Source organism: Lethenteron reissneri, chromosome 3 (genome assembly GCF_015708825.2).
Source record: "Lethenteron reissneri isolate LAM-NWPU_2019-01 chromosome 3, ASM1570882v1, whole genome shotgun sequence".
Taxonomy (NCBI): domain Eukaryota; kingdom Metazoa; phylum Chordata; class Hyperoartia; order Petromyzontiformes; family Petromyzontidae; genus Lethenteron; species Lethenteron reissneri.
The window spans coordinates 7,816,195-7,877,159 of NC_083781.1; the positions used below are offsets into that span (position 1 = coordinate 7,816,195).

Here is a 60,965-nt window from a genome sequence, read left to right on the forward strand (position 1 = left end):
AGTGAAGGGTGAGGTAGGGGAGAGTGAGGTAGGGATGAGTGAGTGAGTGAAGGGTGAGTGAGTGAGGGGTGAGTGAGGGGAAGGTGAGTCAGTGGAGAGTGAGGGGTGAGTGAGTGAAGGGTGAGTGAGGGGTGAGTGAGTGAGGGGTGAGTGAGTGAAGGGTGAGTGAGTGAAGGGAAAGTGAGGGGAGAGTGAGTGAGGGGTGAGTGAGTGAAGGGTGAGTGGGTGAAGGGTGAGTGAGTGAAGGGTGAGGGAGGGGAACGTGAGTGAAGGGTGAGTGAGGGGTGAGTGAGTGAAGGGTGAGTGAGGGGTGAGTGAGTGAAGGGTGAGTGAGTGAAGGGAAAGTGAGGGGAGAGTGAGTGAAGGGTGAGTGAGTGAGTGAAGGGTGAGTGAGTGAAGGGTGAGTAAGTGAAGGGTGAGTGAGTGAAGGGTGAGTGAGTGAGGGCAAGGTGAGTGTAGATTGTGTTCTCTCTCTCGGGAGTCTACGCAGTTTTGTCTCGAGGCGAATTCTCCGCGCGGCACGGGGAGAGTGCAGACAGGGAGAGAGGGGAGAGAGAGAGAGAGAGGTTTGGGGGTGGGTGAGTGGAGAGTGGGCGGACAGGGTGGAGAGAGAGGGTGGAGAGGGTGGAGAGTGGGTGGACAGGGTGGAGAGGGAGGGTGGAGAGAGGGAGGGTGGAGAGAGGGACAGGGTGGAGAGAGGGTGAGAGAGAGGGGTAGAGAGTGAGAAAGGTTTGGGGGGTGGGTACAGAGTGGGCGGACAGGGTGGAGAGGGCGGGGAGAGTGAGAGGTTTGGGGGGTGGGTGAGTGGGTGGGTGGAGAGTGAGCGGACAGGGTGGAGAGAGAGGGTGGAGAGGGAGTGGAGAGAGGGACAGGGTGGAGAGAGGGTGAGAGAGAGGGGTAGAGAGTGAGAAAGGTTTGGGGGGTGGGTACAGAGTGGGCGGACAGGGTGGAGAGGGCGGGGAGAGTGAGAGGTTTGGGGGGTGGGTGAGTGGGTGGGTGGAGAGTGAGCGGACAGGGTGGAGAGAGAGGGTGGAGAGAGAGGGACAGGGTGGAGAGGGTGAGAGAGAGGGGTAGAGAGTGAGAAAGGTTTGGGGGGTGGGTGGAGAGTGGGCGGACAGGGTGGAGAGGGAGGGTGGAGAGGGACAGGGTGGAGAGAGTAGATAACTGTGCTGGGTTTGCTGTCGGAGAGTGCAGAAGGGGTCGCGTTGTGAGTGTGGAGAGAGTACAGTGGAGAGTACAGTGCAGAGTACAGTGTGTACAGTGTCATACAGTGTGGAGAGTACAGTAGCTTGAGTGGGGAGTCGAGTTCATGATGGCGAGCTGAGTCCAGTGGAGGGTGCAGCACGAAAGGTTGGATAGTAGAAGTGCAGAGTACGTGCACGTGGGGGGGGGGGGGGGGGGTGTGTTACTTGGCAGAGAGAGAGTCGTGTTAAGTTCATTTTGTTTAACAGAGTAATCGAGTGTCCAGGAGGAGAGAGTCGTTTGCAAGAGTGAGCTTGGTCAGGGGTGAGCTGTCGGTCTGGGACTCTGGGCCATTGCTCTGCCAGTAGAGGGTGATGGAGAGCTCCATCCCTAATTGAGTCGAGTGGTTGAGTTGGAGAGTTGTCCACCACCGCCGCTGATGATAATGATGATGACAAGAGGGAAGCTGGTGGAGAGTACACAAAGTACAGCACAGAGGGTAGAGTGCACACTGAGGAGTTGAGTACGACGTGGAGAGTTGCATACAGCAATAAGGTAGTGGAGAGTTGAAAGGGGTGGGGGAGGTGCTGAAAGGTCAATGTTAGGTAAGGGGGGTGCTGAAAGGTCAATGTTAGGTAAGGGGGGTGCTGAAAGGTCAATGTTCAGTAAGGGGGGTGATCCATTGCATATCGTGCAGGGGGGAGTACATTGCAGTGCACGGTGGAGAGTGGAGTTAGTGATGATGGAGAGTTGAGTTCACGGTGGAGAGTGGAGTTAGTGATGGTGGAGAGTTGAGTTCACGGTGGAGAGTGGAGTTAGTGATGGTGGAGAGTTGAGTTCACGGTGGAGAGTGGAGTTAGTGATGGTGGAGAGTTGAGTTCACGGTGGAGAGTGGAGTTAGTGATGGTGGAGAGTTGAGTTCACGGTGGAGAGTGGAGTTAGTGATGATGGAGAGTTGAGTTCACGGTGGAGAGTGGAGTTAGTGATGGTGGAGAGTTGAGTTCACGGTTGGAGAGTGGAGTTAGTGATGGTGGAGAGTTGAGTTCACGGTGGAGAGTGGAGTTAGTGATGGTGGAGAGTTGAGTTCACGGTGGAGAGTGGAGTTAGTGATGGTGGAGAGTTGAGTTCACGGTGGAGAGTGGAGTTAGTGATGGTGGAGAGTTGAGTTCACGGTGGAGAGTGGAGTTAGTGATGGTGGAGAGTTGAGTTCACGGTGGAGAGTGGAGTTAGTGATGGTGGAGAGTTGAGTTCACGGTGGAGAGTGGAGTTAGTGATGGTGGAGAGTTGAGTTCACGGTGGAGAGTGGAGTTAGTGATGGTGGAGAGTTGAGTTCACGGTGGAGAGTGGAGTTAGTGATGATGGAGAGTTGAGTTCACGGTGGAGAGTGGAGTTAGTGATGGTGGAGAGTTGAGTTCACGGTGGAGAGTGGAGTTAGTGATGGTGGAGAGTTGAGTTCACGGTGGAGAGTGGAGTTAGTGATGATGGAGAGTTGAGTTCACGGTGGAGAGTGGAGTTAGTGATGGTGGAGAGTTGAGTTCACGGTGGAGAGTGGAGTTAGTGATGGTGGAGAGTTGAGTTCACGGTGGAGAGTGGAGTTAGTGATGGTGGAGAGTTGAGTTCACGGTGGAGAGTGGAATTAGTGATGGTGGAGAGTTGAGTTCACGGTGGAGAGTGGAGTTAGTGATGATGGAGAGTTGAGTTCACGGTGGAGAGTGGAGTTAGTGATGATGGAGAGTTGAGTTCACGGTGGAGAGTGGAGTTAGTGATGATGGAGAGTTGAGTTCACGGTGGAGAGTGGAGTTAGTGATGGTGGAGAGTTGAGTTCACGGTGGAGAGTGGAGTTAGTGATGGTGGAGAGTTGAGTTCACGGTGGAGAGTGGAGTTAGTGATGGTGGAGAGTTGAGTTCACGGTGGAGAGTGGAGTTAGTGATGATGGAGAGTTGAGTTCACGGTGGAGAGTGGAGTTAGTGATGGTGGAGAGTTGAGTTCACGGTGGAGAGTGGAGTTAGTGATGGTGGAGAGTTGAGTTCACGGTGGAGAGTGGAGTTAGTGATGGTGGAGAGTTGAGTTCACGGTGGAGAGTGGAGTTAGTGATGATGGAGAGTTGAGTTCACGGTGGAGAGTGGAGTTAGTGATGGTGGAGAGTTGAGTTCACGGTGGAGAGTGGAGTTAGTGATGGTGGAGAGTTGAGTTCACGGTGGAGAGTGGAGTTAGTGATGATGGAGAGTTGAGTTCACGGTGGAGAGTGGAGTTAGTGATGGTGGAGAGTTGAGTTCACGGTGGAGAGTGGAGTTAGTGATGGTGGAGAGTTGAGTTCACGGTGGAGAGTGGAATTAGTGATGGTGGAGAGTTTAGTTCACGGTGGAGAGTGGAGTTAGTGATGATGGAGAGTTGAGTTCACGGTGGAGAGTGGAGTTAGTGATGGTGGAGAGTTGAGTTCACGGTGGAGAGTGGAGTTAGTGATGATGGAGAGTTGAGTTCACGGTGGAGAGTGGAGTTAGTGATGATGGAGAGTTGAGTTCACGGTGGAGAGTGGAGTTAGTGATGGTGGAGAGTTGAGTTCACGGTGGAGAGTGGAGTTAGTGATGGTGGAGAGTTGAGTTCACGGTGGAGAGTGGAGTTAGTGATGGTGGAGAGTTGAGTTCACGGTGGAGAGTGGAGTTAGTGATGATGGAGAGTTGAGTTCACGGTGGAGAGTGGAGTTAGTGATGATGGAGAGTTGAGTTCACGGTGGAGAGTGGAGTTAGTGATGGTGGAGAGTTGAGTTCACGGTGGAGAGTGGAGTTAGTGATGGTGGAGAGTTGAGTGCACGGTGGAGTTAGTGATGGTGGAGAGTTGAGTTCACGGTGGAGAGTGGAGTTAGTGATGGTGGAGAGTTGAGTTCACGGTGGAGAGTGGAGTTAGTGATGGTGGAGAGTTGAGTGCACGGTGGAGTTAGTGATGATGGAGAGTTGAGTTCACGGTGGAGAGTGGAGTTAGTGATGGTGGAGAGTTGAGTGCACGGTGGAGTTAGTGATGATGGAGAGTTAAGTGCACGGTGGAGAGTGGAGTTAGTGATGGTGGAGAGTTGAGTTCACGGTGGAGATCATAGTTAGTGATGATGGAGAGTTGAGTTCACGGTGGGGAGTGGAGTTAGTGATGATGGAGAGTTAAGTGCACGGTGGAGAGTGGAGTTAGTGATGATGCAGAGTTGAGTGCACGGTGCAGTTAGTGATGATGGAGAGTTAAGTGCACGGTGTGGAGTGGAGTTAGTGATGATGGAGAGTTGAGTGGACGGTGGAGAGTCGAGTTAGTGATGATGGAGAGTTGAGTTCACGGTGGGGAGTGGAGTTAGTGATGATGGAGAGTTGAGTTCACGGTGGAGAGTGCAGTTAGTGGTGATGGAGAGTTGAGTTCACGGTGGAGAGTGGAGTTAGTGATGGTGGAGAGTTGAGTTCACGGTGGAGATCATAGTAGTGATGATGGAGAGTTGAGTTCACGGTGGAGAGTGGAGTTAGTGATGATGGAGAGTTGAGTGCACGGTGGAGAGTGGAGTTAGTGGTGATGGAGAGTTGAGTTCACGGTGGAGAGTGGAGTTAGTGATGGTGGAGAGTTAAGTGCACGGTGGAGAGTTCAGTTAGTGATGATGGAGAGTTGAGTGCACGGTGCAGTTAGTGATGATGGAGAGTTGAGTGCACGGTGGAGAGTGCAGTTAGTGATGATGGAGAGTTGAGTGCACGGTGGAGAGTGGAGTTAGTGATGATGGAGAGTTGAGTGCACGGTGGAGAGTGGAGTTAGTGATGATGGAGAGTTAAGTGCACGTGGAGAGTGGAGTTAGTGATGGTGGAGAGTTGAGTGCATGGTGGAGGGGGCAGTTAGTGATGATGGAGAGTTAAGTGCACAGTGCAGTTAGTGATGATGGAGAGTTAAGTGCACGGTGGAGTTAGTGATGATGGAGAGTTAAGTGCACAGCAGAGTGGGGGAAACTCAGTCGAGAGGGTGGCGTCTTCCTCCTCCTCGCTCCTCCCTCCGGGCCTCTCCCTCCTCCTCCTCTCTGCGGGCGTGAGAGACGCGGGAGAAGAGCTTGACACTCTCCACGCTCGCACATTTCCCCTGGAGCAGCTCCCCTTGGGACCCCGCGAGATGCAGGGGATACAGCGCAAGACGACGATGCCCACGACGCTGGTGATGATGGAGGAGCAGGAGGAGGGGGGCATTGAGAAGCGGTTTTGCCCGGGGAGAGTTACTCCCGGCGGACGCGGCTAGGCGCGGAGTTCACTCCCCAACTCGCTCTCGACGCGGAGTGCGGGTCACGGCGAGGTGGGGGCTGCCCTGCCCTGCCCGGTGCTTCCCTGCCCTTCCCTTCCCTGCCCTGCCCTTCCCCTCCCTTCCCTGCCCTCCCCTGCCCCTCCCTTCCCTGCCCTTCCCTTCTACCCCTTGCCCAGCACTCGACTCTGCTCCCGTCCAGGTGAGAAGGTCGAGCGAGGCGTGTCCTGCGCGCGGTGACACTTGAAGTTCGTGAGCGATCTCGCTCCTTGATGATGATGATGGTGGTGGTAGTAGTGATTATGGTGTTCGTGAATATGTTGGTGATGAGGGTGGTGGAGGTGTGGTTGATGGTTGTTGGTGGTGGTAGTAGTGATGATGGTGTTTGTGAATATGTTGGTGATGAGGGTGGTGGTGGTGGTGTGGTTGATGGTTGTTGGTGGTGGTGGTGGTTGATGGTTGTTGGTGGTGGTAGTAGTGATGATGGTGTTCGTGAATATGATGGTGATGCGGGTGGTGATTGTTGGGGTGGTGTAGTTGTGGTTGACGTTATGATGCTCGTGATGATTGTGTTATTGATTATGGTGGTGGTGGTTAGTGTAGTGGTGGTGGTTGGGATGTTTAGTGATCGGTGGTGGTGTGAGAGTGGTGGATGTAACTCGCTCCGTGGTTGTGGAGTTGCTGTGTATGCCGAGTGGCTTTTTTTAAAAACACAAATTCCATCGCCCAGGGCAGTGCCCAACACTCGCAACTGTACCCCGTGTGGCAGTGTTTATGTTTGACTGTGTGTGTGGATTCGTGTGTGTGTGTTTGTGTAAGGGTGTGCGTGGGTGCACACCCTTACACAAACAGTGGTGTAGCGGTTAGCGCTACGCTGCGCTATGAACCTGGCCACCCGGGTTCGATTCCCGCTCACGGCTAACACCACCGGTGACGATTATCTGAACCGGTCCTGGGCCTCCCCTAGGTCGACTCAGCCTTAAATGAGTACCTGGTTCGGTGTGTAAACATCGCCACTGGGGAGACAAAGGCGGTCGGGCGTGGTGCTGGTCACCCATTCCCTCGTGTGCCGTGCCGGCCTTCGTATGTGCTCGCTAACAGCACTTGCCCCAACAGTCTGCTAAGGTTACACGGATGATCTTCGTCCTTGTGCAAGTATAACTTGTTTTATGATATTGCGTGCGTGTGTAATTGTGTATGTGTGTGTGTGATTTTGTGTGGATGTGAGGGTGATGGTGTTTGCGTTGTATATGATTGTGCTGACCGTGTGAATTGTGTGTGTGTGTGATTGTGTAACGTTACCTTGATGTCAAATCAAGCAGCCAGAATGCACATGACAGCCAAACTCCTGAATGGAATTGGCCAAGCATCGCAATGCGGCAGCACCCTCTTGAAAACGAGTCTTGAGATTCATTGAGTCTTTTTGCTGGGTACATAAAGGGCCGTTGTGTAGTTTTTTTGTCGTCATAAGGACATCTTATGTTGTTAGACAGAACAGTGTGCGCGTACACACACGTGCACACTGTGCGTGTTTGTGAAATACAATCTCTGTACCTTAGATAGTGTTACCTGCGTGCCCATCTGTAATCAATCTCCGAATATGCGTGTATTGACCAGCGTGGTGAAGTATAGTTATATAACGCATACAACCCGTAGGGTGTGTGGGGAGGCCCTCATCCAGCAGTGGATTGACAATGACACAACATCCACACAATAACACAACGACACACAACAGCGTGACACAAAATAGTTACTCAGTTATTGTTGTCTTGTGTGGTTGTCGTGCTATCCTGGTGTTATGTTTTGTGTTATGCTGGTGTTGTGTTTTGTTATGCTGGTGTTGTGTTTGTGTTACGCTGTGTGTTGTGTTATGTTGTGTTATATTTTGTGTTATGCTGGTGCTGTGTTTTGTGTTATGCTGTGTGTTGTGTTATGTTTGTGTTATATTTTGTGTTATGCCGGTGCTGTGTTTTGTGTTATGCTGTGTGTTGTGTTATGTTTGTGTTATATTTTGTGTTATGCTGGTGTTGTGTTTTGTGTTATGCTGGTGTTATGTTGTGTGTTATGTTGGTATGTTTTGTGTTATGCTGGTGTTGTGTTTTGTGTTATTCTGTGTTATGTTTTGTGTGGTGCTGGTGTTATGTTGTGTGGTGCTGGTGTTGTGTTTTGTGTTATGCTGGTGTTATGTAATGTGTTATGCTGGTGTTGTTTCGTGTTATGCTGTGTTATGTTATGTGCTATGCTGTTTTGTTATTTTGTGGTGGTTTGTATACCGTTATGCTGTTATTCGGTAGTTGTTGTTGCGTGGTGATTACGCGGCTATATTCCTGTTGACTTCTGCTCTTGTGCTGTTACATAATTGCGTGGCTGTGTGACCTGCTGCTGGTTAGTTCTGGTGCGACAGCGCATGTGGTGGAATTGTGCCGCTTTTGGCTGTGTCACGGCTGCTGTTGTGAAGTTGTTGTTGAATTGTTGTTGTTGAGTTGTTGTTACTGTGCATGTCCCGTACCACAACAGCTCCGCACCACACTTTGTTGACATTCTGCCTGTTCACTGAGTCTCAAACACTATTTTTAGGAGGGTCCTGCCAGGCTCTCGCATGAGTTTCGTGGGGGGGAGATGTGAGATTGTTGCTGCTACTACTGCTGTGTGTGTGAGATACCAATTGAGTAACTTGCTGGTGATTTCTCACTATTGCAATGTTTGACCACAACCGGTAGGTAACGCTGCGTGTGGATGTTGTTTTAGCTTCTTCGCCCGATATGTGTGTGTTTTAAGCTGTGCAGCAGCTCTGCGTGCTGTTAAATCACTTCACACAACACGCTCTCAGTGTAAAGTGTTGTTTATGGTCGGTGTGTGTGTGCTGGACGTGTTTATGATTGCTTTGTGAGCTTGTTCTGCGTTTAAATGTTTCGGTTCTGAAAGGGAGATTGCATCTCCGTGAGCTGCCTGAGGTTCACGTGTGTGTCTGTGTCTACGGCGGTGCAGTGGTGAGCGTGCTGAGCTACGAACCTGGCCACGCGGGTTCGATTCCCGCTCACGGCCAACACCAAGTGACGATTATCTGAACCAGTACCTGGGTCTCCCCCAAGGCCGCGTAGCCATGGAGTCAACATTGGGGGGGAGCAAATCTTCTAGGGGGTCTGGGGTCCCCCCCCAGAAAAAAAGTCTAATTTTTAAAACGAATTTCCTGCCTAAAATAGAAAAAACAATTCACTAACACACAGGATGGACTTTTTATTAATTTTTTACAATGTCTAATAGTGTATTGTATTACGTTACTCTTTTTTTTCTTTTTGACCTTTTCTTGTTTCATTGTATGTAATGGCAGAGATTAGGGATTAATACATTACAAGCATAACCACAATTATATAAACAGAAATATATTTTATAGCAATATATTGGGGGGGGGGGGGCATTTTGAACATATTTGAATATTGGGGGGGGGGGGTGTGTGTCCCAATATATATTATAATTACGGCCTTGGCCTCCCCTATGTCGACTCGGCCTCAAATGAGCACCTGGTGCAGTGGCGTGTATAAACATCGCTACTAGGAAGACAAAGGCGGCCGGGCGTGGTGCTGGCCACCAACCCCCTTGTGTGCCGTAGGTGTAACTTGCCCCAACAGTCTGTTCAGGCTGTACAGGAGGGGGGGGGGGGGGGTCGTTGTCTCTGCGTGTTGCAAGGTGCGTGTGTTTCTTGTTGTGGTCACCACGTGTCGCACTGACGTGGGTCCCGCCTACCCTGTTTATTGTCTGCGTGCGTGTTTGGGAGTGTTTGTGTGTATACATGTAGGAGTGTGCGTGGATGTATTTGAGTGTGTGAGTGTGCGTGCGTGTTTGGGTGTGTTTGTGTGTGTGTATACATGTAGGAGTGTGCGTGGATGTATTTGAGTGTGTGAGTGTGCGTGCGTGTTTGGTTGTGTTTGTGTGTGTGTATACATGTAGGAGTGTGCGTGGATGTATTTGAGTGTGTGAGTGTGCGTGTGTGCTTTGGGTGTGTGTATGGTTGGGCGTGCGTGGGTTTGTATAGGAGTGCGAGGGGCGTGCGTGAGGATGTGTATAATAATAGGTGTTTCAACGCGTGCATGTGCGTATGACGCCAATGTGGGCACTCGCCTCTCTGTATAAACAACATTGTGGGGGTGGGGGTGAGACAAAGGCGGGTTGGGCGTGGTACTTTCCACCGCACCCTCTCCTCTTGTGTCGCCATGCCCGCTCTTCACACACAATAGGTGCTCGCTAACAGCCCTTGCCCCAACAGCCCGTGCCGTCTTCTCTGCGCGTGTCGCCCGTGCGTGCGTGCCGTGTTCTCACCGCATGATAGGTCCCCTCCTCTGCATCCACAATTAAAGCGGCGCGGGGGGGGGGGTGCTGCGGAGAAGAGGGGGGGGGGGGCGGGAGACGCGCTATTAATAATAGGGGGGCGGTGCAGGCAGGCACGGGGGGGGGGTCACCTTCACAAGGGCCATTCCGGGATGGATGAGAAGGGGGAGCGGGGGATGAAGGCGGGGGGTGGGAGGGGGGCTTCTGGGTCTCGTGACTGCGGATCTCTCCGCGTCGTGACGCAGCTGAAATTTGCGGAGAGAGAGAGGGGAGAGGAGAGAGAATGGAGAGAAAAGAGGAGGAGGGTGGAGAGAGAGCTCAGAGAGAGAGAGAGAGCGGAGAGTTCGGGGGAGAAAGAAGAGAATAGGGAGAGTGTGGAGAGCGGGGAGAGATGGTGATTAGCTCTGTCGTCTCGATACTTGCATATGTCTCTTCTGTCGTAGACTGCATACCAACGTGTACCCACACAACACACTTTGCAGGGCGTAGCTACACTACAGTTCTAACGCACACCACCACCACGCACGATACCACATATGGACCACAAGACTACGCGCATACCACGGACTCAGCACACACCCCACGCACACACCACTCAACACGACCACGCACACGCCCCGCCATGCAGAAACACACAAGCATGCACGTGCAAACATCGGCACGAACACACGCCCCACACACACACCACCACCACACGTACACGTGTCGCCTCCTCGACACGCTGGAGTTAGCGCGTTGCTTCGCGAGAGTTCGGAAGGCAGACAGGTCGACGGATCAATTGACGCACGCACTGAAATTGGCAACGAAGTTGATTGATTGATTGATGTATTCAACTGCCAATAACTCGCCACTAGCAGGGAGCGTTGGCGCAGTGGTTAGCACACTGCATGATCAACAAGAGGGACCTGAGTTCGATCGCCGGCCACGGCTAACATCAAGGGCTAATGATATCATCTGGTCAAACAATCCCCACGACCCACACGGCGTGGAAAAAGCCGGTGTATTGACAACATGGATGTCCATCAACATTACAGTACTCTAAAACCCCACTACAGAGAGCATAATGAGTGTCTTTGTGTAATTGCAGATATAAAACCTATTACCCGTGACACAACAAGGGAAGGGTGGTCGAGTCACGGCTATAATGTATGGAGAAAGAATAGGGAACAAAAGAATATGAATAATGGGAAATAAGTGAAGGGAGCGAGAGAAACGGGAGCAAAGGGTCAGGAGAGATGAGGATTGGAAGAGGCTATACAACAAGCACCTCGCCACTGCTGCTGCTGCACAGACGAGCAGCAGCGTCTGTTTTCACAGGGGGAGGGGCGAAGGGAGAGATTCACAGGAGGAGGGGCGTGAGCGCACACACAAGCCACGTGGTTTACAGGGGTCTCGGTGAGTTGAAATGTAACTAATCTTGATTTGAAGCTTTCGTGACTGCAGGGATCCATACTCTTTGGTTCTTTCGGTAAAGTCACGTGGACAAATCATAATAATAGATCACGACGTTTCGATCGCCACACAAGCGGTCACCTGAGGACGCGCACCACCACAACGCACGACTGTTTAATTAAATATAACAGATGTTTCGATTTAAAGCTTTCGTGACTGCAGGGATTCATCTTCTTGGTTCTTTCGGTAAAGTCACGTAGAAGGGAAGTAATAAAATAATAAAAATAAAACATAAAATAATTATCACGGCGTTTCGGCCACAACGCAAGCAGCCGTCCTCAGGTGAGGACGGCTGCTTGCGTTGTGGCCGAAACGTCGTGAGAATTATTTTATTATGTTTTATTTTTATTATTTTATTACTTCCCTTCTACGTGACTTTACCGAAAGAACCAAGAAGATATAACAGATGTGTTTACCTACTGCGATATGGATCACAAATGTGGGCATTGACAAAGAAAATTGAATATCTGAGAAGTGCGCAAAGAAGGATGGAGAGAGATACGTGCTGGGAGTCGCACTGAGCGAGCGTAAGGCATTGCAGTAGCGAGCATATGCAGGTGAGAGAGAAACATTGAAAGTGTGAAGACGAGTGAGTGCACTTGGAGCATGCGAACGACTCTACATCGGGCGTGATGATGAACGACGGACGAGACTCACACCGGAGTGGTGGCTGAATGAGCAAACACGGACGAGAGGACGCGAACCGCGGAGATGGAGCGATTAAATCAGTCCATGTGTGCCCTCCGATAGAGGTGTATTGTTGCATCGCGGGACCGTGATGGATGATCGGCGACTTTCGGAGGCATTTAACCAGCAGTGGATAGATCGTGGCCGATGATAGAAAAGGTGGACTGGAAATTGATTCATAAATCCATCTGTGCGGAGCTGTGGGTGTGCAACCCCTCGTAGGCCCCCGTGATAGGAGTGTGCGTTATGTGCCACTGTGTAACGGTGTCACTGTGTGAGGGTTATTGTGTCGCTGGGAATCCACATGTATGCATAATGTGACATAACTTGTGATTCCTAAGTGAGGGGTGGGGCCCACTTGTCCCCCACCCCCCGCGCCTCACAATGCCCTCAATTGAGTACGGGGGGCGGGGGGGGGGGTGCCCCACCCCGCCCCCACCCCACCCCACCACCGTCTTTCGGAATTCGCTCTGTTTCCTATCAGGGCAGTGGGGGAGGGTGGGCGGGGGCATTTGGGGTCGCTGAAGACGAATGCACGCCCACTATTTGGGAGAGTGATGGGAAAGGGAGGAGATGTAACGAGAGAGAAGAGAGGGAAGATATAAAACACAGAGGGGAGAGGGATGAGTTGATGACGGTGAGTGTGGGATGCAAACTGGAGAGAGGAGAGGGGATGGCATAGGGAGCTTGGTGGTGGGAGTGGGAGAGTGAGGGTCGAGCTGTCAACGGAGAGGAGAGGGGGAGAGTGAGAGAAAGAGGACAGCATCTCCACGAGAGAGGAGAGAGAGTGAGCGAGAGAGTGAGCGAGAGGTGGGGGTTTTACATAAAGCTAAGTTAAAAAATGTAAAAAAAAATACTAAATGATGAACGAAGCAAAGTGCCGAATACACCGAGCATCTTCTTGTTTCCACTGATCCGTAAAATACGAGAGGAGAGAGTGAGAGGAGAGAGAGGTGGTGGCGGGGGGGGGGGGTAGATAAGGCGAAGTGAGAGAAGAGCGTGGGAGGAAAGGATAATGATGGGAGAGTGGGAGGAGAGATGAGATGAGCGAGTGGGAGAGGAGGGAGGAGAGATGAAGGGAGGAGGGATGGGGAGAGTAGTGGGAGGAGAGTGGATCGAAGAAGGGCGAGGAGAATAGGAGAGGAGCGAGGGAGGATGAAGGGAGAGGAGGGGGGATGAAGGGAGAGGAGGGGGGATGAAGGGAGAGGAGGGAGAGCGCGTGGGAGAGTGAGAGAGCCGCTAGGAGGAGGAGGAAGAGCGGGGGTGTTTGTGTTTGATTCACGCGTGGGACTGGAGGAGGTGAGTGTCGCGTGTGCGTCCGTCTATGTGTGTGTGTAAGTGTGTATGTGCCCGTGTGTTAATATGTGCGTGTAGGTGTGCGCTGGTGTTTACGAAGGCGCGCAAGTGTGTGTACGTTGCGTGTGCACGTGTTTGTGCGTGATGGCATTTAGAGTGCGTGGGTGAGTGTGCGTGGAGATCTGTTGGTGGGTGCTATTGCTTGTAGGTTTGTGTGCGTATTAGGTGTGTCTATCTGTGTACGTGTCGGTAGGTGTGTGTGTGTTCATGTGACTGACATTTGTGTTGCCAGTATATCCTCGAATTAACGTGCCCCGCATATAATGAGGGAGGGTGTGTGGGGGTCGCTATGGGGAGTTGGGGACCTCCCAAAAAAATGGAAAACATTAAAAAGTCGCGCTCCCAGATATCAAAACCTGGACAGCGCTCAGAGACACAGAGAGAGATAGCATTGCCGACCCAGTGCAAGCTCTGTGGTTATGAAACAGTGGCATCGTCAGGTCGCGCGTCTCGGAATCGGATAGCGATTGTTGGTGGTTCAAGTTGCGAATTATAATTAAAAGAAAAAAAACATTATTTTTAAATTGCGTTATAAATGTTTTTTTTTTTTCTCACCGGTATGTAAGTCGGTATAAATAAAATGACAACAAGCTGTAAACGTGATGCATTTAATGTTTGTGGAAATAATGTAACGGGTTTTTGTCAAGGCGACGGATATACCCGGGGGGGGGAGCACCCGACCCGCCCCCCCGTGAATTGTCCGAGTTTTATTCGGGGACACGCAGTTTGTGATGTTTATGGCGCTGTTGATGGTGGTGTTTACGTGGCGGAGGCTCGTGAAGAACGCTGCTGCTCCTAGGCAGTTGGAAGGCAGTAGCCATCCAACAACAACGGAGGGCAGAGGAGCGACGCTCACAACAACGAGCGACGCGCATGGTGGCTAAAGCATAGCAAGTTTGCACAGTAGGGGACACAGGTGGTGCATCGGCCAGTCGTCTCAGTCAGTCGACCCATAGGCACCTGGGTCTGTCCGACGACCTCCTGCCAGCGGGCGTTCGACAACACTTCACGTGACCTTAACGTGCACATAGCCTGGCACAAGCGCCGTGGTGACGTCACCGCCACTTATTGGCGAATGGCGGTTGTTGGTGTTTATGTTTTGATGTAACGTCTGTGTTTACGGTTGTGTTGTGCAATTGATGTTTACTCACTCTGTGATGGGTGTATCGTTTGTGTTTACGTTGCGATGTGATCGTCATGCCATGGTTGTGTGGGATTGATGTTTCCGTGATGTTTGTGGTGATGTTGCAGACACTGTGCTCCTAAATTTGCCATCATCATCATCACAGCCATCGTTTACAATAACGGTATGCATCTTGATGATGATGGTAGTAGTGGTGATGGAAGTGTTGATTATGGTAGTGATGATGGTATTCATGATGTTGATGGTTTTTATAGTGGTGGTGTTGATGTTTGTGTTTATTATGGTAGCGATGAAGATCATGGTCGTAATGATGTTAGTATTGGTGATGGTAGAGTGATGATGATGGTAGTGAGTGATGATGTTTGTTGGTGATCATATTAGTGAATGATCATGGTGGTAGTGGAGTGATTATCAAAATGAGTGGTGATGGTAGTGATGATGGTGATGGTAGTAGGTGATGATGATAGTCGTGAGTGATGATGATGGGAGTGAATGACGGTAGTGATGGCGATGGTAGAGTGATGATGATGATGTGGTGAGATCTCACTCGCCACTGACGTGAGACATAGCCGGGAATGGAAGTCGTGTGTGTATCGCAGCGAGCTAATCACTGCGCCACCGCTCCCCAGACACAAACACCGCTGCGCAGATGTCTTCGTGGCCTGTGCGTGAGTCATCGCCGGATGACTTCAGCGCGTTTGGGGAGCAGGGTGATGGGGCGAGGGTGATCTGAGGTGATGGGGGAGAGGGTGATGGGGGGGATGTAAGGATACTGGGGGAGAGGGTGATGGGGGGGAGGGTGATGGGGGGGAGGGTGATGGGGGGGAGGGTGATGGGGGAGAGGGTGATGGGGGGGGGGGATGTAAGGATGATGGCGGAGAGGATGATGTAAGGATGATGGGGGAGAGGGTGATGGGGGGGAGGGTGATGGGGGGGAGGGTGATGGGGGAGAGGGTGATGGGGGAGAGGGTGATGGGGGAGAGGGTGATGGGGGGGGAGGGTGATGGGGGGGAGGGTGATGGGGGGGGAGGGTGATGGGGGGGAGGGTGATGGGGGAGAGGGTGATGGGGGGGGGAGGGTGATGGGGGGGAGGGTGATGGGGGGGGAGGGTGATGGGGGAGAGGGTGATGGGGGGGAGGGTGATGGGGGGGGAGGGTGATGGGGGGGAGGGTGATGGGGGAGAGGGTGATGGGGGGGGAGGGTGATGGGGGGGAGGGTGATGGGGGGGAGGGTGATGGGGGAGAGGGTGATGGGGGGGGGGATGTAAGGATGATGGGGGAGAGGGTGATGGGGGAGAGGGTGATGGGGGGGAGTGTGATGGGGGGGAGGGTGATGGGGGAGAGGGTGATGGGGGGGGGAGGGTGATGGGGGGGAGGGTGATGGGGGGGGAGGGTGATGGGGGAGAGGGTGATGGGGGGGGGATGTAAGGATGATGGGGGAGAGGGTGATGGGGGAGAGTGTGATGGGGGGGAGTGTGATGGGGGGGAGGGTGATGGGGGAGAGGGTGATGGGGGGGAGGGTGATGGGGGGGGAGGGTGATGGGGGGGAGGGTGATGGGGGAGAGGGTGATGGGGGGGGAGGGTGATGGGGGGGAGGGTGATGGGGGGGAGGGTGATGGGGGAGAGGGTGATGGGGGGGGGGATGTAAGGATGATGGGGGAGAGGGTGATGGGGGAGAGGGTGATGGGGGGGAGTGTGATGGGGGGGAGGGTGATGGGGGAGAGGGTGATGGGGGGGGGAGGGTGATGGGGGGGAGGGTGATGGGGGGGAGGGTGATTGGGGGAGAGGGGTGATGGGGGGGGGGATGTAAGGATGATGGGGGAGAGGGTGATGGGGGAGAGTGTGATGGGGGGGAGTGTGATGGGGGGGAGGGTGATGGGGGAGAGGGTGATGGGGGGGGAGGGTGATGGGGGGGAGGGTGATGGGGGGGAGGGTGATGGGGGGGAGGGTACTGGGGGAGAGGGTGATGGGGGGGGAGGGTGATGGGGGGAGGGTGATGGGGGGGAGGGTGATGGGGGGAGAGGGTGATGGGGGGGGGATGTAAGGATGATGGGGGAGAGGGTGATGGGGGGAGAGGGTGGATGGGGGGGGAGTGTGATGGGGGGAGGGTGATGGGGGAGAGGGTGATGGGGGGGGGAGGGTGATGGGGGGGAGGGTGATGGGGGGGAGGGTGATGGGGGAGAGGGTGATGGGGGGGGATGTAAGGATGATGGGGGAGAGGGTGATGGGGGAGAGTGTGATGGGGGGAGGGTGATGGGGGAGAGGGGGGAGTGTGATGGGGGGGAGGGTGATGGGGGAGAGGGTGATGGGGGAGAGGGTGATGGGGGGGGAGGGTGATGGGGGGGAGGGTGATGGGGGGGGAGGGTGATGGGGGAGAGGGTGATGGGGGAGAGGGTGATGGGGGGGGAGGGTGATGGGGGGTAGGGTGATGGGGGGGAGGGTGATGGGGGAGAGGGTGATGGGGGGGGGGGATGTAAGGATGATGGGGGAGAGGGTGATGGGGGAGAGGGTGATGGGGGGGAGTGTGATGGGGGGAGGGTGATGGGGGAGAGGGTGATGGGGGGGGTGATGGGGGGGAGGGTGATGGGGGGGAGGGTGATGGGGGGGAGGGTGATGGGGAGAGGGTGATGGGGGGGGGGATGTAAGGATGATGGGGGAAAGGGTGATGGGGGAGAGTGTGATGGGGGGGAGGGTGATGGGGGAGAGGGTGATGGGGGAGAGGGTGATGGGGGGGAGTGTGATGGGGGGGAGGGTGATGGGGGAGAGGGTGATGAGGGAGTGGGTGATGGGGGAGAGGGTGATGGGGGGGAGGGTGATGGGGGGAGGGTGATGGGGGAGAGGGTGATGGGGGAGGGGATGTAAGGATGATGGGGAGAGAGTGATGGGGAGCGGGGTGATTTCATGTGACGGGAGAGGGTGATGGGGGAGAGGAAAGGTGATGTGGAGAAGGTGATGTAAGGTTATGGGAGGGCGATGGAGGGTATTTTAAGGTGAAGTATGGAGGGTGAGTGGCGGGTGTGCGGGAGATGGTGTGTGATGGGGGGGGGGAGAGCACGGTGCATCGGGCACTACGAACCCCAGCTCCCCGAGATAAATTCTTAGCCACGGCAAACACCGACCCGCACTGACTCGTGCGGTGATGTATGGTCAATCTACCCACGTGGTCAACGCGGCATGGGGAGGCTTTCATCCAGCAGTGGCTATAATTGAATTGCAATGCGACATCGAGACTGACTGATCTCGCTTAAATTGGGAATCATCAGTGAGTTTAGCCCAGATACTTACGTAAGGTGATGGGGGAGGGTGATGTCATCAACATTAACCCTCCGTCACCCCCAACATCGTCTTGAACCACGCCTCTCATCATCGCCATCCGCTCCCCGCACCATCAACATTATCAACCCCTCCCCAATCACCCATATCATCAACAACCAATCATCCACCCCACCCCCCACCATCATCATCATTTACTCACTCCCCCATCATCATCATCCCCTCCCCCATCACCCCCATCCTCAAAAAGCCCCCCCCCCCTCTTCGCCCTCCTTCCATCACCGACTCCCCTACCACCCCGCCTCTCTGGGCGAGCCCACGTGGTAAGTGCAGTTCAGTACAGTACTCGAACAGGCTGCAGCGCAGTGTGCTTGCTACCTCTGCATCTCGTTGCTCCGCTTTGCAACCCCCCCCCCACCCCCATGCGTCTGTACCTCCCAAATCGTCCCTGCACCTCCCCGATTCGTATTGCTCCCTTCCACACCTCCTGCTCGTTTGCTTCTCCCGTCATCTCTCTGCCCCCTCTTCTGCACATCTCTGCTTCCCTTGCAACTCCCCGCCTCTCCCTCTACTTCCTTACTCCGTTGTCATTTTGCTCGCCTCGCCTATGCTCGCCCAGCCAACTCCATCCCTCCCTCTGGCCCTCCCCTTGGGTCGATTCGGCATTAGATGAGTGCCTGGTGCAGTATGTAAACATCAACACTTGGGAGACAAAGGCGGTCGGAAGTGATGCTGGTCACCCACCGCCTCGTGTGCCATGCCGACCTAATAGGTGCTCGCTGACAATACTAGCCCGAACAGTCTGTTAAAAGTTATATAGGGGATTTTTGTCTGTTCGTGTGTAAAGAGTCATTGTTACAGGTGTATGTAGTAGTAGCTTTTGATATTGTGTAGTAGCGTTGTACAGGTGTGTGTGTGTGTATGTGGTACAGGTGCGCGTGTGTGGGTAGGGTTTGGTACGTGTGTGTGTGTGGCAGGGTTGGTGCAGGTGAGTGCGTGTGTTTGCTATAGGTGTATGTGTGGTACAGGTGTATGAGAGTCCAGCCGGGTGATCCTAACCCAGCACTCCCATTCACTTTCCCACTTTCAGGTGGGGGGCCCTTGGCGCTTGTCTGTGCCTCCATCGCATGACGTGCCCAGGGTGAGAGCCCCCCACGGTGGGAGCGAGGTCCTCGCACTCCAAGCTCTATCGGCAATCCAGACTCCAAAGTCTCCCGGATCCAAAATCCAGGCTCCGGGATTCCGACTCCCAACACCCGAGGATCAATAACTCCAGGTTCCAGGCACCGACGCTTGAGGCTACTAAAGGCCCAGCAACCAAGACTCCAGGCTCCACAAGCCAATAATCCTCCATGCGGCGTGCTCCAGGCCCTGAGGCTCCTCCAAGCTTTGGAATTGTGGCTCCAAGCTCACCACACTCCAGACTCCTGTCCTAAGACTCCAGAATCCTGGAGCATGGACCCCCAGGATTTCTCCACGCCCGGCTCCGCGCCTCCCCCGCCGCTGAGTGCGGGGGGCCGGGTATCCTGTCATCCCGGCCCCGCTGCTGGCCCCCCTTCTCATCTTCTCTACCCCCCACACAAGTACATGGCGGCCCCCCACCTGCAACAGAAGCCCCTGCCCAGCGCGCACCCCTCAGGTGAGATGCGGGAGCCCACTACCCCTTACCCCCCCCCCCCCCCCCCGTAGCAACGCGGATTTTTAAATCCTTTATATTAAGTTCGCTTGCTTGCTTACGACCGTGCAAATCTTTTGGTCGTTTTTGAACCCACTTCCTGTGATCCAATCGAGCTGACATTTTGCACACAGACTCGTTGTGCGTGACAATTAATGTTCGTGAAAAATTTTCCTACATTTTACACTTTTTAGGACCAATATATTTAATTACCAATTGCTAATGGTGCAATGCAATCATCTGACCCATAGGTGGCAGCCATCTCAAGCCAGAGGACGAGAGGACTCTAGCCGCCACGCATATAAAGGATTTATAGTGAAAAACTTTGTTTTACGGGTTATACTTATTACAGGTGTGGTGGTGTGGTTGGGGGTGCAGGGTCCTGTGTGTACTGCAGCCGAGCCTGGAGCTTGTCAAGGGGCGGATTAATGTGGTTGCTGGGAGATTTGGAAAGTGGAGCTGGGGGGGGGGTATTGGTTGGCTGGGTGGGTGCTAGGTGTGTACACGCAGACACGTGTGTTTTGTGTGTGCGCGCACATGGGAGTGTAGCGGCGAGCACTACGAAACCCGGCGACCCCAGTTCGATTCCCGGCCATGGCCAACACCGGGTGACGATTATCTGAACCAGCCCTGAGGTCAACTCTGCTTCCAAATGAGTCCTTGGTGCGGTGCGTAGGGAGACGAAGGCGACGGCGTGGTGCTGGCCACCCTCGACTCGTGTGCCGTGCCGTCTTCATATGTGCACTGCCCTAACAGTCTGTTTGGCTGTACGGGAATCTTTATACTGGTAGGAACGAAGTGGACCAGACCACCAATAGATTAATGTGTCCGTCCGTCCGTCCGACTGTCCGTCCGTCCCTCCGTGTATCAACATCGCCCCCTACTGCAAACACTTGGCATGACCCTACAAAAACCTTTAGACTCAGTGACGCTATCCTGGTAGCAACATCGCCCCCTACTGCAAACACTTGGCATGACACGTGTAACATTCCCTTATTCCCTGAGATAGCTTTTGATTAAAACCTTGAAATTAAATAAAGTGCGCGCGTTTCGTTAACATTAACGTGAGTAGCCGCGTGTAAGAGTTACATTTTAACGAGACGCGCGCAACTATGTTACTGAGGCCTAGTCCGTTAGCGCCTCGTATACAGCCTTAGGCTTTTGCGTGGCAAGGTATATTAAGCGTTTATTTTAATATGTTATAAAAAATAAATTGCACTTTTAACATTAACGCGAGTAGCCGCGTGTAAGAGTTACATTTTAACGACAGGCGCGCGCTATAATCATTAGTTATAAACTGTATTAGTCACTTTTAAGTTACTGAGGCCTAGTCCGTTAGCGCCTCGTATACAGCCTTAGGCCTTTGCGTGGCAAGGTATGTTAAGCGTTAGTTTTAATTTGTTCATAAAAATAAATTGCACTTTTAACATTAACGCGAGTAGCCGCGTGTAAGAGTTACATTTAACGACAGGCGCTCGCTATAATCAGTAGTTTATAAACTGTATTAGTCACTTTAAAGTTACTGAGGCCTAGTCATTCAGCGCCTCGTATACAGCCTTAGGCCTTTGCGTGGCAAGGTATATTAAGCGTTTATTTTAATTTGTTTATAAAAATAAATTGCACTTTTAACATTAACGCGAGTAGCCGCGTGTAAGAGTTACATTTTAACGAGACGCGCGCACTATAATGAGTGGTTTATACTGGTAGGAACGAAGTGGACCAGACCACCAATAGATTAATGTGTCCGTCCGTCCGTGGAGGGGTGGTGTTGAGGGTGGTGTTGGAAATGAAAGACTACGAGTCTTTAAATCTAACAGCGTTTCTTGTCAAAACAAACACTTTTAATTAACGTTACACTAGAATACAGTAATTTTTTCTTTAACTCCTCTATACCCGATCTATCTCTGTACCAGTACTAAGTATTATTCCTACCAGCCCACCCCGCAGGGTCCTGTTCTTTTTACACAAACACTAGCTGTACTACCCGGCTTCGCCCGGGACTTGTATCCACCACGGCCGGCCGCCTTTGTCTCCCCAGTGGCGATGTTAATACGCCACAGCAGTTACTCGTTTGAGGCAGAGTCGACCTAGGGGAGGTTCAAATAATCGTCACCGGTGGTGGCCGTGAGCGGGAATCGAACTGGGTTCGCCGGGTTGGTAGCGCAGCGTAGCGTTAAGCACTACACCCACCGCTCCTCACACAGCACACACGCACAGACACACGCAGACACAGACCACACAGACAGCACGCTAACCACTACACTACCGTTCCCCCTACACAACACACGCGCGCGCGTCCATAGGTACACATACACGCGCTTGCTGCAGACACACACATAAACACACATACATACACGCAGACACACACATACACACACACATACATACACACAAACACATACACAGTGACATGCGTATTCCCATCGCGGGGCACGGGACGTGCCTCCCGGCAAATCCCTCGCAAGCGATCGTACACAGATGGACAGACAACTGAACAGTACGACGTTTGGCTGGTAATTGCATCCAGCATCAGCGAAAGGACGTACTCTGAAATGGGAATTGTTGTGGTTTTATGCTTGTACACACCGGTGGGCCAAAGCAGAGACTTATGAGTGTTTTATCAACGGGACACTTTTTGACTGATTGGCCGTGTGGGGTGGTGGAGGGTTACAACACATTAATTAAGGCGAGCGAAAGGCAATACAGTTATTTTGAAGAATGGTTGCGAAAGGCGTACGTGTTACAAAAAGACTCACTTTACTTAAGAAGCAGGCTAATGTGTACATGATAGACTGTCAGTAGAGCCACCCAGAAATATAACCAGGCTACACTGTACATTCTAGAGTGGCAGTACGCTCAGCCAGCTTAATGAGTATTTGAGTGAACATTTAAACAAATCCATTATTGGCGCGTGTGGTTTAAACATAATTATACAGTAGTTTTTTCATGAGAAATGGCAATTGTTGTGGTTTTCTGCTTGAACACACCGGTGGGCTAAAGCAGTCAAGTCTTAGTCTTTTATGAACGTGACAATTTTGTGGAGATTGGGCGTGTCGGGTGGTGGATAAGGGTGACAACACCTTAATAAATAAGGCAATCTAACGCAATAACGTTGTTTATGAATAATGTTTGCGAAAGCGTACGTGTTACAAATTGACTAACTTTACTTCCTAACCAGGCTAATGTGTACATGATAGACTGGCAGTACACCCAGTCAGCTGAATAAGCAGGCAGCAGTCTACATAATAGACGGGCAGTACGCTAAAGCAGCTTAATGGACTATTTGTACAAAGAACATTGAAAGAATCGATTATAATAACCAGGCTACAGTCTACATTATAGACTGCCAGTACACCCACTCAGCTTCATAAGCAGGCTAGAGTCTACATGATAGAGTGGCAGTACGCTGACAGAGTTTAATAAGCAGGCTACAGTGTACATAATAGACTGTCAGTACACTCACCCAGCTTAATGAGTATTTGTACAGTGAACATTAAAGTAATCGATTGTTGGCGCGTTGGGTTTTAAAAGTAATATTAATAGCACACATTGTGGTGGGGGTGTAGTGAAGTGTAGGAAAAACTTTGATGAATTTACCTCAGAGTGGCGTGGTGGGTGTCGGGGCCTAGTAGCGTGCAAAGCCTGCGGCCTCGCCTAAAATTGTCGACTTGGAAGAGGCAGGGTACGGGTGGCGTTCCTTCCCCCCCCCCCCCCTAGCGCGCCAACAATACTGTGTAATGGCTATTATTTAATTAATTACGGAGCTTATGAAAGTGGCGAAGGCGTGGCTAGCGGTTGGCAGGGGCAACCGCCGTCCAATGAAAGTGCGTATGTTCCGGAGACACACAGACACACAGACAGACAGACAGATTCACGATTTTATATATATAGATTAGCCATGCTTTAGCTCGCACCACAGGACGTGACTGCACACGTTAGCACGCGTGCACGCTGGTAAACACTCGCGTAACCCCACATGCTAAATGGGAGTCTATTATAATCGCACTCTCATGATTACATTGTCCTAAAACACGAGTTGAGCCTTCTGCGCGGATATTAATTATTTTAACCAATTCTATATTTGTGTTGGCGCTCGTGCCTCTCCACGGCAAGATGTGTAGAGATGTTAACTACCTCTCCTGGTACACAGGAGGTCCTGGGTTCGATCCCAATCCTGACGCCTGTATATTGCGAGTTTTCATGTCTCTCCCCTGTAGTATCATGGATTTTTCTCCGGGTCCTCCAGTTTTTCCCTCCATTTTAGAATCAACATGCGTTTTAAAAGTTGTGTTGTTATAAATGTCCCACGTGGTCATAAACCACTTGGTAGTGCTGTCATTTGTCGCTTTTGAAAAAGAGTTGCATAGATCTGTGGGCCTTGCCTGGTAATGTAACAAAAAATGTTTAGTTTAACTTTAGGAAAAGCGTCTTGAGACTGAGGCTCTCCTTTTAGAAACAAGGCTCGTACAGTATATAATAATGCCTTTTATATCGAAGGATTCCACGGTTTAATCGATTTTTTTTGTACTCTCTAGTTGACTGACTAAACATAGCTACACTCGTGCACAAACCCGAACACGTGTACACAGACTCGTGTAAACTCAACACGGACGGATTTGCCCCCCCCCCCAATCCGTATAGCCTTAACCGACTCTTAGGGCAAGTGCTGTTCGCGAGCACCTAATGGGGGGGGGGGGGTGGTTGGCCAGCATCACGCCCGGTCGCCTTTGTCTCCCCAGTGGCGATGTTTATACACCGCACTAGATGCTCATTTGAGGCTCAGTCGATCTAGGGGGGAGGTGCAGGACCGGTTCAGCTAATCGTGTGTGCGTGTGTACATGCGGTAGTGTAGCGGTTAGGGCGCTGCGCTATGAACCTGGAGACCCGGGTTCGATTCCCGCTCACGGCTAACATCAGGTGACGATTATCTGAACCGGACCTGGGCCTCCCCTAGGTCGACTTCGGCCGCAAATTGAGTGCCTGGTGCGGTGTGTAAACATCGCCACTGGGGAGACAAAGGCGGTCGGGCGTGGTGCTGGCCACCCACCTCCTCGTCTACCGTTTCGGCCTTCATAGGTGCTCGCTAACAGCACTTGCCCCTACAGTCTGTTAAGGCTATACGGGGATCTTTATCTTTATGCACTTGGGCACGTCCCCCACGAACCCGCCTCTCCCCCTTGTGGTATACACTCGCATGTGTGTGCGTGTGTACACACGCATGTATTCGCATGTGTGTGCGTGTGTACACACGCATGTATTCGCATGTGTGTGCGTGTGTACACACGCATGTATTCGCATGTGTGTGCGTGTGTACACACGCATGTATTCGCATGTGTGTGCGTGTGTCTGCACCCACAATAGACTCGCGTGGAGGCGCACAATCTCACCCCATGGAGGTCGTGGTTTTAGAAGAAGTGAGGGGGGGGGGGGGGGGAGAAGAGGGAGAGGAGAGGCGGGTTTCGTGGGAGACGTGCAGAAGAGGTAATGAGAGCAGGAGCGAAGACGAGGGAGATGGGGGTGGGGGTGAAGGGGAGGCGGAAATGTGGATATGTGGAAGAGGACGGAGGGAAATTGCAAGAGGAATGAGAAGAGAGCGGTGGGAGAAGTGGAACGATGGTTTTGCCAAACCCGGTGCAGCGGCGAGTTTCACGAGGAATCTGTGGGGGAGCAGCAATGTGGCGTTAATGCCCCCCCCCCATCCCTGCCCCCCCTCGTATAAGGGGGGCTTCTTGCGGGAATGAGGAGCCTGTAGGGGAGGGGCTGTTGGGCACAGGCTCCTAACCCCTCCCCTCCACCCTCAATACAAAGCTTCCCCTCCCACTCCCACCCTCCCTTGTGTTTGCACTTCGGGGTCTAAACTTGAACCGCGTCGGGCGAGGGGGTAGGGGACCCCTGTCTGGCCGTGCTGCTGCTGCTGCTGCGGTGGGGGAGGCGGGGTCATTCGGGGACACGGGGCGTGGGAAGGTGGTGGCGGTGGTCTGATGGAGGTGGTGGATTTGGTGTCGTTGAGATTGCGGGGTGTGTGTGTGGTTGAGATGGTGGGCAGTGGATTTCTGTTGATGGTGTTTATTGAGATTGTGATGGTGGTGTGGTGTGGATTTTTGGCAGCTGTTGTGGTGGTTGTTTATGGTAGTTGGCGAGTACAGTGGTGGTGGGATGTTGTCGTGGATGTTGCTACCGTTGTGGTGAAGAACAGAGTACAGTTGTGGTGGTAGTTGTGTGGTGTTGGTGGCGGAGGTGCTGTGGTAGCGGCTATTGTCGTGGTGATGTGGTTGTGGTGGTGATCGGGGGGAGAGGCACCACAATTGATGTAGAGTGGGAGAGGCCCGTAGAGGGGGTGGAGAGGAATGCATTGAGAGAACCGGCCTCTCCCTGTACCCCGCCGCGACTCTCACGGGCCCGAGTGAGAGCGTGCTGTGAAGGAGTGTGTGTGTAATGAGTGCTTGTGTGGGGAGCGGTGGCGCAGTGGTTGGTACGCTACAAACCCGACGAGCTCGTAGCCAAACATCGGTGACGAATCTCCTGAACCGGACCTGGCACTGCGTCTAAAACGTCGGTACTCTCTCTCGCCCCTCTACCCCCCGGCGAGACTAAGGAGGTTCTGGCCACACCAACACCACTTGCCCTAACAGGCTGAGGCTATACGGTGGCTGGCTTTGTCTTTGTGTAATAAATGTGAGTGTAGAGAATGTTGTACGTGCGAGAGATGTTTTTTTTCAAATCTGTAACCCAGAGGATGTCGGAGGTGGGAAGTGGTGGTTTAGTGCACGGCCTTGGAAACTCTGACCTTGCGTTTTTTAGATTTGGCGAGTGATTATCTGAACCTGTGGTTTGACCTTAACCAGTCACATGTTGCTTTTTGGCGGCCCCTCCCACCCATGCTGCCCTGAATAGGTGCTTGCTAACAACACTTTTCCTAAAACGGCCTTGTTTAAAAGGCTACCCGGGGGATAATAGTTTTGAGGGTTAGGTTTTTGGTGCGTGCAATTCTGTACTTGGAGTACTGTGCATCGCGAATATGAACTTGTATTTTGCTTTTGTTAGAGCTGAGGACGGGGGCTCAAAGCGGCCAGCTACAAATCGCATGATTTGACTAACTGATCTCAGTGCAACGCGTATCCTTGTCAGAAATCCATCTTCATTTCGACTGCAGGAATCTGAGTGAGGTGGGTGAGGTAGGTGAGCTGAGGTTGAACACTGGATAGGATCTAAACTAAACATTATCCGATGCACACGTTTGTACTTGTAACCAGTTTTAGAGGCTGTACATTGTGTGTGTGTGTGTGTGTACGAGGGTGCATGTAAAGGTGTGTCCATGACATTGAGCGTTTACACTAGGTGTGCATTGTTTGAAGGGAGTTGAAGAATAGACGAGGGGGCTGGGTTATTAACCAAACACCAACGGCCACATCCACTCGCCCCCTACACCCACACCCTTACCCGCGCTCCTATGCCCGCACCCATAAAAGCAACCCCTCCCATAAGACCACCCCCACTCGCATCCACTCCCATACCCCCTCCCCCATCCACACCTCCACTCACAAATCCCCCCCCCCCCACCCCTTTACTCGCACCCACAGAGGGATGTGTAAAGTTGGGAGCCTGATGATGGGGGGTGTGATAACCAATGGGCACAATCACTCTGGGTAACCTGTAACAACACCTGGATCTGTTCCTCGTGACCTGCTAGGAGCAGCGAGTCTTCCACGCCTCCGCAGTGAACCTAGTCTGGCACAAGTTGTCGTGGTGAAGGCACCACCACTTGGTGAATGGCGGCCGTTGTGGTTTTTCTGAAACGACAACCAACTCCACCACACCTGCCATCACAATCACCGCCGCTACCACCCCCACCGTCTGGACCGTGTCTGCAGAAATCGTTAGGAGCGATGGTGGCCGTACAAAGTCTGCGTGTGGTAGATTGCCGTGCCCGGGGGATGAGTGGTTTTTATGCCGGGAAAGCTTTTCGAGTCTCATGACTGTCTTTCAGGAGAATCCTACCATTTTTAAATCCTTTATATTAAGTTCGCTTGCTTGCTTACGACCGTGCAAATCTTTCGGTCGTTTTTTAACCCACTTCCCGTGATCCAATCGAGCTGACATTTTCCACAGACTCGTTGTGCGTGACAATTTAATGTTCGTGAAAATTTTTTTCAAAAATTTTACACTTTTTTTTAGGACAAAAATATTATATTTAATTACCAATTGCTTAATGGTGCAATGCAATCATCTGACCCATAGGTGGCAGCCATCTCAAGCCAGAGGACGAGAGGACTCTAGCCGCCACGCATATAAAGGATTTATAGTGAAAAACTTTGTTTTTACGGGTTATACTTGTTCTTTTTTATGCAGTGGCAGACGACGGTTGCTGTGTAGATTGCAATCGAGGTAATTCTGTGCGAACTCCTATTTTGTGTCGTAGGGAGTGGCACTAACGAACCCGGTGACCCGAGTTCGATTCCCGCTCGCCTCCAGAACAGTGGCGAATATGCAAACTGGTTCTGGGCCTGCCCTAGATCGGCTCTGCCCTAAAGGAGTACCCTGTGTGACCATGTAAACATCAGCACTGTGGAAACCCAAAGTGGCCAGTTGTGGTGCAAATGGCACTTGCCCAAAGGCTATATGGGGGCGCTTTGTGTTTCTGCATGTGTAGGGGAGATGGTAAATCACTGGTTCAGTCTGATCAATTTTTATAACCGCTTCCAATCAAGGGTGAAAGCATTGACGATGCTTTTTTTTTTAGTTGTGTAACGTGCGGTCGCCATAACTCCTTAAGAAGATTCGGTATGAACTAACGCTTATCATCCAGTTGTATTGCTACAAGCTGCTCGCTCTAGAGAAAATTGGCAAAAATTGATGGAAAGGTTCCTCCCAAAGGGGTTTTCCAAAACATGTTGACATCCTCTGGCAATGTGCGTACCCGTCACCTGCTATGTGGTCTCCCTTCTCGACTTTACGCGCATTGTTACCACCAATCAAATGGTTCTGAGGGCAAGCCATGCGTGTGCATGCTTTTTCGTCCTTGTATTTCCGTGGATGCTACGTACGGAAATACCAGTGGCTGTGGGTGGGGGAGTCCACGTCAAATAATTGTGCACAATATAGATTTTTCTTTTTTTTTTTAAACCCACGTTGAATTTTGCACACCGTTTGCCAAAATGTATCGCGAGTTTGACGGGTGGCCCTGCGGGGATGGTGTTTGCTGCGAGTCATGAGGTTTGATTTCAAATCCAGGAGGCAGGCCTGGTCCATTTTTTTTATAGCACTGACTTTTGTTATAAATGATAACAATGTGATTTTTTTTTTTCAAATGTTTCAAGGACCTTCTCAATTGTGGCAACCGAATTCTGAAATGAATGTCATCTCTTCCGACCCAGCCTTCTTCGTCTGCATTTGAGGGCATTAATATCGGCGACTACTGCCACGCTTGCATGCCATTTTTTTCGTACAACCAATTGACTGGAGCTTGAGACTTGATTTTCAAATTGCGGAATTGCAACTTATTCTTGATGGGTTTTTTTTAAATGCCACGCGTTTTTTTTTCCCCCTCGCCAGTGTCGCGCTTAATTTGTCTTTTGGATTTCCAGCTTTACTTCCTTTTTTGTACATAGTTCTGGTGGTTTATTACTTTCATATTTTTTACGAGTCATCTTAACATTCCCCTGCTTTTGTTCTACTCCGCCCCCTGTAAACCCTCCCTTTCCTATCCGCCGATCTTGGGGCTGAATCTCCCATTATAACCTCGTCACCATGGGAAGAAATAAATGAGCTTCTAAGCTCCAATAGTCCTTGCCCAAAGTAGACCTGACAACAGATTTGCCGCGATGCGCGTATGAACTGGTAACGACACCAAGCGCTGTCTGCTTCACAGCGGACCGCTAAGATCCCGTGACGTCACTCGAGTGTCGGCCATTGCATGCGGGCGTCACGTGTCCATGTTTTCCAAATTTTCTACAATTGCACATTTTGAATCTGTGGCCCTTCTAATTCCCCCCCCCCCCCCCATCACCAACAACTTGGCAGGACCCTACTGAAAAGGATTTGTGACTGAGGCTGGGTAAACAAGTGGGATAAAAATTTTTTTCTATAACTGTGAATCCCTTTTGGCCACCACCTGCCCCCCCCCCCCCCCCCCCCCCCCCCCCCCCCCCCCCCCCACCCGCATGCTGCTGCAGGGAGCCCTGCCCTGGGGGCACCCACTGCGTTCCTGGGCAGCTTCCTGGGGGGCCCTTTGGGTGCTCCACTGGGGGGAGGCTCAATGGGGGGCTCGGCCACACCGCCCGCTATGTCGAGCTCTGCTGAACGTGGATTCCAGATGGCACCACAGGGCGCCATGACGCACGTGTGGGCGGCGCCACCACCACCACCACACGACGGTACGTAATGTCCGTGTGTGCGTGAATGGTAGACTAGTGGTTCGTGCACCGCACTACGAATCTGGCGACCTCGCATTCCATTACTGATGGGGCTGATTGATGGTGATGTAAGTGATAATGGTGGCGACAAGTGGTGCTGGTAATGAAGCTTGCAGCGATGAACGTGTGATTTCGGATGATGATGGTAGGGGGGGGCGCCCGGTTGTGTGCTCACGGCTGTTATACAGGCTTCTCCCATTTGCCGAGCAGTGGGGGGCTCTACCCCCCATACCTTGCTTTGGGGCCACTGGACGGCACGGGGCCCACGGCGTCCCCCTGTCTGTCGCGGCCGCACGACCCCCACACAGGTACGCCACATTTCTGGCCAGACACGACTCTGACCCCACCGCGCTAGGCCGCCTGTAGTAGCGGTTGGGTGGAGAGATGTGCACTCGCCGGCGCCGTTCCCAGTGATGCGTCCGGGGCGGGTCTCTCTTTCTCCTGGCAGACGGTGCGTTCGGCGGGGCTCTGCCGGTCCAGCCCGTTCTCCACCGTGATGTCGTAGTGCCGACAACCTCCCGGGCGCCGCGAGAGGGGCGGGCGCTGGCCCGGACCGGCGCCCGTGACTCGGAGCGGCCCTCGTCAGCCAGCGGCACCCCGAGGGCAGTGCGGGGTGACCGGCGGGGGAGGGCGGGCACCGCCCTGGCGGGGGAGCCACCCAACCGCGATGGGGCCCCTGCCTGGGATGCCGGCACCAGAGTCGTCTGCTCGGTGCAACCGCCAGGCAGAGTTGGTGACGGCGGTGCCGGCGATATGACGAGATCCGGCGATGCCAAACTGGCGAGGGTGGTGCGGTCGCACTCCATGGGTGTCGGCGGAGACGGGTTCGCCCCGGACGAGAGGGACGACGCGGTGGGCGCCGGGGTGAGATCGGCAAAGCCCAAGGAGCGCCAGTGTGCCGGCGCCATTAGCTCCTATGCATCATGCGGGCTGGGCCACCCAGGGCGGCTGCACCACAACTCGGTAGCCCATGGCAGTTCTGGTGAGCACCGTCCGGTGGCGCCCACGTACATGCTGTCGGCGGGCCACCAGGACCCCGATGGTGGTGGTGCCGCTGCCCGGTACGACCTCGCCGCGTGGCAAACGCAGCGGCCGCCCGTGCTGCTGGCGCCGGAACCCACGCCTGGCGAGACGCCGGCTATCAGAGGCCTCCTGCAGTACAGCGACTCGTTCTCCTCGTCGGCGTCGGCTTCGTCGTCGCTGTCTTCATCGCCGTCACCGTTTGTGCCGTCCAACGGTGCCACTGCCGCCTCCGGTCAGAGAAGTCCGTTCGGCGGGCTGGGCCGCGTGCCGCGAGGCCCCGACGGCACGGCGGGGCCGGACACTTCCAGTGCTTGCGGTGACGCGTGCCACCCACCAAGCGACGCGGCCGCCCCTTCAGTCGGCGCTGGCGAGGTTAGACACCCGCCCGTTGGTATCGCCGTGGCGGTTGCCAGGCAGAGGGGGGATCACCCCCACCACCACAACAATAACCATCAGCAGCACCACGATGACAATCGCCATAACTATGACAATAACAGCCATAACCAGCAGCACCACACTGTTCTGAAGTCTCGGGCCGGCACGCCCTCCTGCACAGCCTCGTCTGGTGGTGCTGCCGCGTCAGCCGGCGGTGGTGGCGATGGTGGTGGAAGTGGCGGTGGGTTCCAGACATCCGATCGCAGGGTGCGGCACCCAACTCCTACCGGCATACCCAAGGGTAAGACCCACTTGATCCGAGACCTTAGCTAAACTTGACCTTGCATGTTGAACTTCTTTTAGGAACGTACGTAGCTAACTGCGCTAATCGGAGGTGCAACCTTGCCTGCTCTAACCAGACCAACTGTCTGTCCCTGTGTCCTCATCTCTATGTATGCATGACTTCATATTGCACTGATTCTGTTTCCTCTGGCCAGCAACAACCAGCACTGCTGAAGTTGTACATTTTGAAAAAAGGTCATAGGGCTGCTCGACGTGGTTCTGGCCACGCCACTTTGGCCTTCATAGGTGCTCGCTAGCTACACTTACCCCAACCAGTTTGAGGCCATAGGGGGTTCTTTGTCCGTGGTGCGTGTGTGCCTGCATACGTGTGTGTTCCTGTACGCGCGCGTTTTAAAATTAAGTGGCGTTTGCCACGATGCTTTTTTCTGAGCGCAGGAGATGAGATCATGTGTACGCAGCTGTCTGCTCAATAGCGCCATTGTTGCACTGCCACCGTCGCGGTGAGCGGCGCGGGTTTAATTTAATTCGCTATCGTGACGCCGCACCGGCAGATTTTAATCTGCAGCAGAGCGCAAACAGGTTACGGGGAAATGGGCCCCGTACTGACAGACGCGGGCACTTGCAGAGGCACGGAGAGACCAGAGGGACTGACGCATATGAAGAGGCAAAGATCGTGGCACATGTGGTGAGGTGCAGGGACAGACTAATGAAGAGAGACTGGAAAATGCATCCAGGACCGAAGCATAATTGTGGACGGAACACTAGAGGCACGGAAGTAAGAGTGAATAAATAGATAGACGGGGGAACGGACGGAACAACGGATGCGGACGGACAGACTGGGTAGAACATTGCATGGGTTGTCTTCCCAGCTTCTCCGATTTCCTCGCACAAAGCCAAACACTCGCCATTAATAATGTAATTGGTCAATCATCCCAGTATGGCAGGACCCTCCTGAAAAATGAGTCTCTGGACGAGCAAAGTTATTTTGTGCGTGGTTTTTATAAAGGCAAAACTTTTTGGATTTGTGCAGCGTTCGAATGTGGTCGCAGCTCAAGATGCTACGCCAAACAGTGGGCGCATGAATTTGTGTGACCTTTTCAAACCGTACATAGTCAACTCTGAAACAAACATGTAATTAGCATGGTCTTAGAATGCATCTGGTTTCTATCTGAGTCTTTGGGTCCTAATGTGAATAAAACTATAAACTAAACCATTTTTATTTACCAGCTAAAGCCCACCTGAGCTATGTAGATCTTTTTCAGAAGCGAACCTGGCCACAAAGGATGGTGCAACGAAGTGGCTTGTGGGAATTTATAGTGGCAGCCAAACACTCTCACGTATGTCTAAAATGTGGAGGGGGAAAAACCAGACGACCTGGATAGAAAAAAAAAATTCTGAGCGAGAGGCACGCACACTTGAAATCCACAATGGGTGTCTGAATCGAACCCACGACCTCTTGCATACCAAGTGAGGTAGTTATTACTCTTTGTTTTTTCGGTAAAGTCACGTAGGTAAAAAAAATGAAATTAAAATTTTTATTTCATTTTTTTACCTACGTGACTTTACCGAAAGAACTAAGAGTGAATCCTTGCAGTCACGAAAGCTTCAAATCTAGAGGTAGTTACTATCTCGCCACCGTGGCACTTATGGGAGAGGTGAGAGGGAAGCGGAGAAGAGCTCACGAACGCTTGGGCTTTCGGTAAGGGAGTGTACGACACGGTCAGCTGGGGGAAGGGAGAGATTCGGTGTGGGGGGGGGGGGGGGGTGGCGGAGAAGAATGGGTGGCGGCCCAATGGAGGGCTTCACCCGTCTCGACTCTGCTCCGATCTGTTTGAGAAATACAAAGGCGGTGTGCGGAGGAGCCTCTGCCAACGGGGAGTGGCATGGAGGGAGGAGTGTGAGGTGGGGGGCAATTGGAGGTTCGTGGGGGGGGGGTCAGGGGCATTGGGGGGGGGGGAACTTCTCGCACCAATCTCCACTTTCGCGCGACCTCCACGTCTCGGTTTTCAGCCGGGAACGCCAGGTGACAACGCATCGATGCACAACAACAGCACGGTGTACGTCGGCATTAATAGGTGCTCGCTCGCAGCACTGCAAGAGCATGACGTAGTGTGGTTTTGACCGGTGGTATCTATGGTGTGGGCAGTGGTGGTGTTCGTGGTGCCGAGGTTTGTGGATTGCGCGGTGTCCACCTTGCCTGGCACATCGCCCTGGTGACGTCGCCTCCACTGAATGGCGGTTGTGGTGGTATGCGTAGGGTCGGGGTCTCCGTGGTGTGTAAGGCAGGTAGCCCTGCGCGTGTGTGGTGGGGCAGTGTTTTAGTGCCAGCCACTACTTTTTTGTATCTTGTCTTTTCTATGGATCTGTGTTTGTCCATCTGTCTGCATCTGTACTTCCATGTACCATACCCGTATGTGCATACATATCCGCGTATCTTTTTAAGTAACCATTTGTGTCCATACGTGTGCGTCTGGTCCTGGGCCCCGCCTCGGTTTACTGGTGTGCTTGTCGTCAACATCGCCACTAGGGGGAAACAAAAGTGGCCAGGCGTGGTGCTGGCCACCCCCTCCCAACCCCATATGTCATGGCCTTCCGAGCTACTACTCGCTAACAGCACTTATCCCAGCAGTCCTGTTAAGGCTATACAGGGGGTCTATGTCTTTGTGTGCGTGCAGGCTGTGTCCACGCAGGCCCAGTGCCAGAAGCACAGGAGGAGGAGGAGAGGGCGGCACGTGACCATGCAACTGAGCGAGCGCGGGAGCGTGAGCAGCTGCTCAGGTGAAGCCCCTTTAGCCCCCGAAATGCATCGTCCGCTCCACCTCCTTCGCTCTCCAATGACACTCGTCCTGGGTGTAAACTGCCCTCGCTGCAGGAATATGGAGTTTCCATAACTTGCTCGGGACACTGTAGGAAATTAATGCAATCCCCCGACCCCCACCCACCATGGCACTATTGGTGCGTGTTGCTGTCTTTTTTGAAAGGTGAGGTTGTAATACAAGTAGTGGTGTGGGGTGACGAATGGAGTAAGCAACTTGGAGGTTGTGAACGGAACGTGGCATATCGGGATTGGTGTTGGCCAATGATTGAAGCGGGCAGTGTTCCCGATGCAAATGCCTGGCACACTGGGTAATCCCACGATTTAAGCAAACAGTTTAAAAGCAAAATTTGCGTACAGAATCTAAATGTTTACGATTTTGGGCAGAAAAAAAAATGCGTGACTTTAACCTTTTAACTTGATATTGAGCGTTTTGTAGTTCAAGGGTGGGCGATTTTGACGACTCTGAATCTCGTTTGTGCTCGTACCCCTCTGTGCTGGGGGGGTGGGGCGTCTCTGGGAACAGGGAGAACAAGGAGTTGGCAGAGTTTGCGCGCAGCCTCAGGCCTACCTCGTTCGCCGACCTGGACCCCAACCTCGTGGTGACCACTGGAGGGGGGGCTGCCCCCATCATGCACGCTGGCCAGTGGGGAGAGCTCAATGCGCCGCACGCTCACGTCGCCCCGCACCATTGGCTGCCGAGGACCGAAAGTCCCTCGCTTTGGCTCGGGGCACCACCCTACGGTGAGCGCTTCCACCCGTGGGCCCCGCCTTTTTCAGAGCCCATACTGTGCACTCCCTGCCCCTGTTCAAGTCCATGATTGAAGATCTTCCTCGTCTCAACTTCCTACGAGTGTGCCTCTCTCCCTCCCGTAGACTCTTTGACATGCATAGACCGATATACTCCCGCAGAAACTCGGACACACACAGATCTACCATTTCATCTTTTACATATGTGGGTCTATAGCTCTCTGAGTCTATGCTAGCATGTATAACTCCACATCGTACCTTGTTTTATGGACAGGCCTCGTAGACAATTATTTTAACCGTAGATGCCGGCTGCAGATTGACTGACTGCGTTTTGGCATAGGTAAATCACTGGTGCGTCCCTCCCCTTGCGTGTGTGCCCAGGCCTGGGTGGCTTCTCTCTCCACCAGAGTATGGCAGGAGCGTTCCCTCCCGGCCTGGCGGCGCCGCCTGCCACTCCGAACTACCAGCTTGCGCGTGACCCAGCCACGGGCCACCTCGTAGTGGTGCCCACCGACTTCCCCTCTCACTACGGTAGCATGGACACCTCCACATGCGGCCCTGCACGCACGCATACGCCCACACACCCACTATATCCCGAGGCTCGGTTTTGAGGCTGTCTGCTTAAGGTTTGGGCCTAGAGCAGGGGTGGGGAACGTCCGGCCCGCGGGCTGTATAAGGCCCGCGAAATCATTTGGTCTGGCACTGCCGAGGCAACCGCAGGCGGGACTCGAAATTCAATAAGTCTCGGAGAAAACCTGGAAAAGCAGTTCCGAGTAGCAACATCATCAATAGCAGCTAACATCACGCGCTTCACCAAAGAGAAGCAGTTCCAGCCATCGCATTAGGGGGGTGAGTTAATTAAATGCTTGACCAAATATAAAAGGCAAATTTTTAAGTTGATAATTTTGTATGGCCCGCGAATGATGTTATAAATATCTAAATGGCCCTTGGCAGAAAAAAGGTTCCCCGCCCCTGAACTAGAGCATCGCATCCACTAGGTCCCGTCGACCAGTGATAGGAGAACCCCTCCCTCCCACTGGGCTGCATACCAAGCAATCTCTCTCGGTGTGATCGCATGGTGCTCTACGAACCAAGCCCGTGACGGCTGATGTCCAGTGGCCAGCGCTGTCTGAAATGGTGCTGGGTCACCCACGTTAATCTCCTCCGCACTGACCAACGGGGTGAAGTATGGTCATATAGCCCTCGTAACCGGCACTGTATGCGTCCTTGTGATGACCCCGTTTCCCCTCTGCCAGCGGCAGAACTTCTGGAGCGAACGCCACCCCCGCTGTGGCCACCGCTGCTGGCAGGGGGGGCGCCCGCCCCCCACCACCACCACCCCCTGTCGCTCACCTACCAGACAATGCTGCGCCAGCATGAGCTGTACGTGGCTCATCAACAGGCCGCGGCAGCCAGCGCCCACGCCCATGCCCTGCAGCTGCAGCACACTCCGCACATGCAGGCGAGTGGCTGTGGGGAGTGGTACAGCAAGGTCGGGTATACCCCAAGTTTGTCGGCTGCTGAATATTTTTTCGAGTGCCGTGTGTGTTGCCTGTGTAATGTGAGGATATATCCGGGTTGTTGATGGATCGCACCTCGTTACGATGATTGGCTCTACCGGTCCTGGTCCATAGCCAATGGGGGGGAAGTCTAGGGGCATGGCCCTGACCTAATGGGAAGGTGACATCTGTAAGTAGAGGATTGGGTCTGCTGGCTTTAGCCACAGCCAATGGGGGGACGAGTCAGGGGTGCGGTCCTGGGAACATACATGGAGTCTAGAAGATTCCATAGAGGTTAACCAGGATTGGTGGAAAGGTACCACGTGACCCGGGTATTAAAAGGGGTGGAGACGGACAACACGTGGTCAGATCTGGAATGAACGGAGGGTGAGGCCACGCTGGAGCGGGGTCCAGGCTGCCACGTGGCCGCGCGTGTCTCTCTCTATCTCCCTCTCCCTCTCACGCTGTCTGTCAGCAGCGTGAAGGAGTAAGACAGGAGTGTTGTGAAAGAAAGACAAATAAAGACCGGATTCCAGAAGTCGCTTCCACGACCTTTATTACACCTGTAATAGGGGGAGCGGTAGGATGGTGGGATAGCGCAGCCAACATCGGTGACGGATAACTGAATCGGTCCTGGACTTCCCCGAGATCAACTCGACCATAAATTATTATCTGTATGCGATGTGTAATCATTATCTTGGGAGGCGTGGTGCTGGACATATTTTAAAAAACCAGCTCTTGGTATGCATTTGGGCTACTTTTGTATAAATGTCAGTACAACATTGCATTCCTAAATCTCGTGGCTTACCCCCCCCCCCCCCCTCGCAAAGCCCGACCTAAAAACCCGTGCGTTGTTCGACTGCACTCATAAAATCGGCAACAAAGCTGGCAAGTCACGTGACCACCGTCTCCATGTGCAGGACCACGGGAGGCCACCCCCAGAGCCGCCTCCGCTGCTGCTTTCCGACGAAAACGATCGCTCAACACCGGCGGTGCTGCCCAAGCAGAGCGCAGTCTCCCCGCCGCCCACGCTTCCCGGCACAAGCCCCTCCCACGCCGGCTCCCTTGCGCTGCCACCACCGCCGCCGCCCTTCCGGTGTAAATCCCCTCGACGCCCGGGGCCCCCTCCTGCCCTCGACCATGCAAAGCCCCCCAGTTTCCCGGACGACGCCGGGCCTCCCCCACGGCTGCGCCGGGAGGACGATGGCCAGGAGGCGCCTGCGCCACTCGGACGGCCGGGCTCCCTGTCCCCGCCGGCGCTGTCGCCACGGCAACTGCAGCCCGGCAACGCCGAGGCCGGAGAGAGGGTGGCCAGGGGTCGGAGGTCGCCGGCGCGGACTTGGAATATCCGGCGCCCCCGTTCGGTTCCACCGTTCCTGGACAAGCGACTTTCGGGAATGGCGCAGCAGCACACTGCGAAGCTGCACGATGCGCAGCAGCTGGACGTGGTGCACCAGCAGCTGCACGAATCGCAGCAGCAGCAGCAGCAGCACCACCACCACCATCATCGGCAGTATTTGGAGCGGCAGGAGCTGGAAAAGCACGACCAGTGGCAGCAGCTGGAAGAGCGGCAGCAGCTGGAAGAGCAGAAGCGGCTGGAAGGGCAGCAGCACCAAGAGCACGAGCAGGAGCGGCAGCTAAAAGAGCAGGACCTGCATCGGCGGCTGCAAGTGCATCGTGAGGAGCTGCAGGAGCAGCTGCGGCAGCGGCGTCTGGAAGCGCAGCAGCGACGGCTGGAGCGGCAGCTACATGAGCAGCTGCAAGAACGACAGCGGCATCGGCGGCTGCAAGAGCATCAGTATCAGCTGCACGAGCAGCAGCGGCTGCAGATGGAGAAGCTTTTGCTGCACGAGCAGCAAAAGCAGCACATGCGTCAACTGCAACAAATGCATCGGCAGCCGCAGGATGAGGTGGCGGCGTTTGGTTCTGGGAGGGGATTCCTGCTGCCCCCCTCTTCGGCGTCGTCGGGACTCCCGTGGCCTCCCCCTCTGTGCCGACACGGTGAGTCCGGTAGTCTGTCCGTGTGCTCGCGACTTTTCTGGTGGCCGTGGGTGGGGGATTTTACCCGGGTGTGGCGGCGGTGGAGGTGCAGTGCTTTGGAGACGAGGGTTGGTGGATCGTACAGATTTGTGAAACTTGCAAACTTCGTGCGCTGTGATAGCTGGAAGATAAGAGCACGACCAAGTAGACTTGTATGCCTGGAGGGATGATCACCCATACCCCAGTTTCTTTCCACGGGAAGCTAAACCTTACTTTAGAATAATAAAACAAGCCTGTTCTTTGAGCCTTTCCAGCATAAGTAATTAAGTAACTTTACTGTTGAAATCCCATTTCAAAGCTTTGTCATTTGGTCCCTTGAACAGATTATTTTGGACCTGCTGTCCCGCAGTGTGGAGTTTTTGTGCCGTCTTGTCTCCTCCTGGAGTTTTCTTCCCCGTGCCATTTCGGTAACCTCCTTAGCATCTCCCTTTCCCAGCAGACGGAGTCTCTGCATTCTCCCCTCCGCCAACCTGGACATCGCGGATCCTGCAGCCCATCGCCACCGAGACTGTGGCGCCAGAGTCGTGCCGGATGAAACGGAGGCCCCAGTCGGCAGAGCTGTCCTCCACCGTGCCAGAGTCGGAGTCATTCGGCGCCGAGAACGGTAACAACGACGTAAAAACTCCCGTATGGGAAGGCGATGTCACGGCAGGACGGCACGAGACGATGGAGCCAGACTCCACGGACGCCCCCGATCCCGCCGGACGCAACACCGATCTCCTCGTCTCCTCGACGTCATCGGTGGCAATGGCCGGCATCCTTGAACCGACACCGCGTCGTCGTCGTCGGCATCGTCACCGTCACCATCGCGATCTCCAGGATCCCCATCGGCGTTACGAGGAGGAGCAGCAGCAGGTGAGGCTGCTTGACGATGGAACACCAGGCCGTGCCGGGGTTACTCAGCCCGACCCAGGGCTCCCCGACAGCACTGCCGCTACACCGGCTGTGGAGGACCGGCTCGGCCCACTGCTGCCGCCGCCGCCCACCACCGTGGCTCGGCAAAACCAAGGCAACGACGCAGATGCTTGTGCGCCGCTGGAGACCCGCCCCGCCTGCACGGCACCGCTGTCGGAGGACCGCCCCGCCTGCACGTCGCCGGAGGCCCGCCCCGACTCGCCGCCGCCGGAGACCCGCCCCGCCTGCACGGCACCGCTGCCGGAGGCCCGCCCCGCCTGCACGTTGCCGTCGTCGCCGGAGACCCGCCCCACCTGCTCGTTGCCGCCGGAGGACCGCCCCGACTACTCGTCGCCGGAGGCCCGCCCCGCCTGCACGTCGTCGTCGTCGCCGCCGGAGACCCGCCCTGCCTGCTCGTCGTCGCCGCCGGAGACCCGCCCCGCCTGCACGTTGCCGTCGTCGTCGCCGCCGGAGACCCGCCCCGCCTGCACGTTGCCGTCGTCGTCGCCGCCGGAGACCCGCCCCGCCTGCACGTTGCCGTCGTCGTCGCCGCCGGAGACCCGCCCCGCCTGCACGTTGCCGTCGTCGCCGCCGGAGACCCGCCCCGCCTGCACGTTGCCGTCGTCGCCGCCGGAGGCCCGCCCCGCCTGCACGTCGCCGCCGCTGGAGACCCGCCCCGCCTGCACGTTGCCGCCACCGCCGGAGGCCCGCCCCGCCTGCTCGGGGCTGTGGGTGCTAGCGGAGGCGACGACTGTCGCCGAGCCCCTGCCTGTGCTGGTTGCCGCCCCCAACCGCAACGGAGCCGACGGCCAGTTGCCACCGGAGACAAAAGCGCGGTCCACGCCATGTGTGGCTGAGCAGTGGACGCGGGAGGGAGGGCTGGCACTGCTGGGGGAGATTGCTGGGGTGGAGCTGGGGGCGTTGGCAGAGGGCGGCTTCATGGGTGAGTGAGATGAGTTTGCAGTGGCGCTGCCTCCAGTCCATCTTGCTGATTCGCTGCTCCTGATTATTTTTCTTCTGCAGCTCTTGATCAAATTAGTAATTCGCCATCTTGCAGAATGCAAGCAACAACCGAAACAAGTGGACACCGTGTCCTCCACATATGTCTCTCCACAAGAAAATATAAATGTTGTACCTCGTCAGCTTGGGTGTCGCAGAGGATTATCTCCCTATAAAGTGTTGGGAGTTCCCCAGCATTGGCTCGAGCAAGCCTAAGCCTCTGCTGACGAGACACCAATGTTGAAACCATTCCAGAGTTGAGCTTGTGTTACTGACATTCTGCACTCCCAGGTGGCTGTACCTAATGGAATGCGTAAACAAACGCTTGTATTTAGTTCATGTATGGATTATTTGATCGCAGTTGTGGATCGATGGGCGCCAACTCGCGTCGCATCCGTGTGCCAGAACCATAGCGCGATAGCCGTCGGCTGCAACACGCCCAGAGCGCAAAGAAGCATGCTTGGCATTTGTACTGAGACCCAGAGGAATACGTGCGGGATTAGAGAATGCACACAGGTTACAGACATTGCTGACTGCTGAGAAAACTAAGTGGATTGGGCAGGACGCATCACGGATAGAAAGGAGTATGGCTTGGTGGCTGAGACTAATGACAGTGACTGCCAAATATAAGGTGCTCATAATAAAGGTGTTTGGGTCAGATCGCGTTATTTAGAAATGTGTCGTAACCCTCCACCACCCGACACGGCCAATCAGTAAGACAGTGTCACGTTGACAAAAGACAAATGGGTCACTATTTTAGCCCACCGGTGTGTTGAGTGAATCCACAACATTTACAATTTTTGAGTACGACGTTTCTCTGGTAATTACATCCAGCATCAGGCAATTTGTCGACACATTTCTAAATAACGCGATCTAACCCAAAAACCTTTTTATGAAATAATATTGGTCGCGAAAGCCTACGTGATACAAGGTGCTCGTCTGAAATGGAGACCACAGGTGCCAAATGGCTCTGTCCTTCGTCCAGCAGTGGATAGATCGTGGCTAATAGTGACGGTGGTACTGCCCCCAATTGTGCTGCAGGGCGGAGCGGGGGACTGGGTGACCTCTTGACCCTGTGCCGTGTGGCCGCGCTGCTGGCCTGTGCTGACGGCATCGCCACAGGAGACGGAGGCCCTGGGCCTCGGAGGCCCCAGCACCTCCTGGACCCCACGAAGCGCTGCAGCTGGCGGCGGCGACGCGGCGCGCCGGTGGGTGGGACATGCACGGCGCGTTGGCGTGCCCGTGCTGAGCTACGTGTGACAGTGCGGTGGCGTAGCGCTCGGTGCACCGCACCATGAACCCGTAATGATGGGTCCCCCCCCCCCCCCCATCGTATAATAAGCATTTCTCATTGGTCGCGAGAGCTCCCTGGGTTCACAGATTTGCCGGCAGCAATCCGACTGGCAATGTTCACGTGTGCTGCAGTCCTCGGTGTATCCGGTATGGGGCTCGTAGTGATGATGCGGTGTCCACAGCCGCTCTACGAGCTGGCAGACTGAGACGATTTGTGGACTGCGTCTCGCAGCATGCGTCGGGGTTACTAGAGTAGCCGATTTACAGTACCTGGAGAGACAAAGGTGGCCAGGTGTGCTACTGTCCACACCACCACCTCGTAGGCACTGCCCACTTAACAGCATTTGCCTCAATGGCCTGGAGGTAGGTAGGCGAGTGAAACGAGGTAAATTGGCGACGGTGAGGCACAGCAACCTACATATCGTACACGCTGGACCTTTGTGCGACACTTGCGTCCAGGCCTGCGGACGCCGCCGTGCGTTGCTGGAAGTCGAGGGGCCCCTGGAAGTGCAAATCCGGCGCCGTCTTGCCACGCTGCAGCGCCGCTACCGCCACCGGCAGCGCCAGCTCGCGCGCCTCGTCCCTGCACCCAGCCAGCCCACCAGCGAGTAGGTGTTGTCATGGTTACAGGGCGGCGGTGGTGGTGGAGGTCGCCCGACCCACTTTGTGGGGGAAGTAAAATTTGTTGCTGATACTCGTTGGTAGTGCTGCAAAAGCACAAATAATACTCGTTCATCAATAACACCTGGGCTTGAAAAAAAATAAAAGAATATAAATACAAACGGTGGTGTTTCAGGCCATGGCTCTACTTCATAGCACATGGGGCAAGTTGGCAGTGGTTGTCCTACGGAGAGCCTTGCCTCCGCCATCTGAATGTGGAATTTCCACCACTGGCTCGGCTGTGAATGGGAGATGAGCACCGTCTAGACTCTCGTTGAAGTAGGAGATCGCGTTGACGTTCTAGACTTGTCTGCAGTGGTGCCAAAATCCGGCATGTCGCTTCAGGTGCCACCTGCGGGAACCGGCCACTCCCCTTTCCCCGCTGGTGCCAAACCCGCCGAGGGACGTGGCCAGGGCTGTCGCCAGGGGGGGTGCAGAGAAGCCTCTCCACCGCCTGGTGGTGGAGGGGAGGAGGCTGGAGGCGGTGGTGGCTTTGGGAAGGAAGGTGGTGAAGGTGGAGCGCAGCCGAGGGGACAGAGGGGTGGACGTGGCAGACGAGCTGGACGAGGAGAGGGAGGATGAGGAGGACTACGAGGATGAGGAGGAGGAGGAGCGGGGCGAGGACGGCCTGGGCCCGGTGAAACGCGGCCGAGGGCGGCCCAGGAAGAGGAAGCGGTCGTCGCCATCGCCCCCTCCTCCGATTGGTCAACCGCTCATCGGGTGAGTGTGACGTGCACACGGCATCACGCGAGTGTTACGTGTGTGGGGCGGGTAGCGGTTTGTCAAGAGTAGATTCTTCGAATTCTCGCGATTTGTTTTGTATCGGCGGAAGCCATGTTTGGGGATGGACTAACGCTGCATTTCAATGAAGTGGTCCGCAGCGTACAGGACTTGCAATCTCGGTGGCCGGTACATCTCCAGGTGCGGCAGTTCAACCAATAGGGGGGGTTGGGGGGGGGGGGAAGAGTTTCACAAAGGCACTACCCCACACACACACACACCTGTTTACCCAGTGGTGTAAATGGTCTTGAGTATAAATTCTGTGGAGCTGCGGGGAGTAGAAGCCCTACCGCCACCAGTGGTGCAAGCGAACAACTTGCAGCACTGCACCTATTTCCCCCCCCCCTCCAGCCGGGGTGAGGAGCGCATACGAGCGCTCTTGGCCAAGAAGAAGAAAAAGAAGAAAAGGCGGAGTGGCGACTGTGCACCCCCCAGCAGGAGGAGCCAAGTTCGCCTCCTGCCCAGGGTCGCCCTGCGACCCACGTCCCCAAATCACACGGTCAGAAACCCCCCCCCCCCCCCCCCCCCCCCCCCCCCCCCCCCCCACCCATCGTGTCTGCCGTGTCACTGCCGCACGTCACATTTGTGAACGCGACTTGCGTGACGATGTTTTCTGGTTTGTCGCGCTCTTCCTCAGGCCGCGCCCTGCACACGTGCACCCCTTGTCCCCGCGCGGCACCGTCACTCCAACCGCTCGCCGGCGCCGTCTGGCCGCTCCCGCGCCACTCCACCGGCACTCCCGGCGGCAGCGCCGCCACTCGGCGTCTCGCTCTCCTGCAAGCGCCCCATGCTCGGCAAGCCGCCGCGTCCTGCCGCGGGCCACGAGCGCGCTGGCGCCAAGCTCTCGCGGTCCGGCGTGCGACACCGCGGGGCTCCGAGCCCGGAGGTGGCGCGCGTGGGCAACCAGGATGGCGCACGGGCAGCAGCGTCACGCGCTATTGCTTTGCACCGGTCTGACAGCAGCAGCTTCTCCTGCTGTGAGTCTTTCTCGCGTTCCCTCGTTCTCTCTCTCGCGTTCTCTCTCTCTCGCGCTCCCTCGTTCTCTCTCGCTCTCTCTCTCGCGCTCTTTGGCACATGCAGACAGAGCGGTGGTCTCTGTGTGGCGCAGGCCTCTCCGACTCGGACCCGGACATCGACGAGCGCCGCTCCGCACCTGCCTGGCCTCCGCACCCCGGGGCCGCCGGGGGGGCCGCCTTCAAGACGCCCACACCGCGGCAGAGGCCTCCTCAGAGGCCCTCTCAGCGGCGGCCCCAGGGGATGACACCGGCGGTGCCGCCCGGTAGCTCCGGGGCCCCTCGGGCCCTTGGGCCACGGGGTCCCGCACGCGAACACGGCCTCTCGTCGGGGCCGCAGTGTTCGGACAGCGAGGGGCCCGTGGACTACTGCCGCTCGGCAGCAGCAGGTTCCCAAAACCTCCACGAGACTCTCTGAGAATGGGGCGGGGGGGGGGGAGCGAGGTCTGTGTGTCTAGTCGTGTTTGGTGTGCGTGTGGATGTTGGGTACTGTGCGTGTGGGGGGAGTGTTTCTGGGAGGTATAGAGTTGTGTCGGGTGTGAGCATTAAAGCTGTCCAGGGGAACTTCGTTTTTGGTGTGAGCGTGTCGGTGTGCCAGGAATGTGTAAAATGTATGGCTGGTGTCAGGGAGTGAGGTAGACGGGAGGTGTGGAATGTACTTGCGTGTTGGTTGTCTGGATCAGAGAATGTGAGCCGATGTCAGACGTATAAGTGTGGTGTCGTGTGCTTTTTGTGGTGTTTGATAATGTGTGTGACTGGGAAATGCACGTGGTTGTGTGCTGGTTTGAGTTTTTTAGTATGACCATTCTGTGTATGTGGGGCAATGTCACTGTATGTGTCTGCGCGTACATGTGTGTGTGCATGCGTGATGGGCCTCTCCTGAGAGGGTAGGAGACTCCTGTGTGTGGTACGGTGTGGAGCAGGATGATGCAGCGTGCCACAACCGGCCTTTGATAATCAAAGCTTCTCACCACCTTGCTTCCCCCCCCCCTTCGCAATGGACTTGGCAACATTTTAACATCGCAAAGCCACATTGGGTATTTAACCTTCGCCTCGCGGGCCATCTTGACTTGAAGACTGAGCTTAAGATGCCGTCTTTTGGTAAATCTCCGGTGGAAGTCGGCAGATTGTGTGGTTTTAGTTTTTAGGAGAGCTCAAGGGAAATTGGCGATGGGCTCAAATCCAGCTCTGGGTGTCTGTTTGGGAGCCCCTGTTTTTCTCGATAAAATTTCTCCTTGGCCAATCAGGTAATTTTTTTAACCTTTTTTAACCTACCCACAATGCCATGTGCCTCGTCCCACAACCCCCTCCCCTGTTCTGTGTCCAGAATTGCTGCCGATTTCCCCCCCCCCCCCCCCCCCCCCGCGTTTGTTTTTTGAAAAATAAAAATCGATCGCCTTGATCGTCGTCATTTGTAAGCGATATGGGGTGGGGGGGTGCACGGATGCCGAGTAATTTCTTCCGCTGTCACGGACCGCTCTCCAATGAACGCAACATCCTTCTGCTTCCTCGCATGGCAATAAAGCTCCTTTCCCTGAAACGTGGCTGCACAGCACCGACCTTGCCCTGACCTTGCGGTTGGGTCACCGTCGCAGGCATGGCGCGCTCTGTCCTGTGATACCGCGTCCCCCCCCCCCCCCCTTGCTTGTGTCGACTGACTGCTGATTGGCGTGCGGTCTCCCACTTCCCCCGGGCGTGATCGGATGACTCGTCGGGATTCGGCGTTTGTTTAAAATGTGAGGATGGCTTTTTGTCTTCGTCTCATTTTTGTGTTGCTTCTCGATTTTTGGTCCACGTCGCCCACCCGCACTGTCTGCTCGAACGCGCAAGCGTGCGAGTTTGCACTGCAGTAGCAGCAGCGAATGAGTTGGCAGTGCGAGTGTGAGAATCGCTTTTTCTAATCGGCGAATCTGTTTTCTGCCTGGAAACGATTCGACATGCAGCAAGTCGCCCCCGTGGCGATTCAATTCAGGAATTGATTATGCATTTATCTCTTAACTCGATGGGACCCGTTTAAATATCACAAGCTCTGTAATCGCCTCCCTGCACACACTATAACGGGGGTGGGACCCCAATGCCCTCCATCCACTCGACAGGCCGAACCATGAGCAGATGAGTTGATCTGGGTTGATGTTTAGACACCCGATTATCGTGTGGCCTGTAGGGTGTGGTGCGTTTGTGTGGGGAGCTGTGGATGCGTGGTGCAGTGCATGCTTGCATGCCCTCTGCACGTTCATGCGCGCACAAACATGCACACTTAAATTTACGTGCGCACCTAAAACGCATGCACCATCTGAAGATGTGTGACATGCACGCATCCACACACACGCTTGCATGCACTCTCGCTTCCACTAACCGGTCCGTACGTGGCTCATCCAAATCTTCTACACTCCACAAAGCGGCATCGGTGCTGCCGATGTCACCAGAGAATGCGAGCCAATATGCCAACGCTCTCGACAACACGCGTCTTCCTCCAGGAAGATTCCACCGGTCGCCGTGCCGGGTTGGATTCGCGCCGCAGACGATGGCCGCAGCCTGCGGTGATGAACGCCGAGTGGTGCCGCCGATTTTTTAATTCTGGCAAAACGATTGATTTGCAGCCAAAGAACATTATCTGCCAACACGATTAATTCTGCCAACTTATTAAATACTTGACCAAACAATTGATTTGGACGTGTCATCAAGCGATTAGTTCCGCCAATCGGAGCGATCGTGGTAGATGACCCCCCCCCCCCCCCCCGCCCGCCCGCACCGGAGGTTTGGTGTGGCGGCAGGGAGTGGAGTTTGGGGAGCCATGGCTCTAACCGCTTCGCTAACACTGCCCTCTCCCCAGCCCTGCCCCCTCCTTCCCCAGCTGTGCCCTATGACCTACTGACCTCTGACCCCTGCGACGCTTGGCTGGTGCGTGGCTGTGAGGTCGGCGTGAACTGCACAGTGTAGGTTTAACCCCTCGCCTCGTTTTGCTGATCGATTGGTTTTGAACGGCATCTCTTCGTTAATTAACGGTGGCGCTAAAATGATGTGGGGTGGGAGGGGGGGCGTGTAGCTGTGGACGAACCCGACCGCCCAAGTTCAATTCCCAGACATAATTAACGTCGGTGGCGAGCAATATGTGAACTGGTCCTGGGCTCCCCCTCCCCCACCCCTCGACCATTGAAGAGAACACTGATAATAATGATACAATGTGTACGTGTTTTGCGTTGTTGTAGAATTGTTGGGTGAAGTGCTCCGTGATTTTAACGCAACGTGGAGCACGTAAAATGTGACCCTTGGCACAAATGTTTTTGGGGATGAATCGGCAGTGGCTCTGCGGATGATGCTGATACTCGACGTGCAGCGATCCCTGCGCTCGGAACTCGAGGCGTCTGTCCGTGTGTAGAAAATCAATGAGCTGCCTGTAATCTGCTTGAGTGGCCCCTGCACCCACCACAACGTCAATCTATTCTGGAGTCAAGCGATGAAACCTGAGGGGAGTGGGCCATGACATGACGAATCCTTATCCATGGCGGCCGGCGAGACGTTAGCTGCCCATGTCTGGGCTTAAAGTCGTACCTGTGTGTCCATGTGTGCTAGTCTGTATGCCTGTCTGTCATAGACACACGTGTGCCTGTACCTAATGTACACTTGTGTCTCCACGGGCCTGTGCACCCATTGGTGCCCTGTGCACCGCTGTATGCCCGATGTGTGCACGCGTCCGTTTGTCGACGTGTACGTGTGTGCATTTCTGATCTCCTCCCCAGGCTGGACCTTCGAGGATGAGGACCACGTGAATGACGGCGATGACGACGACGATGACGACGATGAGAATGTTGGGGGCGGCGGCGGCAGCAGCAGCAGATTGGTGCCAGGCAGGCGGGGGGCGCCGTTCCGACTGGCAGCACCGCCAGGGTTGACTCTGCTCTCTCCGTTCTCCGGGGGCGCCGGCTCCCGCCCCCGCCCCCCGAGATCTGCCCCCCGAGGGCCGGGCCCACACGTTCTGGCAGCCCGGCACGCAGCGCCCGCCAAACTCAAGAGGAGGACCATGGTGCTGCTTGGTAAGTGCACCCCCTGCACAGACGGGACACTGCGGGCGCCACCGCCACACGAGTTGGTCTCCCGCTGCCCACCCCAAGACTCGGCACTGCCTCCCCACCCCTTACCTCTGTTCGATTCCTCCAGCTTTCCCCGCTCCTCTCCATTCTCTGAATAAGAGATTCCTCCAGTCTAAATAAAGATTCTGATCTTCTGCAGGCTTCGATCTCGCCACAGACTTCCGGATGAAGCGATCGTCTCCTGCTGCGACAAACAGGGCCTACGTGGGGGTGGGTGGCCCTCCGCGCGGCCGGGGAGGGGGCGCCGTCACGGGGACCGCCGCTGTGCCGGGCGGCCTCGGCACGGCGCGACCCGCCGGGGGAGTGCCGAGCCGCGCTGTGCCCTGGAAGGCCGCTCCGGCCCGAGCCAAGCTCCCGGGCCGCCCCCATCTCAACGGCGCCGGCAGGATCTGCGCCCGGGGGACCGCGGCCGTGAAGAACGTGGGTCGCGATGGCGACAAGGATCGGGAGGAGGACGAGGACGACGACGACGGGTCCGTATTTGTGAGCCCGCCGAGAAGTTCTGCCGGGAGGCCCGGACGTCCCCCGCTGGGTCGCTCGCAGTCGCTGCCGCTGGGCACGGGACCCGGGACTGGTGGCGCCGGTGTGAGGAAGGGGCGGCCGTGCAAAAGTGGCGGTGGCGGCGGTCACAGCGGGAGCTGCAGTCAGCCGGAGAGGGACGGCAACAAGGTAGGGGGAGCGCGACGGCGGCGCTGCTGTGGTCTGTGAACGCTGCACCGGGGTGCCCAGCCATGGAACACAACGATCGTATAGCACGGGGTGGGGGGGGGGGTGGAGGGCCATAGAGCGTCTGCATGTGGCCGGGTCTCTAAGTGCCATACATAAACGGTCGTCGCGTTTTGTTCGTGGACCAGAAGAGGGCAGTCATCCAGGAGAAGAGAGGCTGCCACTCCCGTGTCGTCTCGCTTGCGCTGCCTGTGCAGAGCGGCGGCGTTGACGCTCGCTCCGTTTTAAATTGGTGGCTGCGCCCCGAGCTCTTGCCACGAGCGTTTGCGCCGTCCGGCAGCCGTGCTTGAGTTTGCATGTTGTCGCTCGCGTCACCGTTAATTTGCGACCGTTCTTTCCGTCCGATTCCTTGTCGCAGAAAAATAAGGCGAAAGTGGCGGACGCCTACGGGGTGTTGGTGAAGGGCCCGATTGCCGTGGCGTCGGTGGGCAGTCCAGGCCGCAGTCGAAGTCGGAGCCTACAGGGCCCGATAGGACGAGTAAGCAACGCATAACAACACCACCGATCACCCCCACCCCCAGTACAGCCTTGAACAGACTGTTGGGGCAAATTTCGTCATCGAGCACCCGTTAAAGCCGGCATATAAAGGGGTCTGTGGTCAATATCATTCCTGGCCACCTTTGTGTCCTCAGTGCTGCTGTTTACACACTGCACCAGATACTCATTTAAAGCGGAGTTGACTTTGGAGATGCCCAGAACTGGTGCACTTATTTGCTACCGATGTTGGTGGCTGTGGGCAAGAATCGAACGTTGGTCGCCGGGTTCGTAGCACGGCACGCTAACGGGCACATGCACGCAGGGGTTCACGTAAGCTTTCGAATGACGCGTCATATTGCAGCGTATGCTGTAGGTCGTGCCGCCCTACAGCGCTTGCCCCAACAGCGTGTTCGGGCTATGCGGGGGATCTTGATCTTGTGTCTCGCTGGCTCCCCTAGGCTCGCCCGCGGCCTGTGAGCCGCCTGCTCAGCAGCTTCCAGGCGGACGTGGATTTCTCCCAGAACAGCTCGTTCTCCGAGGGGGAGGGGGGCAGGGTCCCTGAGCCCAGCGCCACACCAGGTAACATTATGGGGAGGGATGGGGGGGGGGTTCCACTCGTCTGCCCGCCCGCCCGCCTGTGGACCCGGCCTTTGTTTCACAAGGCTGGGGTGGGGGACGGGCACAGTCTGTAAGCAGGATTTGGGTGGAGCCGCACGTATCTCTGTGACGTTAGTTCAGAAAGACTGTTTTTGCGTAGAGGAGCTGTAGCAGAGAGGGGCAAGACCGCTGAGCTGTAGCCGAGGGATGTCGAATGTTCGTTTGGCATCGCTGTGATCGCAATGAGCCTCAGGCACCTGCCCTGGCTCGGAGTAGCCACACAGATGATGCTGCTGCTGCTGCTTGCAGCCACTTTCCACTTACGACCTCCGTCCACCCAGCAGACATCTCCAGTCATCTCCAGTCGCTTGGCGAACTCGCGCGCGTGTGGTTGGGAGCACTCACTGTAACCCTCATTTGTGCCCTCTGACCTTGGTCCACCCTCTGAACCCCCTCGCCCCACGCTTGCCCCGTGTCAGCGCCAGCACCGCGCTCGTGCGTGCTGGACAAGGACGAGCTGTCGGAGGGCCTGCGCGTCCTCATCCCCAAGCCCGACAAGCTGCTCTACGCGGGGCACGTGCAGATCCTGCACCCGCCCGACGTGTACGCGCCCGCACCGCCCGCACCCATGCAGCCGTGGTGCCACCACAAACATTGCCACCGCCACCAAACACTTGGCGCAACCGGCGCAAGGGCATCACAAAAGCAACCGCCAGAAACTCCTGCTGATAATACCACCATCGCCGACACCGCCAGCAGCACCACAAGTGCCACCGCAACTTAGCACCCGCTGTGCGCGCGTGTTGCCGCAGGTACGGTGTGGTGATCGAGGGGGAGCGTGGGAACCGCCCGAGGATCTACTCACTCGAGCAGCTCCTACAGGAGGCGGTGAGTAGTACCGCAACACCGCTATGCTCACCGTGATATACAGCTACAGTGATGCTGGGACACGCGCCACATGATGTGGTGGGGCGGCGATGATTGCTTCCCCGTTTCCTTCTCTCCCTACGTCTCCTGTTCCTGCGTCCACTCTGTCCCCGTGTCTCGTGTTTAGATCGTGGACGTGAAGCCGCCCTCCTCGCGCTGTCTCCCACCCGACACGCGCGTCTGTGCCTACTGGAGCCAGCAGCACCGGTGCCTCTACCCGGGCACCGTCACCAGGGGTGAGCAAGGGTGGGACGAGCGTGACGACGTGTGTGAGATCCAGAGTGGATGTGGGAAGTGACCGAGTTTTGTCTGCGACGGGGCCACCGCTGGGTTCGAGTCCAACCGGCGGCCGCCTGTGGTTACCTGGGTTCTCCAGCGGAGCTAGTCGACGGGCCTGGCAGCCAAAGCTTGCTACAAACCAAACCATAGCATTCAATTTTGTTTTGAACTTTAGTTTAATTACGGACGTCGATTTGGCAGTCGTGCGACCAAACCGAGCCGTCCGTAGTGAGGCGGTTGGGACAATGCTGCCTCTCCTGTGCCTACCAGAGGTCAGAAATGTGACGGATCTCACGGATCTGCAAGATTTTTGGGTGGATTCTTAGTATCGTGAGGACGCGAAACAGATCGCCCAATTGGGATCACATCATGGGGAGAAAAGACAAATGAGTGACTGCAGCAGAACCCCCTGTCCGACACGTTCGGCTGTGGAATACGATTCGCAAGAGCAGGAGGACTCGGTGCCAGCCTCGCCGATTTCGTTCGCAAGCGTGTTTTGTTTAATTGCCGTGCCGTCGTTTTGGCGCTTGGCAGATGGCTCGAGCAGCGACGAGGAGGACGATGAGGAGGAGGAGGAACGCGCCTTCGTGACGGTCGAGTTTGACGATGGCGACACGGGGAAGATTCCGATCTCGCACATCCGCCTCCTTCCGCCCGACTACACCATCCAGTGTGAGTACCACTGACACGCTTCCGGGAAACTCAACCAGGACACATGGTGAGCTGGAAAGCCATGCCCCGTCTTCGCAGCCTACTTTCATACAGCCACACGCCCACTCTGCCACGAGCACCACCCTCTGCTTGATTAGCTCCGCCCTCTTACCATGTTTATGAGGTCTGGCACAAGGCAAGAGCATTGCAAAATGGTGACAAACTCCGCTTTGATAAAAGCTTCGGAGAGACACTAAAACGTAGGGACCTGGCCAATTCGGGATGTATGGTAGCTGGAATTTCTCGCCGGTTTTGGTTCAGATTTTTGTCCCTGGTTTTGACTGTAATGATACGAGCGCCAGCGCATGTATCCCACCTGCCCCCCCCCCTATCCCCACCTCCCCCTCCGAATCCCCGCGCAGGTGCCGAGGCCTCGCCAGCACTACTCGTCCCAACCGCCGTCGTACGCCGCCCACGCAAGCCGTCTGGTGACACAAGGGAAGGGGGCGGTCCGGCAATCTGCCAGCCGGCCAATCAGCACGGCCCCCAGCGCAGGGGCAAAGGTCGCGCCAGTGTGGAGCCTTCCTCCCCGCCCGCCACAGCCCCCACCCCAACCCCTGCCCCCATTCTGGTCCCCACAGTGGGGCCCCCCGGGGAGCCGCCACCCAGCAAGGTGAAAGGTCGTGGACGGCCTCCTGGCAAGGTGCCAACCGGTGAGTATTTCATATTTATATTTGAGGCTGAAATAGATTCCATGTGATTTCATCGGCAGGGCGGTGGATTCCGCAGGATTTAGTAAAGCTTCTGATCATGCTCTCTTAGAAGAAGCACAGCGGCTCCCTCCAGGATGGAAAAACTAAAATCCCATAAATGCGACCGAGCGCCAGCTTGAGTTGACTCCAGTTGGCTTTCCATAGAAACAAAATGTTAGCCAACTTGCAGTAGCCCACGAAGGTATATCGTCTCTCAGTTTGCTCAAACTAATGTCTGTCTTATTATTGCAGTGATCCTAACACGTCCACCCATGTGAGTAACAAACCTGACCAAAAGGCAAGATAACGAACGTGGGCTGTGTCTGCAAACGAGGCGTCACTCATCACAGAAACGATGCCCGTGCCGATTCTCATCCCCAGAGGGCGGAGTGGCTGGGAGTGGCGACGCGAGGCCCACCGACTCGCCGCCTGACGACGCGCCGACTGGCTCGGAGCCTCGGGAGAAGCGGCCGCCCCCTGCAGGGGCCCATGGGGCCCGCGGTGCTGTCCCCCGGCCCCGCGCGGACCCCGACCGTCGGCGGGGCCCACCGCTCCGACCCGCCGGCCCTCCCGGCCGGGCCCCCCTCTCGCCCACGTCCTTGTTCGGGGCTTCGCTCTCCGTGGACACCTTCGAGAGTCTCACCGCCGGCGCCTTCTCGGTGTACCTTGGCGGCGGCGGCGGAATTCGCGGCGGCCGCGGCGGGAGCGGTCGTGCCGAAGGCGGCGGTGCCGGCTCCGCCGTAGGGCGTCCCGGTGCTTGCCGACGTGCCCGGCGGGGCACAGACGAGGAGCCGCTGGTGAAGTTGGACCACGAGGGCGTCACGTCGCCCAAGAGCAAGAAGACCAAGGCCATGATGATGATGATGACGACGACGGCAGTGGCGGTCGGCAGCGACGGAGGTGCGCAGCGGTTTGCCAGCGGCGTGCGGCTAGCAGCGCCGTCCACCTCGTCTGGCGCTAGCGGAGGACGCCCGCGCCTTGGCCCAATCAGGAAAGCCTCGCCTGCGCAAAAGCCACAGCCGATGGTCACTGTTCCCACCGCCACTGCCGGCAGGGATAATGTTGTTGCCACCTCCGTTCCCGCTGCTGCCGCCGCTACCACCGGCACCACCGCCAGGGCTCCGAGGCCTGGTGATGCCGGCAGTGGTGCTGGCGGCGCTGGCGGCAGTGGCGCTGGTGGCGGCGCTGGCGGTAGTGGCGCTGTTGGCGGCAGTGGTGTTTGCCCAAAGAGTGGTCGGAAGGCGGAGGACTGGAAGGAAATCTCGAGGACGGAGGAAAGCGAGCTGAGCAGCAGCTCCGAGTCTGATTCGGGCGCAAGCCAGGCTGGCGCGACGTCCGCTCGGAAACACAAGCCCGGAGCCAAGCGCTGCTCGCACTCCTCCTCCTCCAGCTCCTCCTCGTCGTCAACATCGTCGTCAACGTCGTCGTCGTCGTCATCGACCTCGTCCGCCGGCGACTCGTCTCGCTCCACTGCCACCTCGTCGTCATCCGAGGAGGACTCTTCCTACAGCTCCGGCGAGGAGGTGGAGGAAGCGGAGGAGGTTGAGGAAATGGAGGAGGTGAAAGAAGGTGGCAATGTCCAGCCCAGCCCTCCCACTCTTCCCCAGGTGGCACAGGCAGCCGAGGTCCAAGCTTCGGCACCAGTACGGGCCCAAACACTGGCCAAGGTTTCGGCTGGTGGTGGTGGCAAAGGCGTAGGCGGTGGTGGGGGTAATGGTGGTGGTGGTGGTGGTGGCGGGGGCTACAGTGGTGGCAATGGTGGGGGTGCCGATGGTGGTGGCAGTGGAGCTGGTGGTGGTAGTGGTGGCTCCATTGGTGGCGACGGTGGCGGTGGCACCGGCAGCAGTGGCTCTGGCAGTGGTGGCGGTGGCACCGGCAGCAGTGGCTCTGGCAGTGGTGCTGGTGGCGCCGGCGGTCCTGGTGGCAGTGGCAGTGGTGGGTCTGGAGGGGGCGGTGGTGGTGGTGGTGGTGGCAGTAGTGGCACTGGTGATGGTGGTGGTGGTGGTGGCGGCTCCGGTGATCGGGGGGGCGGCCGGGCCCGGGGCCGTCGGCGCGAGGGAGTGCACCTCCCTACCACCAAGGAGCTGGTGAAGCGCCAGCGGCTGCCATCCGTGGAGAACCGGCCCAAGATCTCGGCCTTCCTGCCCGCACGCCAACTGTGGAAGTGGTCCGGGAAGCCGACCCAGGTGAGCGCCGGTGTTGGCGGTCTCGCGGCGCCGCCGTCCACGCCGCGTGCTTCGTTGCGTATCGTCGTGCCACGTCACTCACGTGTGCGTCTGTATGTATGTTGAACTTGTTTCGCACCGTACGTAGCCAACCGTGCTAATTGGAGGTGTATCTCCGTGCTTCCCCCAGCGGCGTGGGCTCAAGGGCAAGGCACGCAAGCTGTTCTACAAGGCGGTGGTGCGCGGCAAGGAGACGATCCGCGTGGGCGACAGCGCGGTCTTCCTGTCGGCCGGGAGGCCCAACCTGCCCTACATAGGCCGCATCCAGAGCCTGTGGGAGTCGTGGGGCAGCCACATGGTGGTGCGCGTCAAGTGGTTCTACCACCCCGAGGAGACCAAGTTGGGCACACGACACCGCGACGGCAAGGTAGGGGGCGCGCGCCACAACTACGGGGGGCACTGCACTCCTGCAGTCACCAAGGCACGTGTACCCGCGTGCGTGCGTGCTTGTGTCGCATGGGCTATATGGAGGGGGGGGGTCTTTGTCGTTGTGTGTGGTGTGGAGCAGCAAGCCTTGTACCAGTCGTCGCACCTGGACGAGAACGACGTTCAGACCATCTCGCACCGCTGCCTCGTGGTGGCGCACGAGCAGTACGCCCAGATGGTGCTCACCAAGCGCTACCAGAACAGCGAGGACCTCTACTACCTGGCCGGCTCCTACGACCCCACCACCGGCATGGTGCTCAACCCCGACGGCGTGCCCGTCATCTGCTGACAGGCCCGGCGATGGCGGCGGAGGCCACGAGTGGCGGCGGTGGCTACGATTGGCGGCGGTGGCTGCGGCGGCGATGGCAACGACGCCACCGGTGGCGGCGCAGTGGATTTGTAGTCGGGCACGCCCAGCGGCCCCTTCCCCGCGATGCCCGCTCTCGCTGTCCCTTCGTGGCTCGTGCCACCACTGCTCCGCTGCCACTTGCGGCATCGACCGGCGCGGTCCGGAAACGGCAAATGCAGCGTGGGACTGCGTCTGCGTCTGCGACTGCGAGACGTGGTGCCGGTGGTGCCGTACGTGCGTGTGGAAGCCCGGCAGGGCGATACGGAGTGTGCGTGGGGGGGCGATGCCCATCCACCCACGGGTGACGATAGCTACGTCGTTGCCAACAGGGCCCTTGCACGGGGCCCCCAGTGAGCCATCCCCCTTCCCCCCCCACTGGTCACGTCTCTGCGAGGTTGGAGCCGCGTGCGGGTGTGAAACGACGCTTGCTCGTTGCGCCGCGTTCGTCTCGCCTGGGGGCCTTTGGTGGTGGAAGGGGGGGCAGCAGGAAGGGTCCAGAGACCCCCCCCCCCTTTCCACAGGCTCGGGGTCCCCACACCCCCTCTCTAGCCGAAATGATTGTGAGAGCGGCAGTGGTGGGGGAAGAGGGTCGTGGTCACCGTTGATGATGGTGATGAGCCGAGCCGGCTGCTGCGTGACTTGAAGAAGTGAGCGAGTGGTGGAATGCGGTTAGCGAAGGGGGGGTACCGAGTGTGCGAGTGGTTGGGTTGCTGGATAAGTAGGTGGGCGGTTGAATTAATTTGATTGGGTGAGTGATTGCGTGGGTGTGCCTGTACGAACGATGAGAGAGAGAGAACGTGGTTGGGTGAGTAGCTGGGTGTGAGTGAGCGAGGTAGACGAGTGAGATGTCTCGGAGGGAGTAAGAGAACCCTTCAATAGCTTTAGTGGACCAGACAAGCGAATGAGATACTTGTACCAGCAAATATGATCGTATTTGATTTAGTTTTTAAATTTCTCGCAGTCAGGGTGGAACACATGAGCAAGCAGGCATGTGTGTGGCCTTGTATATATACACGTATATAGAGCACTTAAACCACACACACACACACACGTGTACTTGCACGCCCTCCTTCAAGGATGCCTCAAACCTTGTCTCACGTCAGCAGAGGTGGCGGCACCTTCATTGACGTGGAAGTTGGAGCAGGAAGGTCCTGTGTGGAGTTTGGGTAACGTTTGCTCAGACTGTACTTTGAATAGAGCCATCAATGCTGGCATTTATCCTCGATGGTTTCTGCAAGATGGTGGTGGCGAAGGACGATGATGGTGATGGAGGTCATGGGGATGGGATGATGATGGAGCACACATTGACGATGTGACTCGCCATCCTAAAGCCCCCCCCACGCATCTCTACAGGGGTTGAAGCTGCTGAACGTGATGACGATGGTAGTCCACAATTAGCAATGTAACCACCTTTTTTTAATTTTACCTTTTTACAATATAAACAATATTATCGTGGTGTTACTGTAATAGGTAGCAGTAAACGGTCTGCGAAGGTATTTACGCAAATAATGTTTAAGTCCGTGTCATAATTCCAGTATAACGATCGCTAAGATAATTTGCGCGAATGTATTCACACTAGCGGATAGGACGCCGCCGCAAGTGTTAAGCTAACGGTACACGTGTACTGTCTGTGTACTGCATTTTTATATATATATATAATCTCATAGATGTATATACGTCCAAGTACTCAAGTTTATTTTGTTTTAACCAGGTGAGAACTCGAAGAGACCGGGGGTAGGAGAGTCTCCATTTGGCGCAAGAGTGAAGCTGGAGGTGGCATTAGTCCACTGCGTGTGGCATCCCACTTGATGAAATTTGCGGTGTCACTTTTTTTCGAATTCGGAAAAAAAAATTGATGGCGTGCGCGCCCGCAGCAGTAATTGTGGCGGCCGCTGGGTCGCCACCGCTGGGTTACCGCTGGAGGCCGCCCCCCGTTCTGTGAGGCCCACGTTCCCAGGGAAGCGGCAGCAGCTGTAATGGTTTAGTTTGCCCCTATCGTTGTTTAGCGCAGGGCAGTCTCGCGACACTTTATCAAGTGGGCCCTTGCCCTAAAACGTTTCGCCAACTACCCCCCCCCCCCCTCCCTTGAGAGCGAGTGTGCCGCTGGTGGCGAATTTTGCGTATCGGAGGAAAAGGCCCCAAGACCCCGGAGAAACCCCTCTGTGTGCGAGGGGATGGTTCCTAAAAAGTCAGGGCAGTCCTGCTGTGTGCACGTGCTGTAGGGGTGTGCACCGCCTACTTGGCTGTCCCCGTTCCCACCCATCCGAGGCTGCCCTCGGGTCAGGTTCACGGCCTTGGATTCCTCCGCGGCCGCGGGTCACGTGGGGTAGCAGAAGAGAACAAATGGGAGCAATGTAAATTGGGAGTGTTTGGGGGAGCATGTGGAAACAGTGCGAACATGGGAGTAGTAATCTCCCACCCCGGGGGAGCGGAGAGGTACCCAGTGATGAGATTGTTTATGTGACGATGACGATGATTACGATGTTGATATTGTTTTTTTTCCTTGTGCCCTGAGACCAAAAGAATGTAAAATGAGGATGTGAGTTGGAGGGGGGGGGGGGAAGATGGGGAGGGTGAGTTCTGCAAGGTGTTTCTGGTGCGACTCATTCACGAATGAATTAATGCTGCACAATCTGTCATCCTCGTCTCCCTCCCCACTCGCCCGTCTCGGAGCCGTGCGGTACCTGTGCCAGGCTAGGTGTCCTCTCGCTCACCTGCTCGACTGCAGGGTTCCTCCAACTCCCACTCCTTGCGTGCCCCATCACGGTCCGGTTTCCACGTTCACCGAACTAGACTCTTCTCGATTACAAACCCAAGACGATGCAAGCGATATATTGCGCCTGATGATTGCTGAACACTTTCCACGTTGGTGCTCGTTCTAATTGATGTTAAGTAGACAACTCCTAACCGATATCTGCCCTTGCACATTAAAAAAATCCCATCGGCTAAACGGCCTACTGGGAGTGCATAATTTCATCAGCATTGGTTACACAAGCTAACCTGGAACGGCTTTGATATTTGGTGTCTCATCAGCAGAGTCTTATCAGGCAGGCTTGCCGAAACCAATGCTGGTTAACAGGCAAGATGGTCTATCGGCGAGGACCTCCCTCGGACAGGGGGTCCTAGTTGCCCGCAAAACCACGCACTGTGCCGCACGGCTCTCCACAACACCAAGTGATCGCTAGCGGGGTCGTCGTTTAGCAATCGTATCGGGCACGTGACGTCTCGGGTTGAGATCGGTGTGATTGTTCCCCGTGGGGGCCGGTGCGGCGGGCGGCCCGGAGCGACGCTGTGGTGTCCTCACGTGGACGCGCCGCTTGGCTCTGGGGAGCGCGAACGACGCTGCGGCTACCCCACACGATGCCTGCGACTCGAGCACTTAACCCCCCCCCTCCTCCTCCTCTCCCCACCCACCACCACCCCCCCCCCGGGGGAGAGTTTGTATTTTTGTAGGCGAACCATGGCGGTGGCGGCATCAATAAACCCGAGAGAGCGACGCGTGTGGAGCCTCGAGTGAGTGTGCGCGCGCGTGCGTCCGGCTGCCCACGACGACCACGGCAACCACCATTCGGCTCCGCTCCATTGAATCGGAAAGGGTTTTATTCGCCATGAAAAGTTCGCACAGACAAGGAATTTACTTCGGCAGGAAGGTGCATACATTCAACATATAGGAATCTTAAATAAGTGGTGTACAAGTCTAACTATACTAAAGGTACAAAGTCTAACTAATACTAAGGAGCTAAAGTATGTAATAATTGAATTAAAAACAATATACAATATCTATAATATGCAATATAAAATTACAAAAATGCAAATAGGGTAACAAAGTGCAAATATGACAGGGTGTCATTGTACAGATATATTGTTAAAGAACACGATCCGACACCACCAGTTTACCCCCCCCCCCGCCCCCAATGTCGATCGATTCGTAATTTCCTCCGCATCCGCGACGCTGCTGCTGTTGCTTCCTTCTCGACTGGCTGCGATCTCTCCAATTTGTCCTACGCCCCCCCCCCCACAATGCAACCTCTTGGCTAGAATATTAAAATTCGGTAGAAATTCTTCCCAGTGCACCACGCCCGCTCATACGAGCCATTTGTCTGCATCTCATCCGTCCGTCCTCGGTCACTGCTTCTCCAGACTCCTCCTCGCGTGCAGTGAAGATGCGGTTGTGTCATCTCGCTCGTCAATTTAATTGGAGCAAAATTAGATTTCGAGGATTCCTTGGCTCTTCCGATGGCCAATGACGAGTGCACGTTTTTAACTCTTGCCATAATCGGCCGAGAGACTTTTTGCCGGTCGATTGCAATCTTTTCTTCAAGCCGGATGGTATCTCAAGCTTTCCACGGGGACCTCAAAAATCTAATCGTCTGCCACAAGCCGCTTTGCTGTGCACCCTAATTGGTTGCCTTCTAGAAAAAAAGAAATACATAGACGTAATATTGATATAATGCACGTGTAATAAGCGGTCTGGCTGGGCAGTGATGTGGTCCAGAGGGCAGTGCGTTCACCGCTCGCTGTCGAGGTCCACTTACAATCTGGTGGGCTGTCCTGATTAATACCGTGGGTGTATTCGCCGTAAAACATGCGCCTCATGCTTCAGAGTGGATGTCAAGGACCCCCTCGCGTCACTGAGAAGAATACGGCGTTGCTTGCTAGCATCATCCAAATTTGGCAAATTACAAAAATGACCTACAACGCACCGCAAACTGCTGTTAGGTCACCTCGCCCCGCTCCTTTGAAGCGGCCATCCTAAGGGAACAGGCGTCCTTCAGCTCAAAGCGCAGCACATTGAGGCGGGAGTCGAGAAGAAACAGAAAACAGGGGGCTGCATTTATTGACTTCTCGGCGGCATGTGGCACCGGTGTGGCGAGACGGCCTCATGCTGGCCAAGGTCGGTCCATACTGCTCTCTCTCGCACCTGCTGGGAAACCATCGTGACCAATGTCTGGCACAAAAAGCCACATTTACCAAGCTGCAGCATGTACAAAATTATTTTTTACGGGGACTGCAAGATCCGACCATGTCCGCCCAGCGCTCGCTGAGCTGCATTGGATTCTGGTTGCCGAACGAATAAATGTATAAGTAAAGTCACGTAGGTATAAAATAAATTAAATCACGACGTTTCGGGCGCAACACAAGCGCCCGTCATCAGGTGGGACAACCACAGCCAGAGACAATTGCTTGTGTTACGCCCGAAACGTCGTGATTTAATTTATTTAATGTTATACCTACGTGACTTTACTGAAAGAACCACGGAAACTTCAAAT

The 60,965-nt window shown here is 55.5% G+C and overlaps 1 protein-coding gene across 4 annotated transcripts; it reads left to right on the forward strand.

Moving 5' to 3' along the window:
- The first annotated feature begins 18,768 nt into the window (after window positions 1–18,768).
- On the forward strand, window positions 18,769–59,208 carry LOC133345920 (trinucleotide repeat-containing gene 18 protein-like). 4 transcript variants are annotated; one of them, XM_061557050.1, is made up of 28 exons: window positions 18,769–19,303; window positions 29,512–29,712; window positions 29,940–30,059; window positions 30,200–31,450; window positions 34,128–34,230; window positions 34,794–35,011; window positions 35,399–35,548; window positions 36,274–36,479; window positions 37,437–38,517; window positions 38,993–40,393; window positions 41,491–41,657; window positions 42,202–42,350; window positions 42,748–43,122; window positions 43,534–43,681; window positions 43,820–44,159; window positions 44,291–44,584; window positions 47,936–48,229; window positions 48,426–48,955; window positions 49,371–49,490; window positions 49,948–50,068; window positions 50,566–50,689; window positions 50,899–50,974; window positions 51,141–51,249; window positions 51,827–51,964; window positions 52,366–52,656; window positions 53,077–54,881; window positions 55,051–55,287; window positions 55,429–59,208. In XM_061557050.1, exons 1-28 carry the CDS (start codon window positions 19,120–19,122, stop codon window positions 55,633–55,635), a joined length of 10,440 nt encoding a protein of 3,479 aa, XP_061413034.1. In that variant the 5' UTR covers window positions 18,769–19,119; the 3' UTR covers window positions 55,636–59,208. The 4 variants fall into 4 exon arrangements, with proteins under 4 accessions (XP_061413034.1, XP_061413060.1, XP_061413044.1 ...); XM_061557076.1 differs by having other exon boundaries at window positions 48,444–48,955; XM_061557060.1 differs by having other exon boundaries at window positions 38,996–40,393.
- Window positions 59,209–60,965: the final 1,757 nt, after the last annotated feature.

Excerpts from the sequence above, each read along its gene's own strand:
- LOC133345920 (XM_061557050.1), top strand. The coding sequence starts at position 19,120 with ATGGACCCCCAGGATTTCTCCACGCCCGGCTCCGCGCCTCCCCCGCCG. Across the intron at positions 31,451-34,127 it reads TCCTACCGGCATACCCAAGG|GCTGTGTCCACGCAGGCCCA; the intron begins GTAAGACCCACT and ends GTGTGCGTGCAG. Across the intron at positions 34,231-34,793 it reads GAGCGTGAGCAGCTGCTCAG|GGAGAACAAGGAGTTGGCAG; the intron begins GTGAAGCCCCTT and ends CTCTGGGAACAG.